Source organism: Homo sapiens, chromosome X, assembly GCF_000001405.40.
Source record: "Homo sapiens chromosome X, GRCh38.p14 Primary Assembly".
Taxonomy (NCBI): Eukaryota; Metazoa; Chordata; class Mammalia; order Primates; family Hominidae; genus Homo; species Homo sapiens.
Genome location: NC_000023.11, coordinates 140,059,760 through 140,131,848, shown reverse-complemented (window position 1 = coordinate 140,131,848; position 72,089 = coordinate 140,059,760). Strand labels below are relative to the sequence as shown.

Sequence of the window (72,089 nt, the reverse complement as noted above, 5' to 3'; positions counted from 1 at the left end):
TTGATAGACTGCTAGCAAGACTAATAAAGAAGAAAAGAGAGAATAATCTAATAGATGCAATAAAAAATGATAAAGGGGATATCACCACTGATCCCACAGAAACACAAACTACCATCAGAGAATACTATAAACACCTCTATGCAAATAAACTAGAAAATCTAGAAGAAATGGATAAATTCCTGGACACATACACCCTCCCAAGACTAAACCAGGAAGAAGTTGAATCTCTGAATAAACCAATAACAGGCTCTGAAATTGAGGCAATAATTAATAGCCTACCAACCAAAAAAAGTCCAGGACCAGACGGATTCACAGTCGAATTCTACGAGAGGTACAAAGAAGAGCTGTAATTTTTTTATAAAAGAAGAAGAAGAAAAGAGAAAATAACAAGTATTGGTGAAGATGGGGAGAAACTGGTACCTTCGTACATTGCTAGTGGAATGTAGGATGATATGGCTGCTCTGGGAAAGTTTGACAATTCCTCAAAAAGTTAATTTTAAAGTTAGCATATGAGCCAGTAATTCCATTCCTAGGTATATACCCAAGAAAACTGAAAATATGTGTTCACAGAAAAACTTGTATGCAAAGGGTGATAGAACCATTATTTGTAGTAGCCAAAAGTGGAAGCAATCCAAATAATCCATCAACTGATGACTGGATAGACAAAATGCGGTCTATAAAATAGAATTCTATTCAGCCATAAAAAGAATGAAGTACTGATACAGGCTACAAGATGCGTGAACCTTGAAAATATCTTGCTAGGCCGGATGCAGTAGCTCACATCTGTAATTCCAGCACTCTGGGGGCCCTAGGTGGGTGGATCACCTGAGGTCAGGAGCTCCAGACTAGCCTGGCCAACATGACGAAAACCCGTCTCTACTAACAATACAAAAATTAGCTAGGCGTGGTGGTACATGCCTATAATCCCAGCTACTTGGGAGGCTGAGGCAGGAGAATCGCTTGAACCCTGGAGGTGGAGGTTGCAGCAAGCCAAGATCGTCTCAAAAAAAAAAAAAAAAGGAAGTATCATACTAAATGAAAGAAGCCAAATACATAAGGTCACATATTCTATGATTCCATTTATATGAAATGTCCAGAATAGCAAATCAATAGGAACAGAAAGTAGACTAGTGGTTGCCAGGAACTGAGGAAAGAGGAAAATGGGGAGTGTATGCCAATGGGTATAGGGTTTCTTTTGGGGGTGATGAGAATATTATAAATTAGAGAGTGGTGATAATTGCACAACACTGTGAATATACTAAACATCACTTAATTATACACTTAAAATTATTAAAATGGTAAATTTTAAGTTTTGTGAATTTTTACCTCAAAACAATAAAATAAAATACAATATTCACCTCAATGGGGACAACGTTGTTTCTTTAATATTGTCCTTTTAATCATGCAGTGCTAGGCTGGGTACAGTGGCTCACGTCTGTAATCCCAGCACTTTGGGAGGCTGAGGCAGGTGTATTACTTGAGCCCAGGAGTTCAAGACCAGCCTGGGCAACAAAGTGAGACCCCCTTCCCTACAGAAAAAAAGAAAAAAGAAGAAAAAGAATGCACTGCTAGATGATAATGAACATTGTATCTCTCTATTGTCTAAAAATGGAATATGAGCAGTGATTCACACCCCTACTTCACCCTGTGGAACGGGGTGACATTTCACTGAAGTAATACATTCACAACACTGCCCTAGAGCTAAAAATGACAATGGTAACCCCCAAAACAACAACAACTGATAACCTTCAATAAGGTCTTACAGAGGCCAGTTTCTAGAGTTTGCAATTTACATACCCTTTCATTTTAATTCTCAAACAAAACTATATAATAAATGTTAGGTTGAATCATACAGAAATTGCTAACTTTATAACTCAAAAAAGACTGAATATAACCTATTTCATATAGTTGAACCTATTATTATTATTTTGTTTGTTTGTTTTTGTTTTTGAGAAAGTCTCACTCTTGTCTCCCAGGCTGGAGTGTGACGACGCGATCTCGGCTCACTGCAAACTCCGCCTCCCGGGTTCAAGCGATTCTCCTGCCTCAGCCTCACAAGTAGCTAAGATTACAGGTGCCTGCCACCACGCCTGGCTAATTTTTGTATTTTTAGTAGAGACGAGGTTTCACCATGTTGGCCAGGCTGGTCTCAAACTCCTGACCTCCGGTGATCTGCCTGCCTCGACCTTCCAAAGTGCTGGGATTACAGGCGTGAGCCACCGTGCCTGGCCGAACCTATTATTGTCATCATCACCCCCAATTCACTGATGAGAAAGAGAGGAACAGGGAAGTAAAATAACTTACACGTCCAAGGTCACAGGGCTACTAAAGTGTCAGAGTTGGGATTTGAAATCACACCTGTCTGATTCAGTGGCTCCTAACAACTATGTCTTTATATATTCATCATTCACTCTAAAAACGTTGATTATGTACCTAATGCATGCTAAATATGAGGGAGAGAATCATAAGACAAAACAAATCCTGCAATCCAGGATCTCACAATATAGCATGGAAGACACATGTGAACAAAAAATAATGGCCAATCAAGACAATGAAACAATGGCAATTATAGAAGGCAACTGTAGAGGTAACTTAGAGAATGGAGGGTTGTCTTAGTTCAGGTCGTCTGAAAAGACTACGCCAAGACAGGATTAAAGGAGCATGTATTTTGTTAGAGGAAATTCCTTTATGAGAGAAAATAGGAAGAGAGCCAAAAAAAAAGTCTGGGAGAGTCATTAGACCATGATGTAAGTCTAACATGAATGAAGGAGAGAAGGAGAAAAGGTTGGGTGGTACCACCCTAGACGGCCATGCAGCCCAAAAGTGGTTTGACAAAGCCATTGTTGGGGACACTTCAAGCCAAAGTTAGCAACAGGTAAGAGCAATGTCTCCCAGGAATAAGTCTGCTTTAGCAACTCGGATATCTTCAATCATTGACTGGGAGCACCCTGTAAGATGTGTTACCTTGAAGCAAACATGGAGATGAATTTCGGAGCACAGTAGCTGGGACCCTTAGTCAATTATGTCCCCTGTAAAGTCCTTAAGGTATAGTCCTCCTGGTCACAACAAGTATTAAGGGTCAGGGAAGGCTTTCTGGTGCCGGTGACTTTTGGCCTGGGTTTGATATTATAATGTCCTAGTGAATAGAGACAGTATAAAAAAGAAAACCGAGCTCTGTGTAGAAAAGGGAAAATGGATGCGCAATTGTGGTACTTGCCAAGCCTTATAACAGCTATGAGACCTAGTCTTTGGAGCTTTCCACAGACTTTTTCATGTCCTGGCTGCGTTCCCAGTGTTTTACTCTTATAATCTAGCACGTATTGAAAAATATTACAAAATAAAATAGAATTAGGTTGTCACTGAATGTCGCATTGCTCGCTGTAATTCAGCTCTTCACTTAACACATGGAAAACTTTGTATATTAATATTCAGCCATTCCAGGCAGAGTATTTCTAAAAGATTTGTGAGTTCATTTACATGTTTATCTGCTCTTTTCTCCTTGGGAGTTGGACTGTTCTTCCGCCTGATGATTAGAATAATTGGATATTTTGAACTCATCCATCAGATTTGGAAATGATCTCTTAATTGATGAGGGTGTTTAACAGTTAATTGAACATTTCTACTCTGAAATTCCATTTTTCTTTAAGTACAGAAATAGCACAGCAGGGCCATGGACAAGTAAAGTCTAACACACAAACATCTTTCTGTGCCTATCTTGAACTCTGCAATAATCCTACTTCCTCTCAAACTGTAGCACGCAGTAGGCTACTCAATAAATATTTTATTTTACTTTTCTATGAATTGTTTAAAATTAAAACTTACAGAAGCAACTGTATCTTTTTTATGTGTGGCTACTGAGAAGTTTAATCTGATCTTATAATATGCTTTGAAAATCCAAATGTTACCAATTCATCTACATAGAGAATTTGGTGTTTGGTTCCCATCCAAATGCCACATCAGACATTTATATTACATCTTCCTTCCCTCCTCCCTCTTCTTCCTTCCAGACCACCACCGTACAGTTGCCCAAAAGTTATAATACTATATAGAATACAGCTTTAAACTCTAAAATATATGTACCTTCTCTAGCCCAGAATAGAGAAAATTATCTTTTATTGTGAAACTCTTTCAACCATGAAAAATGATTCCCTATATTAAAAAGTCATGAAGGTAGAGCAAGACAGCCAAATAGAAGCCTCCAGTGATCATCTTGCCCCCAACAGGAATACCAAATATTAACAACTAACTACACATTAAAAAGCACCATCATAAGAACCAAAATTCAGGTGAGCAATCAAAGTACCTGGTTTTATCTTCATATTGCTGAAAGAGACACTGAAGAGGGTAGGAAATACTTCTTCTTTTTTTTTTTTTTTTTTTTTGGACAGTCTCGCTCCATCACCCAGGCTGGAGTGCAGTGGTGTGACTGTGGTTCACTGCAACCTCCGCCTCCCGGTTGCAAGCAATTCTCCTGCCTCAGCCTCCCGAGTAGCTGGGACTACAGGCATGCACCACCACGCCCGGCTAATTTTTACTTTTTTTTTTTTTGAGACGGAGTCTCTCTCTGTCACCCAGGCTGGAATGCAGTGGCACGATCTCGGCTTACTGCAACCTCCACCTCCTGGTTTCAAGTGATTCTCCTGCCTCAGCCTCCTGAGTAGCTGGGATTACAGGCGCACACCACCATGCCCGGCTAAGTTTTGTATTTTTAGTAGAGACAGGGTTTCACTATGTTGGCCCGGCTAGTCTCGAACTCCTAGCCTCAAGTGATCTGCCTGCCTCGGTCCCCCAAAGTGCTGAGATTACAGGCATGAGCCACCGCTCCCGGCCTAGGGAAGACATTCTTGAATTGCTGATGCTACCCCTTTTCAATCCCGTGGCAGTAGCCACAGGGCATGGAGAGAGAATCTGTGCACTTGGGGGAGGGAGAGTGTAGTGACTAGGGGACTTGGCATTGAACTCAGTGCTGCACTGCCACAGCAGACAGCAAAGCTGTGCTGGGTTCAACTGGTGCCTGCCCATGGAGGGAACTTTTGGACCAGCCACAGTCAGAGTGGAATTGTCCATCCCAGGGATCAGAACTTGAGTTTCACAGCAAGCCTTACCACTGTCAGCTAAAGTGCTCTGCAGTCCTAGGTAAACTTGAAAGGTAGCCTAAGATACAAGTACTGCACTTCCTAGGCAACTCATGGTAGTGGGCTGGGCTTAGAGCCAGTGGACTAGGGTGGCACATGACCTAGGGAGACAACAGCTGGGGCAGCTAAGAGAGTGCTTGAACCACCCCTTCCCCTATCTCAGGCAGCATAGCTGGCAGCAAAGAAAGTGACTCCTTCCTTCTACTTGAGGAGAGAAGAGTGAAGAGTAAAGAGGACTTTGTCTTGCATCTTGAATAAGAACTCAGCCACAATCAGATAGGGCACTGGGCAGAGTCATGAGGTCCCCATTCTGGGCCCTAGCACCTGGATGTCATGTCTAGACAAACCCTAGGCCAGAAGGGAACCTGTTGCCTTGAAGAGAAGGATGCAGTCTTGACTGAGTCCCATCAGCTGCTTACTAAAGAGCCCTTGGATCCTAAATAATCAGCAGTGATACCCAGGTAGGATGCCATAGGCCTTGGTTGAGATTCTGAGATGTGCTGGCTTCAGGTGAGAGCCAACACATTCCCAGCTATGGTGAAAGACTCCTGCTTAAGAAAATCAGAGTGAAAAGTAAAGGGCACTTTGTCTTGCACCTTAGGTACCAGCTCAGCCACAGTGAGGTAGAGCACCAAGAGGACTCGGGCTTCCCAAGTCCAAGCCTTTGATCTTTGACAGCATTTCTGGAGCTGCACTGGGCCAGAAGGGAGCCCACTGCCCTGAAAGGTGAGTCCCAGGCCTGGAAGTACTCACCACAAGCTGACTGAAGAGCCCTTGGGCTTTAAGTGAACATCGGCGGTGGCCTGGCAGAATTCCCCATGGGCCAATGATAGTGGTGGCCACTGGGAGAGGTCCTCTACTTGTGGAAAAGGAAGAGAAGGGCAGGAAAAACTTTGTCTTGTGGTTTGAGGGCCAGATTAGCTATGGTAGAATAGAACACAAGGCAGCCTTCTGAGGTTTTTTACTCCAACCCCTGACTCTGGGACAGCATCACTGGACCCACTCAGAGCCTGGGAAAACTCAGTGCCATGAAGGGAAGGACACAAACTCGGTAGGCTCCCATACTTGCTGACTGGAGAGCCCAAGGGCCTTGAGTAAACATAGGCAGTAGCCAGGTAGTGGTTACAGCGGGTGCTGGAAGAGACTCAGTGCTGTGCTGGCTTCAGGTCTGACCCAGTATAGGCCCAGTGGTGGTGGCCACAGGAGTTCCTGCATTACCCCACACCCAGCTCCAGGAGGCTCAGCACAAAAAGAGACACTCCAGCCAGGCACACTGGCTCACACCTGTAATTCCAGCACTTTGGGAGGCCAAAGAGGGCAGATCACCTGAGGTCAGGAGTTCAAGACCAGCCTGACCAACATGGTGAAACGCCATCTCTACTAAAACTACAAAATTAGCTGGGCATGGTGGCACATGCCTGTAATCCCAGCTACTCGGGAGGCTGACACAGGAGAATCGCTTGAACCCGGGAGGTGGAGGTTGCAGTAAGCCGAGATCACGCCATTGCACTCCAGCCTGGGCAACGAGAGCAAAAGTCCATCTAAAAAAAAAAAAAAAAAAAAAAAAGACACTCCATTTGTTTGGGAGAAAGTAAGGGACGAGAACAAGAGTCTCTGCCTGGTAATCCAGAGAATTGTTCCACATCTTATGCAAGACCACAAAGAAAATACCTTTAGAAATCTGCAAGAACCACAGTGTTACTGGGCTTGGGGTCCAAGTCCCTTCAAATACCTGGAAAGCCTTCCCAAGAAAGATGGGCATGAACAAGCCCAGACTGTGAAGAATACAATTAATACCTAACTCTTTTAGTACCCAGACACTGACAAATATCCATAAGCATCAAGACCACAAGAAATACACAATATCACAAAAGAAACTAAATAAGGCACCAGGGATCAATCCTAGAGAAAAAGAGATATGTGACCTTTCAGATAGACAATTCAAAATAGATAATTCAAGGAAACTCAAAGAAATTCAATATAACACAGAGAAGGAATTCAGAATTCCATCAGATGAATTTAACAAAGAGATTTGAATAATTTAAAGAATCAAGCAGAAATTCTGCAGTTGAAAAATGCAACTGACCTACTGAAGAATTCATCAGTCTTTTATTAGCAGAACTGATCAAACAGAAGAAAGAATTAGTGAGCTTGAAGACAAGCTATTTGAAAATATACAGTCAGAGGAGACAAAAGAAAAAAATAAAGCATGCCTAAAAGAGATAGAATATAGCCTCAAAAAGGCAAATCTAAGAGTTATTGGCCTAAAATAGGAGGTAAAAAAAGAGATGGGGTAGAAAGTTTATTCCAAGGGTTAATAACAGAGAACTTTCCAAACCTAGAGAAAGATATCAACATTCAAGTACAAGAAGGTTATAGAACACCAAGCAGATTTAACCCAAAGAAGACTACCTCAAAGCATTTAATAGTCAAATTCCCAAAGGTTAAGGATAAAGAAAGCCTCCTAAAAGGACCACCTGAAAAGAAGCAAATAACATACAATGGAGCTCTGATGTGTCTGGCAGCAGACTTTTCAGTGGAAACCTTACAGGCCAGGAGAGAGCGGCATGGCATATTTAATGTGCTATATGAAAAAAAAATAGTTTTACTCTGGAATAGTGTATCTGGCAAAAATGTCCTCAAGCAAAAGGAGAAATAAAGACTTTCCCAGACAAACAAAAGCTGAGGGATTTTATGAACACCAGACCTGTCCTGTGAGAAATGCTCAAGGGAGTTCTTCAGTCTGAAGGAAAGGGATGTTAATGAGCAATAAGAAATCATCAGAAGGTATAAAATGCACTTGTACTAGTAAGCACAAAGAAAAACACAGAGAGGCAAAAGGAAAGATGGTGGATAGGAGACAGGGCTGATATGCAGCTCCCACTTGGATGGACAGAACAGTGTGTAGAGTCTCACACCATTGACTTTTGCTCCAGGAACCACCACTGGAGCATACCAGGAAAACTGAAAAAAATCACAGATCCTTTGAAAGAAATAGCAGGACACTGCAAATTCCATGAGACAGGCAAAAAACTCTGGTGCTCTCTTGAAAGCGCCACCTCCTGGCTGGAGGCAAACCAACTCAGGACATTGCAGCAACTCAGAACAAACCTGTTCCGAGGAAGGAGAAAACAACAGCTAATTCCACTGCCTGCAACATCCTGGCTAACCAGTGGTCCTCAGTCTGTCCACGTGACAACTTCACTGCCAGCATAACCAACACTTGAGAAAGTCAGCACACTAAACATATTTGAAACCAAGAATTCTCACAGAGTCTACTTTGCTTCCCTGCCACCTCCACCATAGCAGGTGCTGGTATCCAGGGATGGGAGACATGAAGACAGATTGCATCACAGGACTCTTTTCAGACAATCCCCAGCACCAGCCCAGATCCTGGTAGCCCCCTGGGTGGCCAGACCCAGAAGACCAATAACAATCATTGCAGTCTGACTCTTAGGAAGCCCCATGCCTAGGGAAAATGGAAGTGTATCACATTAAGGGATAACTCTGCAGGACAAAAGAATCTGAACAGCAGCCCTTCAGTTCCAGAATTTACCACTGAAATAATCTACCTAAATGAGAAGGAAACAGAAAAGTAATTCTGGTAATATGACAAAACAATGTTCTATAACATGCCCAAAAGACCACACTTGTTCTCCAGCAATGGATCCAAACCAAGAAGAAATCTCTGAATTGCCAGATAAAGAATTGAGAAAGCCAATTATTAAGTTACTCAAGGAGATACCAGAGAAGGGTGAAAACCAACTTAAAATTAAAAAAAAAAAAATACAGGATATGGATGGAAAATGCTCCAGAGCAATATATATCATAACGAAAAAGCAACCACAACTTCTGGAAATGAAAGACAGACTTAGAGAAATACAAAATGCACTGAAAAGTTTCAACAATAGAATCAAACAAGTAGAAGAAACAACTTCAGAGCTCAAAGACAAGGTCTTTTAATTAACCCAATCAGACAAAGACAAAGAAAAAAGAACCCCAAAAAATTAACAAAGCCTCCAAGAAATTTGGCATTATGTTAAATGGCCAGACATAAGAATAAATGGTGTTCCTGAGGAAAAAGAGAAATCTAAAAGTTTGGAAAACATATTTGAGGTAATAATTGAGGAAACTGTCCCTGGCCTTGCTAGAGACCTGGACATCCAAATACAAGAAGCTCAAAGAACACTTGAGAAATTTATAACAAAAAGATCTCACCTAGACATATAGTGATCAGGTTATCTGAAGTCAAAATGTAGAAAAGAATCTTAAGAGCTGTGAGTCAAAATCTTCAGGTAACCTATAAAGGAAAACTGATCAAATTAACAGCAGATTTCTCAGCAGAAACGCTACAAGCCCGAAGGGATTAGGGTCCTGTCTTTAGCCTCCTCAAACAAAATGATTGCCAGCCAAGAATTTTGTATCCTTGTTTCCAGATGGTATGATCTTACATTTGGAAAAAATGAAAGACTCCACCCAAAATCCGTTAGAACTCATAAACAAATTCAGTAAAGTTGCAGGACACAAAATCAACATACAAAAATCAGTAGCATTTCTATATGCCAACAGTGAACAATCTGAAATAGAAATGAAAAAGTAATCCCATTTACAATAGCCACAAATAAAATGAAACACCTAGGAATTAGCAAAAAAAGTGAAAGATCTCTACAATGAATACTATAAAATACTGATGCAAGAAATGGAGGAAACAAATATTATAGTAAAATGAAAAAAAAAAATGAAGAGATATTCCATGTTCATGGATTGGAAGAGTCAATATTCTTAAATTTTCCACACTACCCAAAACAGTCTACAGATTCCATACAATCCTTGTCAATATACCAGTGACATAGAAATAGCAAAAAAAATCCTAAAATATATATGGAACAACAAAAGACCCAGAATAGCCAAAGCTATCCTGACAAAAAAAAAAACAAAATAGAGACTTCATTGCCTGACTACAATACCTGACTTCAAATTATACTACAGAGCTACAGTAACCAAAACAGCATGGTACTGGCATAAAAACAGACACATAGACCAATGGAACAGAATAGAGAACCCAGAACCAAATTTACACACCTATAGTGACTTATTTTTGACAAAGGTACCAAGAGCATACACTGGGGAAAAGACAGCCTCTTCAATCAATGGTGCTGGGAAAACTGGATATCCATAAACTAGACCCCATCTCTTGCCATATGCAAAAATCAAATCAAAAGGGATTGAAGACTTAAATCTAAGACCTCAAACTACAAAACTCCTATAAGAAAACTTTGGGGAAATGCTCCAGGACATTGGTCTGGACAAAAATTGCTTGAGTAATACCCCACAAGCACAGGAACCCAAAGCAAAAAAACGGACAAATGGAATCACATCAAGCTGTAAAGTTTCTGGACAGCAAAGTAAACAATCAACAATATGAAGAGACATCCCACATAATGGGAGAGAATATGTGCAAATTACCAATCTGACAAGGGGTTCATAACCAGAATATACAAAGAGCTCCAAGAACTCTATAGGAAAAAAAACTCTAATAATTAGACTTTAAAATGGGCTACAGATCTGAATAGATATTTCTCAAAAAAAGACAAATCAAACAAATATGTGAAAAGGTACTCAACATCACTGATCATCAGAGAAATTCAAATTGAAACAGCAATGAGATATCTCAGCCCAATTAAAATGGCCTTTATCCAAAAGTCAGGCAACAACAAATGCTGGTAAGGTTATGGAGAAAAGGGAACCCTCATACACTGTTGGTGGGAATGTAAAATAGTACAACCACTATGGAGAACAGTGTGGAGGTTCCTCAAAAAACTAAAAAAAGAGCTACTGTACAATTCAGCAATCCCACTACTGGGTATATACATAAAAGAAAGGAAATCAGTATATCGAAGAGATATCTGCACTCCCATGTTTGTTGCAGCACTGTTCACAATGGCTAAGATTTGGAAGCAAACTAAGTGTCCATCAATATATGAATAGATAAAGAAAATATAGTACACATACACAATGGAGTATTATTCAGCCATAAAAAAGAATGATATCCTGTGACTTTCAACAACGTGGACAAAACTGGAGGTCATTATGTTAAGTGAAATAAGCCAGGCACAGAAAGACAAACTACACATGTTCTCACTCATTTGTGGGAGCTAAAAATTAAAACAATTCAGGTTATGAATATAGAGAGTAGAAGGATGGTTACCAGAGGCTGGGGAGGGTATTGAGTAGTGTTGGGAGGAAGTGGGGATGATTAATGGGTACAAATAGTATTTGGAAAGAATGAATGAGACCTAGTACTTCATAGCACACCAGGGTGACTATAGTCAATAATTTAATTGTACATTTTAAAATAACTAAAAGAGCACAATTGCATTATTTGTAACATTAAGGAGAAATGCTTGAAGAGATGGATATGTCATTTACCCGGATGTGATTATTACATATTGCATGTCTGTTTCAAAGTATTTCACGCACTCCATAAACTTATACACATTCTACGTACACAAAAATCAAAAATAAAAAATTTAGTAAAAAGAAAGTCATGACCTTCATTCATTTTACTATTTCCAGAATCTGTGCCAACCAGAAGGCATTGCATTTTTTTTCCAATTTTCAAATAATATTTTAGTGAAACTACCTGTTAGGAGTTGCTAATATGCATATTAATTTAATATCTCTAACCAAATTATTATTGCAGCATCCCCTGAAAAATTGATATTTGAAGCACACAATAACCTTGCTATTTGACAGTTCCATTCTAGCAGTCTATCATTCTCCTTGTATTATCTATTTATTTGGTTGGTTGTTTCATATTATTTCCAGAATTTAATTTGGCAGGTGTCAATGCATTAGGGAATTGTTACCTATTAGTCTGAGTCCCCCAGGAAGGAGAGGATACCAAGATTGATTTATTGGAGAAAACACCTATGAGAGAAAATGGAGGCAAAGGGAGCCGTTAAGAGGCTCGGAGAGCTGTCAGACAGTAATATAGGTCTGATCTTTGAGGAGGAAAGGGGGAAGGAAAGAGGATTGGTTAAGAAAACTCTTAGACTACAGTATAATTCTAAGAAAATTTCAGCAAGACAAACAGAATCCTTGAGAGAAAATCACCCTTTGGAGGAGCTCTTCATCTCCTAGGAGACGAAGCTTTAGTATCCTCGCTGTGCTGTCATTGGCTGAGAGCAGCCCATGGGAAATTTGGCCTCACACAAATGCAGTAGAGGATTTCAGGGCTCAGCAACTGAGTTTATCATTCAGTCAGGCTCCCTGAATTCAGAGATCTGAGAGGTGGCTTTTTTTTTTTTTTTTTTTAGTGGGGTCTTGCTCTGTCGCCCACACTCGAGTGCAGTGGCACAATCGTGGCTCACTGCAGTCTTGACCTCTTGGGCCCAAATGATCCTCCCACCTCAGCCTCCCAAGTAGGTGAGACTACAGGCACGCACCACCATGCCCAGCTAATGTTTGTATTTTTTGTAGAAATGGGTTTTCACCATGTTGCCCATGCTTGTCTCGAACTTCTGGGCTCAAGCGATCCACCTGCCTCAGTCTCCCAAAGTGCTGGGATTACTGGCGTGAGCCACCATGCTCAGTCTGAGGGGTGACTTTCAAAGCCACCACAGTACTATTAAAAGAAAATAGAGGCTTGTATCTCGAATTTCACACTCTTTATAAAAGCATACAAAGAAGAAGTAAAGTCTAATTAAGGGCACAGGTAACTTGCCCCAGTCCAAAAACTCACTGATTTATTCATAAAATACTTTAAGAATGCAATTAAGTACATGCTTTGGCTTACATAGAGATGGGTTCAAATCCCACCTCCCCACTCCCTCTGAATTATTCTTGAAAAAAAAAAATTTAACTAGAACCAGACCAAGCCTTTAGATCTAATATCTGTATTTTATGAAATACGGGTGACAGAGGAACTATCCTTTGTCCCCCGTAGTTCATATACAGGGGGTTAACTATCATGAGGAAACCATGAGAAAAACCCAGAGGGTGGGGCATTCCACAGAACAACTGACCTGATATCTGAAACAAGTCAATGTCATAGGAAAAAAAAGTTGGAGGGACCAGCAGGACCATTCTAGATTAGAAGAAACTTAAGAATTACAGCCATTAAACAATTCTTGATTAAAATATAGTTTGAATAAGCCAATTGTAAAAGACATTTTTTGTACAATTAGGAAAATTTAAACGTAGACAGGGCATTAAAGGATATTGGGGAATTATTGCCAATTTTGTTAGATATGATAATGGTACTGTGGTTATGTGGGGAAAAAAGTCCTTTTTGTTAGTGATGCATATAGAAATTATTTAGGAGTAAAATATATCTATAATTTACTTTAGCATATTTCAAAATCAGAAGAAGCAAATATAGTAAATTCTTATAATTGTTAAATGTCGATGTTGATATATGAGTGTTTATTCTGCTATTTATTCTATTTCTCTGTATCTTTGAAATTTTTCAAAATAAAAATATTTTAAAATATTTTCTCAGACACACAATAGCAAAAGGAATTCACTACCAACAGAACTACAATACAGGAAATATTAAATGAAGTCTTTCAGGCGAAAGAAAATGTTACCAGATAGAAATGTGAATATGCACAAAGGAATGAAGAACACCTGAAATAGTAGCTATATAAGCAAATATAGACTTTTTAACTTGTTTGTAAAATCTCTTTAAAAATAATTGAGTCTTTTCCATTTAGACCTGGACTAGATATTAAACACAGCCTTTGGCAAACTGAAAAATTAAATTTGTCCATAATTATAAATGAACAGTTATCAATAGAAATATAGATTCTCACTTCTCTTAGAAATGTAGAGACTTTATTAAGTCTCTTCCTTACATTTCCTCATGACAACAATTATCTTGAATTGAGTGATGGCTGGCCTTGATCTCTTTTTATAAGGTGGAAAATTGCAGAAAAAAAATGACACTGGTATGTGCCTTCTTGAATGAGAGAATGAAAACTGTATAGTTAAGGAAAAAATGAGATCAAGGAAGATAGGCTTCAGAAGTTCAAGAAAAGAGAGACCAGAGGGAAGCGCTAGAAACCATTTCACTTGCAAGTTCATGGTTAATCTGCTGAGACACTAGACTTGAGAACCAACATGGCTTTCAATGCCACAAGCCCTCCAAGGAAAACCAAAGTTTCTTGACCTTTTCTGGGAACTATTTGCTTGCCCTGAATATTTAGTATGATTTATTGGGGTTTGCAAGAGGCACAGGTTTAAGGTTTTTTTTTTCTTTTAATAAACAACTCACGAATTAGGATAAGTGGTATACCTTCACTGGCTAAAGATTTACTGTTTTTGTGAAGACGTGTTAGCGCTTTCAGAAAGGGTAGGTCATTTTTAAAAAGCCACCTTGGAAGCCTTTACAGAGGTGAAAAAGTTATGTAGTACAATTATTTTTTCCTCCTCTTTCTCCAGTTTGGAAATTTGCTCATCAATATCATGGTCATAAAAATTGAGGAAACCTTTATTGGCCAGGTTAGGGAAAATAATGATGCTTTTATGACATTAGAGAGTGAATGCTCAGGTAACCTGGTTCTAGCACCATTCTCTACACAGGTGAGCGATATGGAGGGAAAACTATGGCAGGGAGGTTTATCATCTCCAGAGTCTTATACTTTGCCCCCTCACTCCACTGCTTGCAATGTTATCATGACTAAGTATAGAGTCACATAGTTGAAAGTGTTTCCCAAACCCCATGGTCTATACTTGCATATGTAAAGTGGAGAAAAGGATAATTTTCCAGATTTAATCAAGATAAAATAAAAAATGAAGAAAAATATCCACAGCTAATATCATACTTAATGGTGAATGTCTGATTTCTTTCCCACTATGATCAAATACAAGACAAGGTAGTCTGCTCTCACCAGTTCTATTCAACATCATACTGGAATTCCAGCCAGGGAAATTATGTAAGGAATACACATAAAAGGCATCCAAATTTGAAAGGAAGAGATTAAACTATTTCTAATGACAGATTGTATAATCTTACATAGGAAAAGCCATAAAGGATTCATCAAAACCTACTAAAGCTAACAAGGGAATTTAGAAATATTGCAAGATATACATTGGTATATAAGTATCAACTGAATTTCTATATACTTGCTAATACACAATGACCAAGTGGGCTTTATGCCTGGGATACAAGGTTGGTTCAACACACACAAATCAATAAATGTGATTCATCACATAAACAGAACTAAACACAAAATACACATGATTATATCAATAGATGCAGAAAAGGCTTTTGATAAAATCCAATATCACTTCATGTTAAAAACTCTCAAAAACCTAGGTATGAAAGAAACATACCTCAAAATAATAAGAGCCAGCTATGACAAACCCACAACCAACATCATAATAAATGGGCAAAAGCTGGAAGCATTCCCCTTGAAAACTGGCACAAGACAAGGATGCCCTCCCTCACCAGTCTTATGCAACACAGTATTGGAAGTCCTGGCCAGAGCAATCAGGCAAGAGAAAAAAATACAAGACATCCAAACAGGAAGAGAGGAAGTCAAATGATCCCTGTTTGCAGATGACATAATCCTATATCTAGAAAACCTCATAGTTTCAGCCCAAAAGTTCCTTCAACTGATAAAAAATTTCAACAAAGTTTAATGATACAAAATCAATGCACAAAAATCACTAGCATTTCAATATACCAGCAACAGCCAACCCAAGAGCCAAATCAAGAATGAAATCCCATTCAAAAATTCCACAAAAAGATTAAAATATCTAGGAATACACCTAACCAGGAAGGTGAAAGATGTCTACAAGAAGAATTACAAAACACTGCTGAAAGAAATCAGAGATGATACAAATAGAAAAACATTTCATGATCATGGATAGGAAGAATCAATATCATTAAAATTGCCACACTGTCCAAAGCAATTTACAGATTCAATGTTATTCCTATCAAACTACCAAGGACATTTTTCACAAAACTATTTTAAAATTCATATGGAACCAAAAAATTGCCCAAATTGCCAAGGCAATCTTAAGCAAAAAGAACAAAGCTGGAGGCATCATGTTACCCAACTTCAAATGATACTACAGGGTTACAGTAACCAAAATGGGATGGTACACTGGTACAAAAACAGGCACATAGACCAATGGAACAGAACAGAGAGCCCGGAAGTTAGGTCACACACATACAACCATCTGATCTTCGACAAAGCTGACCAAAACCAGCAATGGGAAAAGGACTCCCTATTCAATAAATGGTGCTGGGTAACTGGCTAGCCATGTGCAGAAGATTGAAACTGGACACCTTTCTTACACCACATACAAAAATTAACTCAAGATGGATTAAAGACTTACATGCAAAACCCAAAACTATAAAAATCCTAGAAGAAAACCTTGGCAATACCATTCAGAACATAAGCACAGGCAAAGATTTCATGATGAAGATGCCAAAAGCAATTTCAACAAAAGCAAAAATTGATAAATGGGATATAATTAAACTAAAAGCTTCTGCACAACAAAATAAACTGTCAACAGAGTAAACAGACAACTCAGAGTTTGGGAGAAAATTTTTGCAAACTATGCATCTATCAAAGGTCTAATATCCAGCATCTATAAGGAATTTAACAAATTTACAAGAAAAAAAACAAACAACCCCATTAAAAAGTAGGCAAAGGACAAGAACAGACACTTTTCAAAAGAAGACATACATGCGGCCAACAATCACATGAAAAAAAAATCTCAACATCACTATCATTAAAGAAATGTAAATCAAAACCACAATGAGATACCGTCTCACACCAATCAGAATGGCTGTTATTAAAAAGTCAAAAAAATAACAGATGCTGGCGAGGTTGTGGAGAAAAAGGAATGCTTATACACTGTTGGTGGGAGTGTAAATTAGTTCAATCATTATGGAAGACAGTGTGGCAATTCCTCAAAGATCTAAAGACAGAAATATCATTTGGCCAGCCGTGGTGGCTCACGCCTGTAATCCCAGCACTTTGGGAGGCCCAGGCAGGTGGATCACTTGAGGTCAGGAGCTCAAAACCAGCCTGGCAAACATGGTGAAACCCTGTCGCTACCAAAAAACACAAAAATTAGATGGGCATAGTGGCACGTGCCTGTAGTCCCAGCTAGTCGGGAGGCTGAGGTGGGAGAATTGCTTGAATTTGGGAGGCGGAGGTTGCAGTGAGCCAAGATCACACCACTACACTCCAGCCTGAGCAATAGAGTGAGACCCTGTCTCAAAAAAAAAAAAAAGTCATTCAACCCATCAATCCCATTACTGAGTACATATCTAAAGGAATATAAATTGTTCTATTATAAAGACACACACTCATGTATGTTCATTGCAACACTATTCACAATAGCAAAGACATGGAATCAACCTAAATGCCCATCAATGACAGATTGGATAAAGAAAATGTGGTACATATACACCACGGAATACTATGCAGCCATGAAAAAGAATGAGATCATGTCCTGTGCAGGGACATGGATGGAGCTGGAGGCCATTATCCTTAGCAAACTAATGCAGGAACAGGAAAACAAATACCATGTTCTCACTTATAAGTGCAAGCTAAATGATGAGAACACATGGACACATAGAGGAGAATGACACACACTGGGGCCTAGTAGAGGGTGGAGGGTGGGAGGAGGGAGAGGATCGGGAAAAGTAACTAACGGGTACTAGGCTAAATACCTGGGTGATAAAATAATCTGTAAAACAAAGCCCCATGACACAAGTTTACCTATGTTACAAAACTGCATGTGTACCCTTGAACTTAAAAATTTAAAAAAAGAAAATATGATACATATACACAATGGAATATTATTCAGCCATAAAAAAAGAATGAACTTACGTCATTTGTGGCAATAGGAATGAAACTGAAGGACATTATATTAAATGAAATAAGCCAAGCACAGAAAAACAAATACTGCATGATCTCACTCATTTGCAGAATTGAAAAATGCTGATATCATAGAAACACAGCAGAGAATAGTGGTTGTCAGAGGCTGAGGAAGGGAGGAAAAAGAGGATAAGGAGATATTGGTAAATGAATATAAAATTGCAGATAGGTAGGAGAAATAAGCTGCGTTGTATTGCACTGTAGGATGACTGTAGTTAACAGTATTGTATTGTGTATCTCAAAATAACTAGAAGATAGGATTTTGAATGTTCTCACCAGAAAGAAATAATAATAGTTTAAGGCAATGGATAGGCTAATTACCCTGACTTGATCATTACACAATGTATACAGGTTTTAAAACATCACACTATACACCATAACTAGGTATAGTTATTATGTGTATTAAAATTTAACTTAATAATAAAAGGAAAACCTACAGAATGTAAAAAACATATTTGCAAATCATATATCTGACAAACAACCTATAAAAGAACAATTACAACTCAATAATAAAAAGACAACCCAATTTTTAAAATGAACAAAATCTCTGTATAAACATTTCTCCAGAAAAGATACACAAATAAAAGACAGACACATAAAAAGATGCTCAACACCATTAGCCACCAGGGAAATGCAAATTCAAATCACAACAAGATACCACTTCATACCCACTAGAATGACTCCAATCAAAAAGACAACAATTACAAGTATTATAGAGGATGAAGAGAAATTGGAACACTTATACACTGCTGGTAGAAATGTAAAATGGTGTCGTTGCTTAGGAAAACAGCCTGGCAATTTTCAAAGACCTAAACATAGAATTACCAGATAACCCAGCAATTCCATTCCTAGGTATATACCCAAGAGAACTGAAAATATATCTTTATTCAGCAGCTAATATACAAATGCTCATAGCAACATTATTCTCAATAACTAAAATTTAATGGTACTGTGGTTACATAGAAAAAAATCCCTTTTGTTAGTGATGCATATACAAATTATATACAGTGAAATATCATTATGTCTGTAACATATTTTTAAATATTTCCAAAACCAATTAAGGAAATGCAGCAAAATTCTCCAGATACCTAATGACAAGGTAAAAAAAAAAAAAACTACACACTAATATATTCTGGCTAAATGGATATTAAATGTAGGTATATATTATATATATAAATATTATGTATAAGACATTTATGTATATTAAACAAGGAAGAAAATATGAATAATACAAAGTAAAAATACTAGGGTTTATATTTGTATACAGGGACTGTGAATGGCTATCTCTGGGTGTGGAGTTGCAAAGGCCTCTTCTTTTTATTTAATATGGTCCATTTCCATATTGTTTCACAGAAAGTGAAGGAAAACCATGCCAGTTAGTCCTGTGTAAATCGCTGGGAAGTTCACTGGCTTCAGAATCAGAAAAACTAGGTTCTGATGCTGACAGTTCCTATGTTCTGGTGTTCCTCTCTTCTCTGCACTGCCAGTGTACTTATCTGTAAGACTGGTTAACTTTACCCAATTTCTAAATTCTCTCAGCTCTACAGACCTATCACTTTATACTTCTATCTAATTCAAATTTCATTCCATAGACAATAACATTACCAGCACTTGGAAAATGCCTAGAAATGATAACACCTCATGGGGAAAAAAATGAAAACCTTGAAGAGTCCACTATTGCTATCCTCAGTTCCTGTTGCACACCTATTTGGATTGCTTCACCAGATAATAGTCTATATTCTGATAGTTGGAAACAAACAGCCAGCAAATAGAAACTGGGGTAATGCACAATAGAAATGACCTCTGGTGGTTTTGTGACCTAAAAATAGCACAGGTCAAATTAGAAAAGTTGTTTTTTGTTATTTTGCTTGTTTGTTTTGTACTTTTGTAAATATATATAAATTAGATATTCAATTCTCTGTTTTATACCAGTCCACAATCACCCACGCCAATCACCACCCCCAGCCCCCTGCCCTGTAGGTTCCTTGTTAGCAGCATTCACTTTCAGGGAGATTGTAATGTTGCTGAAAGAACACCAAAATACAATTCTGCTCACCACTAATCCTTGTCTTCTGCAGCCCTCCATACTACAATCGCCTATTTCATTCATTGTCCCCCATCTACAACCTGCACATATTTGCAGTCAATCGGAGAAGTAATTACTTTTGTACGGAGAACACCACCAACCAACTCTTATTTCCAATACACACAAATATCAATTAAGCATAATATTCAATTTGGGGTTAAAGTGCTACAGAACCTCTCACCACAAAAAAAAACAAAAACAAAAAAAAACGGCAGTGGGGAGGGGAGATTCCGTTCTTTTCTTTAACGGGTTTTCAGATCTCATTTTTTTTTAAAAGGTTGGAGAAAGCAGGAATCTTTTCAGTTTAAATTATCTCTTTTTTTAAATTTTTTTGGAACAGTTTTCTTGGTACAAAACTTAGGTTAAAACCTCTAAAAAATATATCTAAGAAATACAGAAAATGATATTAAAATGACTTTTAATAGGCCAAAAAATGTTTGTTAAAAAAAATCAGATCAAAGACACTCACTTGTATAATAATGGTAGAAGCATATTCAAGGTAAATGAAGGTTGGGAAGGATTAAATCTGCAAAAATAAGAAACTTAGTTTTGTGATTGATTTCACTAGGCACACAATCATTTGAAATGCATATGCTGATAGAAATCAAATATTGCAAAAAAAAAGAACATCAGATTTCTTACATAAATAATAACCAAATAAATTCTTCTATATTATAATTGTTTTTTCAAATAGTTAAAATTTAACAAAATCTATTCTGGCAAATACAAGAGAATCCTCTTAAAATTAACTAATATTGCAGGAGGATATTTTTTCTTGGGGAATGGTTCTCCCTTTATTGTTGAAAGTTGTGTTATTCTCTTAATGGCTTGCTTTTTATTTGAAGTTCTGTATGTGTGCGTGTGTGCATACATGTATACAATACATCCACACAGAGACAAATGCCCACATACCTGATACAAACAAGGGGGCTGAGGCTTGACTGGCCTGTCTTCCTTCTCTTATTAATACAACTACTAATCACACACCAGAGCCTATAATCTTGAACTTTTGAAAAACAAAATACATTCATCAGTGTTTGAAAAGTAACCCCCAAGAAATTCATTCCTAAATCCTTTAAAATAAACAAATTAAGAGTCCAAGAATAGGAATTCAAGGAGATTTAAATTTGAATTAGCTTAACCACTTTTGACAAGTTTACACATGAAAGACACCAAGATTGTATGTACTACTTGCTGCTTTAAGAAGTTTCATTCTGTCTGTCTATATAAAAAGTTTCAGCCAAAGTTAAATCAATCTCCTCTACTGATTTTCAACATTAGACAAATACCCAGCCCCCCCCCTTCTTTTTTTTGAACCCTGCTTTCAGCCTGACTTTTTCCCCAATTGAAATTCAGACCCTCAATGGTTGGTTTTTCTTGGTTCTAAATGTTGATAAAAAAGGGTTTTCTCCACTCCCTCAATTTGATGTGACAGGCTTCTGACATGAATAATGGAAGCATTTCTTTCACAGGCAAATCAACTTAATTTAGCAAGCCTCTATACTCTCAGTGGGCAAGCCACAATCCCCGAGATTCCATGAGAGTCTTTAAGTTAGACAAAATCTTTAGAATTTGCAGAAAATGTATAAAGTAAACAACACTTATTTTGTCACAATACTTGAATAACTTTTATGCAGGAGTTACAGATGAATATATTACTTCCTAATCAGATCTTGATTTACAAGCAATTTGTGATGAACCCTCCAAGCTCAAGGGAAACTAGCTCCTAGTAAGAAAAATAAGGGAGTCTCTATACAAATAAATTTTAAAGCCTGCAGATTGAAAACAAAACAAAACAAAAAACAGAGAAAACAAACACCCCACTGCTCCCAAAAAAGGCAAATAAAAATCAAGGTACATGTACTTTGTAGAGCCAAGTGGAGTTTATAATAGCACTAGAAAAAATCTATTTTAAATAATCCCTTTAAGCAGAATCTTGGAGAGTTGAAACGGCAGCATTTCCTAGCCATGAGATTAAAAGGAATAGATCCTACAGTCATTTCCATTTCCAAATTCAGGACACAGCTATTCCCCTGAGAACTTTGCAGAACAGAAAGAAGACACATTAATAATACATTAGTGAAAGAAAGATGGGACTCATAAGAATAAAACTAAGACATATGCCTTCTGAGCTGGCCATTGAGGAATGGTTTTATTTATTTATTTACTTACTTATTTATTTTTGAGATGGAGTGTCACTCTGTCACCTGAGCTGGAGTGCAGTGGCTCAATCTCGGTTCACTGCAACCTCTGCCTCCCGGGTTCAAGCGATTCTCCTGCCTCAGCCTCCCGAGTAGCTGGGATTACAGGAGCACACCACTACGCCCAGCTAATTTTTTGTATTTTTAGTAGAGATGGAGTTTCACCATGCTGGCCAGGCTGGTCTCAAACTCTTGACCTTGTGATTGGCCCACCTCGGCCTCCCACAGTGCTGGGATTACAGGGGTGAGCCACTGCACCCAGCCTGAGGAATGGTTTTAAAATGAACATAACCAGACTTGGAGTGCAGCAAATTTTACATTAACATGATCTCTAACAGAATATAGTGGCTGATATGTGCCCTCTGGCCTTTGGTATCATATAAGAAGAAGTCTGGAAGAAAGAAAAGAACACAGGACTGGGAATCTGAAGACCTGCTCCAGGCCTAGCCAGGAAATTTTCCATATGACCTTAAACAAGTCCCTTCCCCTATCTGGGCCTCTGATTTCTTTCTGTTCAATGAGAAGGTAGAAGCAGGTGATCTCTAAGATTAGTTCCAACGCTAAAATGCTATAATTCCATAGCTTGGTGACAAAAATTCTAGATGATCGGTGATAAAATACAGAAGTATTGCATATAATTCATAAATTGTATAGAAAGTCTATAACTCTGGGATTGAGGCTGGAGTTGGTATAGCAAATCAATCTTGAGCCCCTCTGGCAGTTTTCCATAATTTTCTGTTTCCAAATGTATTTTTTAAAAACCATGTGCTTAGGCCAGGTGCAGTGGCTCACACCTGTAATCCCAGCACTTTGGGAGGCCGAAGCAGGTAGATCACCTGAGGTCAGGAGTTCGAGGCCAGCCTGACCAACATGGAGAAACCCCGTCTCTACTAAAAATACAAAAAAAAAAAAAAAAAAAAAAAATTAGCCGAGTGTGATGGCGCCTGCCTGTAATCCCAGCTACTCAGGAGGCTGAGGCAGGAGACTTGCTTGAACCTGGCAGGCGGAGGTTGTGGTGAGCCGAGATGGCGCCACTGCACTCCAGCCTGGGCAGCAAGAGCAAAACTCCGTCTCAAAACAAAAACAAAACAAAACAAAACAAAATATGCTTGCATCTGGAAAGGAAAACCCCAGCAACTGAGAGTTCCTTGGAGCAAAAATAGTTTTTTTAATTCTATATTTTTTTAATCATCAACTTCTGAGAATACTTATAAACTGGTAAATGATAATTGAGAGAACTTCACCTACATGTACACTTTTTTCAGTACTCTTAACATATTAATTTTTATCAGACAAATAAAAACATAATACTCTCCCAATAATATACTCTTTTAATAAAGACAGCTTCTGTTTCACTATTATTTAAAATTTTATGAAGGTCTGTTCGGGTAAAAAAAAAAAAACTGGCTTCCTTAATGTCAGACCTTTCACATTATATTTCAACCTCAATTTGCATGTTGCTGTTGTGGGATTCATAAATTAGGAGGTAACTGTTTCAGCAAAAAGGAAAAAGTGATGCTGTAAATTTCAAATAATAAATCCTTAACTATAGACAACTACTTTTAGATAAATATTGTTTCCGAGTGAAGAACCATTTTTTTTTAAATCCACACTCTACACATAAGCCTCTTTCTCTCTCTCTCCCTCTTCTTCTTCTCCCTCCCTCCCCTCAATTAGCTAATCAGCCAATTAGGGGTTCCAACAATTACAAATGTCAGGAAAGGGATAAAGGAAAAAAAAAAACGGGAAACCAGTCAAGGTAGAACAAAATCCTTTTACTTTAAAGGGTGTCCACCATTAACCCCTAAAGAATTCTACTCCACCTTGAGGGATTTGTTATTCCTAGTCTCAACCCCTCCCACCTTCCTTCCCTATTATAATTGTTAGGTCAGTTAATTGGCTGATTAAGGATACCCTGGCATTTTTTATTAACTGGCAATTAGAGTCAGACTCAGAGGCACAGAAGATCCTTTCTGATTGGTGGTGGCACTTGAGTTACAAAGATTAATAAAGTCAAATGAGTTTTAAGGTCTGGTTTAGTTAATTCAGCCTTCTTGTATGGATATTTTGGCATCATCCATAGTTCTAATATCATCTCAGTTGCTTTCAAACCAAACTGCATTCATTCAAGAGCAGCAATCATCTAGTATCAAAACTGGAAAAAAAAATCTGGCAATAATGTGAGAATATTAGATAATCACAAATCCTAGAGGTGTTTTCATCTGCCATAATAACAATGCTTATATTTTATTCAAAACACTCTTATTTTCTGTCTGTCTAGGTCCATTCCGATAGAAGACCCAAGCTTCCCAATCAAAAAGCCCACAGGAGTATAATATATGACATGCCCTAATCCCTTTAGCCTAGTTAAATCCTCTCACAGTCTCTTTCCATAACTTCTTTAAGACAAAGTGGCACTTATGAAGATCCATTACTAAAGGTGTCCATTATGGGCAAAGCAAATGCTCCCTTAAAACCCCCAAACAGCTTGTGTTACTATAAGACGATGGTATACTTGTATTAAAATTATGATCCACTAAGGCAGAACTGGATATATCAGTAATAGCCTGAACAAGCAACTACAAAATAGGATACACTGACTGTACATGTGGTATTGGGAGGGTGGCATCCCAGAAAAATACTGGAGGCAGTACAAAACAGTAGTTAAATCCAAGAGCTTTGGATCAGGTATACATAGCCTAAGTCAAAATCCTAGCTCTATCATGTTCTTAAAAGTGTGACCTTGAGTTAGTTTCTCAACATATGTGAGCCTTGTTTTTTTCATTTGTAAAATGAAGATAATAAAAGAATATACCTCTTAGGCTTAATGGGAAAATTATAGGACAAACATGCAAAACATTTTTCTCAAGTCTTAGCACACAGTAATTGTTCAATAAACAATAGCTATTATTGGCATGAGTGTCTTTCCTCCTTCAATTTACTGGATGGTTGAGGAAACCAACAGGCTTAAGGGCCATGTTTGCTATCCTGTAGATACAGTCTGAGAACTTGTGAAAACCTATAGGACAGAGATCAGAGAGCACGCAATTCCAGTGTAGGAAGAGTGGAACGAGTTTGACCATCAGAAACCCAAGCGTTGGGAAAAATAACATGGCTGGGGCCAGGTATGGTGGCTCACATCTGTAATCCCAGCACTTTGGGAGGCCAAGATGGACGGATCATCTGAGGTCAGGAGTTCGAGACCAGCCTGTCCAACATGGTGAAACCCATCTCTACTAAAAAAAAAAATACGAAAATTAGCCGGGCATGGTGATGGGCACCTGTAATCCCAGCTACTCGAGAGGCTGAGGCAGGAGAACTGCTTGAACCCGGGAGGTGGGGGTTGCAGTGAGCTGAGATCACGCCATTGCACTCCAGCTTGGATGACAAGAGTGAAACTCCATCTCAAAAAAAGGAAAAGAAAAAAAGAAAAAGTAAAATGGCTGGGTTCTAGGTCTAAGTCAGGTTGACAGGACTGGGGACTTGGTCAGGGGCTTGCCCAACTTCTGGGGCCTACTAGTTAATCACAAAACCTGCTTCACCCTTGGAGTGAGACACATGAAAAATTACACGAGGCAACTCAGTATCCCGTGGGGATAGAGGTTAAAAGAATGGATTGTGGAGCCAGACTGCCAGGGTTTTCATCTCTGCTGTTACTAGCTGTTTGACTTTAGGCGATGTAGTTAACCTCTCCATGCCTCAGTTATCTCATCTGTTAATTAGGGGACAAAAATAGGTATGAATTTATAATCCATATTATAAAAACTAAATTAGTATTTGTAAAACTTTTAAAAGAGTGCCTGACAAAAGTGAGTTTTATATAAATTTCTGTCAAATTAAATAAGTGAAACTTGTAATGTCCTCGCAGCATTCACTTTGCCCTCATGTCACTAGCATCCTGCCCTCCAAATGTCAAGTGTTTAGGAGACATGATGTATTTGATCTCCGTACCAGTTTTGCAAGATGGCAGTGAGATGACCAGAGGCAGAAAGGGATAATGGTGAGGAAGCCAGTAGTCCAAAAGCTAGTACTGTACCTCTCTATTCTGGTTTATATCCCACTGACACATGGTGACATACGGTTATCCATCACCTTTATTAGCCCTTTTAATGGAGAAGAAGAGAGTGAGGAGCAGGTCTAACACCAGACAAAATTGGAAAAGCAGTGCATTCTGTCTCCAAACTTTAATTCTCTCAGAACTCCTCAGTTCAGAAGTTGCTCTCTTCTATCTCTCCAACATGCAAATATTAAACCTCCTCCTTTAAGAAAAAATCCAAATGGAAACAGAATATTAGGGTTGGAAGGTCTATCTCCAAGTTTTTTGCCCTCATATTATAGATGAGGTCACTTATGCCCATAGAGGGGAAGCGACTTTAGTTAAATGATCAAATTCATATTTTTTCCCAATCTCTTTAGATTCAGTATCAAGTTGCATTTAGAGAAGAACAATGGACTGCTCTCATCCTAACATTTGCCGTTTGAATTCTTTGCAGACTGGCATGCCTTCCAAGAGTTCAAGCCAAATGCCACTTCATGAGTTCTGATGTGCTGTTTGCATGGGGCATTCCAATGCAAATTGAGTGTCTTGGTCATAACATCTTGGTCTTGTTCTTCTCTCAGATTTGCATCACTAATATATGCAAGTGCTGTACAGTTCAAGGGCATCTGGGGGGTAAAACTACATAGGAAATGTTGCCCTTTCACGGTTCTGTGTTCTCAATGGCCATTTAGTTACTATGGCAAGTTTCCCCAAAGTAACATTTTTACTCCAACTGTGAACCTGAAGGATTATTAATCACATGACCAACATATAAAGTAGCATGGATCACAAGTAGTAGGAGAGTGGAAGCAAAACAAAGAAGAGGTAGAATTTAGAGATAAAAAGAAAGTGATCACTGAGTCCAATTCTATCCTCATTTTACATATTCGGTAACAAAAGTCCTAAGAAAACAAATTACAGAGCTAGTTGGGGCCAGAACATGGTTGAGAACCCAGTTCCTGACTCCTGGTTCAGGGTTCCCTCCCCTGCAAAAATTTATGCATATGTTTTAGTTTATGTGAATTTCCTTTGGCAATAAATATATGCCTTGAAGTGGAAGTGAATCATATTATCTTAGGGTTCATCATGGGGACTTAGTCTAACTTAAATTCACAGCACCTCTGTGTTAAACATGTTGCTTTTTTCATGGGCAGAGAAATGCTATAATTTCAGTTAAAACCATTCCAGAAACTCTAAATATGAGAAATGGACGTGCTAGGGAAGGCTAACAATAGATCAAAATGGTACTCAAACCCTCTATGTGCTAGAACAGAAACTCCCTATAAATACTGTATTCAATTAAGGTAAAGTTCTTTTTAGATAACCAAACTACATTTAGAGAAATCCAATCATATAGAATTTTTATAGTACATTCTTCCCCTAATTTTCTTAGTTATCTGCTGGTCTTTATTTCCCAATGAAAACCATACATTAACACGCAGTTTGGAAGAAAATGAAAACATTTCTTGCTATGTTACAGGTCACCACTTAATGCAGCTGAAGTTTCATTTCTCTCCCATTAAAATTGCTTATTTGCCTCATCTGGATGTATATTAAATGGTAATAAGATACGGAATATATAAGGTTGTGACCCATGCCAGTAGGTTTTGCTGTTTTTAGAGGGTTTTTTTTTTTTTTTTTGCTGTTAATTGGTTGCACTCTATGTCAGATCTGATTCTTCTGCACCATTGTTAAGGCTGATGCTAAGGCCGATGATCCTTCAGAACACCATTGAAAAGAGAACAGCTAGAAAAAAATTTCACCAAAACAAGGAACTAGAAGGAAAATTTCTCAGGACAGAGTAATGTTTTTTACTTTTAAGTTCAGAAAATAAAATGCAGTCCATCCTGTGAAACTCATTGAGTATGAAAAAGAGTATTTTACCAGGAAAAAAAAAACTACTCAATTTGAAATTCTGCACTGATTTCAGAGGTTTCAGGTTAAAACACATTTGGGAAAATAGAAAACTGACTAATATGAAGAAATTACTCTTGCCAACCTCAAATAATGACCTGCCTTGTGGAACTATAATATTTTACGTCACCTAATAAATGTCCTCTTTAGCTGCTGAGTGTAAAGCTTTCTTTTTAATTTTTATAAATAAAATTATATGCTAACCTCACAAGGGAGGTCACTTTTTGAACAAATGGGGGAATTATTTTGCAATGTAAATAATCCCTCTCTAATTCATCTATCGAGAGTGGTTGGATTTTTGTTTATTAAACTTCTTATCAGAGAGCTAGCGTGCTTATCCTTGTTTTCCAGCGCTTGAAGGACAGGACTTGGGGGGAGCAGAAAAGCAGGACAGAGGCAAGATGAGGACACTGGCGAGGAAGTCAGAAGCCCTGGGTTAACCCAGTTCTACCACTGACTAGCCAAAGGACCCTAAGCAAGTCAGCAGATCTTTCTGGGCCTCAGTTTCTTTGCCTATAATATTGTCAGATAAAGAAACTATAAGAACCAAATGTAATCATCTGTGTAAAAGCACTTGGTAAACTGTAAAATGCTAGGCAAATAAAGTTGATAATTAATAATATGTCTCTGACTCCCCCCTCCAAAGCTGACAATGGAAATGATAATCAGCAGCTCCATAACAGGAAAACCCCATATCAAAGAATATAATTTTAATCAAATGGCCTATGGTTGAGCCCTGTCTTAAATAGAAAAAGAGTGTAGTCAGGTAACATTAGAAAACTCACATTAGATTGGAAGTAAGTTAGCCTGTATGGAGTCTCTCAGAATGGTACCAAGGGTCTTGCTGTGGGAGCAGAAAACAGTTTCATTCCAGGCTAACTCAGTGTGGAAAAACATACGCAACAAGTCCCCAGGTGATCGGTGAGCTTAAACTGTTTTAGGATCAATTTCAAATTTGATTCTGTATGATATATTGCAGGTAACCCTTTTAATTGATTTGAAAATACTGACCCTTTAAGGCTCAGTCCAGTTACCTCTTCCATGACCTGGCCCTGAATCCTATCAATTGGAAGGTATCTCTCCCTTGTCTATGCCCTAATACACATGGTGAGCCTCTAGTATGGCAATCATTTATATTTAGTTTATCATAGAATTTGTGTGTTTGTGTGTATGCACATATATGTCTGTAGTTTGACTCTCTCACGAGAATATAGGCTCCTTAAGGGCAGAAAGCATGTCTGGGTCATCATTATATACCCTTCACAGCATCTATCACATTGCCTTACACACATTAGTTGTCCAATAAACACTGATGACTGTTAAAGGTAATGAGAACCATTTATTTACTGTTAGGGGAGATATTTCCTTTTTCTATTCCCTAAAACTGTCTACTTCAAACCGTATGAAGCTACCATCTTTGACAAATCCTCTAATTGAGGGAATAATTCTATGGAGTAACAGCTAACCTATTTTTGAAAAAGTGGAAAAATTGGTACTTAGCATAACATAATCACTGTCCTTGAAGTAAAGTGATCAATGATCTCAGATTGGACAACAGGGATTCCCAATCTGGACAGAGCTGAGTATGGCAGTGTTGATAAATCCCTCAAGGGAGGTCAGCGCACTTGAGTTAACACAATCCTCCCTCCCAGTTAGAGGCTAGGTCCACCTAGGACAGTGCTATCCAACATAGAAGCCACTAGAAACATGTGCCTATTGAGCACATGAATTGTGCCCAGACTGAATTGAGATATACTGTAAATGTAAAACACATACTGGATTTCAAGACTTAGGACAAGATTTGTAAAAGAGCATTAAATATCTCAGTAATAATTTTATATTGATTGCATGTTGAAATGATACTATTTTGGGTATACTGAGTTAAATAAAATATTTTATTAAAATTAATTCACTCATTTTTTTAATGTAGCTACTGGAAAATTTAGAATTACATATGTGTCTTTCATTATATTTCCACTAGATAGCACTGCTCTAAGTGATCAAGGAAGTAAGAATGATCTATGAAGGAGCTAAAACTGGACCCTTTCTACTAAAACAAAACAAAACAAAACAAAATTCTACTCTTTTGTTTTGTTTTGTTTTGAGACAGGGTCTTGGTCTTGGTCTGTCACCCAGGCTGGAGTGCAGTGGTGCAATCACAGCTCATTACAACCTCTGCCTCCTGGGCTCAAGTGATCCTCCCACCTTAGCCTCCCAAATAGCTGGGACTACAGGAGCACACCAACAAGTCCGGCTAATTTTTGTATTTTTTTGTAGAGATGGGGCTTCACTGTATTGCTCAGGCTGGTCTCAAACTCTTGAGCTCAAGGGATCCACCCGCCTCAGCCTCTCAAAGTGCTAGGAATACAGGCGTGAGCCACCAAGATCAGCCTAAAACTCTACTCCTAAAACAACCTAAATCCTAATAATTTGTACATCCACCATCTCCTTTTGAGGTCAACAAGGTGCCAAAAACCAAAGGGTCATGACACAGCACTGGTACAATAATATAACTACGTATGTAAAATATCTGAATCTGTATACAAGCTAGGAACAGGAATTCTCAATGAAGGCCTCCCAAGCAGAGAATTGTAAAATTTTTAGAAAGAGTTGCAAGTCAATAAGAACAGACATTCTCAAAGTTTCTGAACAATGAAACTTGAATATTTACCCTTCTAACTGTGTTGACACTATATGGCAACAAACTGAAAAGGGAAAATAAAATTGAAACATTTTGCACCAGGTAGCGTATTACCTTGCATTCTTAACAGTGTTTGTGGAATTGAATTGAATTTGACAGAAGTTGCGTAATTGAATTTGATCTCTTTTTAAACTGAAGTTAATGTAACTAGCGTATGTTCATACACAACCCTAAAACTCCGAGTTGACTAACATGTATCATGTGTGAACGCTGTGCTGTGCTGTCTTGGCCATTTACATAACTACTGAATCCTTGCTAGAGCACTAGCTGCTATAGGGAAAAATTAATTATAAGCTAGACCTGTGTTGTAATAAATACCCTCTCATAACCATTTCATCTAAAGAAGGAGGGGTTCTGTGGCCTAGCCCCTATGGAGAGCATCATAACAGAGCCTAAGATTACTGCACACAAGTGCAGGAGTTAAATTTTATCATCCATGAAGATGTGTGTTCTATGCATAATGTGCAGATATCATCTGAAATTGGAGTATTAAAAAGAGACTTTAAGAAATAGGAAGAATTGATTTTTAAGCAAATGCAATGTAAATATTGAAAGAATAGCCCTGTTAAATTGCGCCTAATTCCACTTAAAACATGAAAAGCCAAAAGTGGTATCAACAGGTCTATTCAGTAAATTAACTGATTTTTTTTTTTTTATATTTTACCAAATTAGGTAAACATTCAATCCAGGTATTTGGCATGTGAAAACAGAGTAAGCAGTTGATTAATCGATCTATTTTCTTTCTTTCTTTCTTTTTTATTTATTTATTTATTTTGGAGACAGAGTCTTGCTCTGTTGCCCAGGCTGGAGTGCAGTGGTATGATCTCAGCTCACTGCAATTTCCGCCTCCCAGGTTCAAGTGATTCTCCTGCCTCAGTCTCCCAAGTAGCTGGGATTACAGGTGCCCACCAACACACCCAGCTAGTTTTTGTATTTTTAGTAGAAACGGGGTTTCACCATGTTGGCCAGGCTGGTCTCGAACTCCTGACCTCAAGTGATCCGCCTGCCTTGGCCTCCCAAAGTGCTAGGATTATAGGCGTGAGCAACCGCCAAGCCAATCGATCTATTTTCAACAGGTTGTGTGGATATCCTGCAGGCACAGACTTAGTCAGAAGGCTAAAAAGAGGCAAAAATCCGATCACATATAGTAAAGTGCAGATGGTCCCAGTGACTCAGCAACCTCTGTCCAACTTTACTCATATTAGAATGCTCTTACACTGGGTTGTTTTTAATGAGAACCAAATCTATTTATGTATTTTCCTAGTTTTCTTTATCATCTCCTTGTGTACCATTGAGTAGTTTTTGAGGACACAAGCCACTATTACAATGTTGTCAAGGCCCTTCTCGTTTTCTAGTTCAAATCCTTGTTCATGCTGTTTGCTAAGTACTTGTTCCCTGTGACAGCTTTCAGCCAAACAGAACACACTGAATGCTGCATTCCAAACCACTCTGTCCTGCTGGGCTCCGAGTAAAACAAGCTCTTCAAACTCCATCATGTGAACCTTTCACAAGGAACAATCTCCCTCAGACAATTCCATTCAGAGATACTATCCGTGAAACTGGGACTGGGGGAAGAGGTGACATCACAGGCTTCCCCCTCTGGCCAGGGTCATGACCACCAAAGTTGTATTTAAGAGGCTCCCACGTGGTTTGGCACATGATTTCCTTAATGATCTGACATTTTCCCCAACTTTCCCATAAGCTTCTAATTTAAGATATTCACACTTAAACAGAAAATTGGGTTCTGGTGTCAAGAAAGCCTGAGATTTCAAGACGTAAAGAATGAACAAATTGCAGCTGGGGTCTCTATTAGGGATAGGAGGGTAGATGTATGACATACTATATAATACATGCCATATGTGAGGGTTTGGGGCAGTACATTAGGAAACACAGAAACAAAAAGCATTATATCCAACCAAGAGGCTGGAAAAGTTGTGATTTTATTTTTTATAAAAAGGAAGGAAGAAAAAAATGAGAAAAAGTTAAATGAGTTAGATTTTATTATTTTTTTCAATGTCTGAAGCGAAGGTTTGGAAACGGGAATTTTGAAAAATACAAGAGGATTATTCCACTGAGATGGATAGCCAGCTTGTCTGCAGTTAAGCTACAATAGAAGGAGAGCAGCACATCCAGCTGCATTCCGAGGAATCTGGGGCTGTTTTCAGAAAGACCTGCCTGGCAGCTCCTGAAGAAGATTTTGGACTCTTCTAAAAGCTTTTTAATGTGAGAAGAGCAGCTCATGGATCCAAAATGGTTTCTATTCCAGTTCTCACAAGAGTTGGGGCATGTGGACTCGGTGACCTTCCAATTCTCCCTTTAGTCCAATGAGTCTGTGAACTCTTCTCTCTGTGTAACATCCTTCTGCTCAACTTATTTTTGAAAAAGAACAGTGCCCAAAGAAGGGAACATTTGGCTGTAATGTGCCTCCTAAGCCTTTGGAATTTTTTGTTTGTTTGTTTGTTTTCATTCTTGACCTGCTGAAGAAGATGGAACTAAAAGAGAGGGAAGAGTGTGCTGTGCACACACATTCCCATTCTACAAGCAGCTCTGCCACTCCCACCTAGTGAATTTCCTGGCTCTGAATTGTTTCAACTTGGCAGTCCTTATTTCCAATGGGCTCACAGAGCTCAACCAGTCAAATACTAGATTGCTAAAATGAGAGTATCATAGAAAGGTTATCACTACCATTGCCTACTGAATTACATCAGAGATCAGAAAGTACCGGAACTGTGAGGACTTTAGCACAACTAACTCCCTTATTTCATATATCAAACAAAAAAAGGTCCAGAAAAGAAATCAACTTGCTTAAGATTATCAGGAAAGTCAAGGCTTAAACCAAGATCCTGCGTGCTTGCCCTAGATGCCTGAGACACTGCAATTTTGTCTACAAATGAGAATGTTGATAACTTATTTGCTACCCTTCTTTGCAGAAATATGTTTAATGTCACACAGAATAAAACTGTTCCCCCAAGGTTTTGTTTTGAGCTTTCCATACCCTAATATAATTTTATGACAAAGATAATTTTTTCACTAAAACATAAATGTACAATGTAATATTGATTATGCTTTTTCAACCTACACATGCAATCATGGAGATTCTTACACACCTCCCTAGGGAAGTGAGCCCCTTGGCATAAGAATGAATGGTTTACAGACTAGTGGGGCAGACAAAGAAGCAAACTGACAATTACAGTGATAAGTCCAAAGTGTGGGGATTTAATCCTGACTCAGAAGGACAAGGAAGGTATCAAAAAAAAAAAAAGATAAAGCCTGAGGTGAGCTTTGAAGGCTGAATAGGAGTTAGGCAAGCAACGGGGGGCATTCCAGACCAAGGGAGCAACAAGGCAAAAGGGCCCAGAGGCAGAGATTATAGAAAATTCAGGAAACTTCAAGTGTTCAAGTGGCCTAGTTTGGCTGGTGGCTAGAGCACAGTGGCAGTGGCAAGGGGTTACTTGTGTTCCCTGAATGCACAATTCCAACAGCTTCCCCTAAATAAACACAGCGTAGTAAAAAGAGTACGCTTACCATGCCAGAGTGGCTTCATAATCAAGTTCCCCAGCCCCACCTGACCATCAACATATTAATTACAAGGTCATACACAATGTAACTAAGGGAGGTACAATGAAGGGAGCAATGGACTGGAACTTACCAATAAGTCACTGTGGCCCTTTCTAGTGAGGTCAGTTGCCGCATTTGTAAAATGAATAGTTGACCCTGCCCTGAATAATCCTTAAGGTCCCTTTTGGCTTTGTATTTGCAATCTAGTAACCGTGCATATACTACTAGAAGATCAAACATAAAGGTCTGTAGACATCCACAAAGGCCCAAGATGATCAGCAACCAATCCTCCCCTGATCCCTACTCCATCATCATTTTATAAAAGGCAAAGTGATCTAATTGCAGTGTTCCCAAACTATCAGTGCATATGCAGTTTTCACCAGAAAGCAGAGGTCTAATGGATAAAATATGCAGCTAGAGGTTAGGAAATCAGAGCCTTCTTCTCTCAGGCTCCTATAAAAAGGAAAAAAATGAGGAAATTTCAGTTATTAACAAGTGTTTGCCTCAGTCTTATCTAAGCTCCCTGGAAGAGAATGTATGAACTATGCAAAGTGATAAAGATATCTACAAATGGGGAGATTCACTTTAAGCCTGCATAGAAAGTTCAACAACAATAATCAATTTAAAATTAGCTCCTTGAATCCATCACTTGAATCCATCACAATCAGCATCAGGATGGGTTTTCAGACTTCGCTGTGCAACACAATTACTGAGACCTCTTCCTGAAAGCGGGTAGCTTTGGGGAAACTCCCATTGAGATTTTAATTCAGCAAGGGCGATTCTGAAGTCACCAGTTTCACAAACTCCTCAGGAGATTCTCATGAGCGGTGGTCATGGGACGCACCACACTGCAAAAAGCTGAATCTAGTAGTTAGGAATGAGGGTAAAGATACACAGCAAAGAATTATCTACAAATTAGGGTATGGGCTTCAGGTGCCTTCCCTGGGCAGTAAGTAAATAGAGAAAGGGGAAAGGAGAATAGATATACCTGGGTCTGGATAGAGTCCTCCTCCTCCACTCATTTAATAAATATTCATTGTGTGCCCATATGGATCAGGCACTGTACTAGGGATTACAGAAGTAAACAAGACAGATGAGGTCCTTGCCCTCATATTGACATGACCTCTTATGACCTTCCCTACCTACCTGTTAAAACTGCTGCGGTTGATCAGTCCTATAGATCCCAATGATTCCAGTGCATAAGAAGCAGGAAGGAAAAAAAAGGGAATGGCCACTTTGTTTCTTCAAAACTGGCCTTCCAAGAGATACTGCTGTTGGAAGTGAAGGCTTTCTTAGCCTTAAAGAAGCACTGTAGGCTGGGCGCGGTGGCTCACGCCTGTAATCCCAGCACTTGGGGAGGCCGAGGCTGGTGGATCAGGAGGTCAGGATAGCGAGACCATCCTGGCTAACATGGTGAAACCCCGACTCTACTAAAATTACAAAAAAATTAGCCAGGCATGGTAGCGGGCGCCTGTAGTCCCAACTACTTGGGAGGCTGAGGCAGGAGAATGGCGTGAACCTGGGAGGTGGAGCTTGCAGTGAGCCGAGATCGCACCACTGCACTCCAGCCTGGGAGGGAGCGAGACTCCGCCTCAAAAAAAAAAAAAAAAAAAAAGAAGCACTGTAGAACACAGTGAAGCTGTTTCCTACCTTGTAAGCTTTGTGTTGTGGGAGGGTGGGATGAGCAAAGGCTTGTCAGAGAAAGCCCTGTCAAGGTAAACATCTCCCCCAATGCGGGTTAACTGAATGGCAACATCCCCAGTAAAATGCATCCTACAGGGATACCCTGTCCTGTCTCTGTCTCTGCCCCAGTGTCTCAGTTTTGGACAAGCTGGCATTCTGTCAAGCTAATCTTCCTAAAGCAGTATTAACTCCTGCACCTAGAGAGAACCTAAAGAACTGGGGACAGGCATTTGAGACCCTAAACACCTTGGCTTGTACCTCCCCTACCCATTTCTTGTGATTCCCTGAACTCACTTCACTGTTTGCTCCTTCTCAAACTTTGTTAGACACCGTTCCCTGTTGGCATCCCTGGACACTCCCTTCCTACCCATTTTTCTGGGCCCGGTTCAAATGCTACTTCTTCCAGAAGCTGTGACCCTCTCAGCAAGGAGAGTCTCTGACCTCTGAATTCTGCACAGCCCTTGGGCACTTTTCCCAGTTAGAAGCGTGCTTTTGGCTACATAATTTATCTTCCAAGGCAGGATGTGCTCTTTGAGGATAAGAATTGTTTTTATGCTTTTTTATATCCCTTCTCAGGACCTAGCACAGTACCTCAATAGCCAGTTCTTCTCTGGGTTTTTTTCTCTTTTTTTTTTTTTTTTTTTTTTTTTTTTTGAGACGGAGTTTTGCTCTTGTCGCCCAGGCTGGAGTGCAATGGTGCGGTCTCAGCTCACTGCAACCTCCACCTCCTGGGTTCAAGTGATTCTCCTGCCTCAGCTTCCTGAGTAGCTGGGATTACAGGTGCCCACCACCACGCCCCGCTAATTTTTATATTTTTAGTAGAGATGGGGTTTCATTCACCATGTTGGCCAGGCTGGTCTCGAACTCCTGACCTCAGGTGATCTGCCCACCTCGGCCTCCCAAAGTGCTGGGATTACAGGCATGAGCCACCGTGCCCGGCCAGCCAGTTTTTATTATATCATGGAATTTGCATTATTTTATTATTTTAATGCATTCATCAATTACAAATCTACTCGAAAGGCCATGCTAATGAAGCAGAAACAACTCTGGTGTGAACATAAAGGCAAGGTTTTGCCAATCTATAATATTTTATGCACTGGTTTTGGGAGACCCTGGGAAGATTGGGCTTTTTAACTCCCCACCCCCACTTCAATAATCATACTCCCACCTCCCCTCCCCTCCCCAACCCCCCAGATCCCCACCTGCTCTACCTCCTTCATCGCCTCCACACCACCCCACCCCACCCTACCCCAACCTCATTTAAAACCACTTTAGCCTTTTAGGTGCCCTAGGACCTTGGCTTCCAATTTTTTTCTACTTTACACCCTCCTCCTCATATTTTTTCAGGCCAGAGGTGGTAGATGTTTCATTACCCCTAATTGCAAAGTGCATCCTTCAGGCAACTTCAGGAACTCCAAGGTTGCCCTAGTATCCAGATTGGTGACCCTGAGTGCTCATGAGCTCAACACACTTACACAAGATCTGTGATATTTAGGCAAGTTTCTAATGTGAAACAGTAATTTCCAGTTCAAACACAGAGATTCTACTTGCTGATTTTAAAGCTGATCTACTTTTCTGCTTTTTCTAAAATAAAATGATTTTAATGTTTTATTGATTTTTATTTATAGAGAAGGGAGAACCTTTATTGAGTATTTTATGTGCCAAGATTGTGCTGGACACTTGAAATATAAATTTCACCTGATCCTCACAACCACCTTAGGAGACACACAGTTCCATTTTACAGATGAAAAACTGAGGTCAATAGACATTAAGTAACTTGTTCAAAATCATGCAGCTAATTTATAGAGCTAGGATTCTGCTGTTGGTCCTTTTAAAACGAAGTTCACACTCTTTTGGTTATACCATGCTGTACCCTTAATTAAAACCCAGAAGTTCAAAAGGCTGGGCACGGTGGCTCACGCCTGTAATCCCAGCACTTTGGGAGGCCAAGGTGGGCGGATCACAAGGTCAGGAGTTCGAGACCAGCCTGGCCAACATAGTGAAACCCCGTCTCTACTAAAAACACAAAAAATTAGCCGGGCGTGGTGGCAGGCACCTGCAATCCCAGCTTCTCGGGAGGCTGAGGCAGGAGAATCCCTTGAACCCGGGAGGCGGAGGTTGCAGTGAGCCGAGATCACGCCATTGCACTCCAGCCCGGGCAACAGTGCGAGGCTCTGTCTTAAAAAAAAAAAAAAAAGAAAAAAAAAAAAAAACCCAGAAGTTCATTCTGACTACTTGGTCTTCCACTTCAAAACAGAGATCATAAAAAAGATGTAACCTCAGAAAAAGGAATTTTTACATTCCTAAAAAAAAAGAGCACCACTGGGCCACCATCTCATCAGGGTCTCAGTTGATGGTTTAGTTTTCCCCAAAAAAGCACTGAATTGACTCAATATTAAGTAATACCTGCGTAACCACCACAGCACCTCTTTGCAGCATCACATAATCACCAAAATCAACAATTTTTCAAAATTAAAAAAATCACAGCCTAATATGTATTACTTGCAGTTTCTTTCTAGAAATTAGGTGCATGGTATAGTGAGGTAAAAATGGAAGACTCCAGATTTCACAAAGATGTCAAGTTTTACATTTTGATACAATGCAATTGAATTGGCAAAGACCATTAAAGCCAACAATTATCAAAGAAAAAAGTATTCTATAACCAAGTAAACACCTGCTATGACTTCCCTTTAAGAATAAATAAGGTCACATTTATTCATTCAATGAACATTTATTGAGCACCTGGAACTGTGCTAGGTGCTGAGGAATATAACTGTGAACAAGATAAATCAGACTCCTGCCTTGACCAGATACGTTTGCTTTAAATGATCCTGCTAACTACTACATATTTGTTCTCTGCTAGGATTATATTTTTTGGAAAGTCAGAGTCATATGAAGCCTCTTCTGGAATACTTTTAAAGTTTCTTTATGGCAAAATTGTTAGAAATCTTTGTTTAACTTAGAGAAGGGAAGAAAAATGGTCTCCAGTAACCTTTAGACAAGCATGTCGACGGTTGAGTTCACTCTCAAGCAATATGGCGGCAGGCAACCAATGAGGCAGTTTAGACCATTCGGTTGCGCTTTTGGATTGGGGAGTCTGTGATGCCATCACTGCATTGGGCCGAGGTGCGCTTGCGGATCCCCCCACTGTCCAGGTGGAGGGCCAGTTCCTCTGAGTCGAAGGGATTCAAGTCGTCCTCCAAGAAGCTAGTTTTTCGGCGCCCACTGCTGGCGACACCGCTGTCTTGAGGCGAGTCGCCCGATCGCATGCTGATGCCGGCCATAGCACCACTGAGGCCATGCAGGGCGATCGCCTCCTGGAAGGGCTGCAGGTCGACGTCCACCGATGAGCTGGACTCAGTTGCCACAGCCTGGCTGGTGACCCCAGTGGGTGGCTTCGGGGGTGTCCTAGGAGTGCGAGGTGGAGGAGGAGCGGGGGGCACTTTGCCACACAGGAAGCTAATCAAGTCTTCGCGACGAATGGTGCTCCGGCCCTTTTTCACCCACTCCAGCACATCTTTGATGCGACGCTGGTGGCCAACCTGGACACCCAAGTCAAAACTTCGTTGGTGGGCATCCCCGCTCTCTTTGTAGAGGCTGGTCACGGCCATGGCCGCATTCTGGAAGGGGTCCCACATGGAAAGTCCTTGCTGTTGGCACCCAGAATCCTTGTAAAGCTGAGCAACGGCGGTGGCCGAGATCTGGAAGAGGTGCCACAGCTTCTGCTTCTCGCTCTTGAGCCCTGCCAACTCTGCAGCCGCCTCCTCCTGCAGCTCGGGGGGCAGCTGCTCCTCCTGCTCGGCCTCAGCCAGGCACTGGCGCTCCCACTTGGAAAACCAGTGCTCCGCGACCTCGGCCTCGCCCTCCTTCTGCTGCTCCTCCATCCTCCTCTTCAGGCCGCGCACCTCCACCACCGCCTCCTCCTCCGCCGCCGCCGCTGCTGCCTACTCTTGGTCCTCCACCTCCTCACCTCCTGCTCCGAGCTCCCCGCCTCCTTCTGCGGCCGCCGCCTCCTTCGCGTGCGCCGCCCTGCGGGCGGGCGGGCGCGCGGGCGGCGGGGCCCTGAGGCCAACTGCTACAGCGCTAGTCGCCCGCGGCCCTGGTGCACGCCCCGCCCCGCCCGCCGGCTCAGCCACCCGCAACGGCGTGGATGCTGCCTTCGCGGCCGCGGAGATAACCCCGCAGCCGCCGGCGCCGCCGCGATGCCCCCTTCCGGCCCCACGGTCCGCTCCTACGGCCCCCCCATGGCGCCGCGGCCTCCCAGCCGCCGCCGCCGCCGCCGCCTCGGTCGCCGCCGCCGCTGCGGCCCCGCAGCTCGGTCCCAGCCCCCGCTTGCGCCGCGGCTGCAGCACCGATAACTCGGAGCGGGGCTGGCAGGAGCGCTGCCTCAACGCGGCGCCTGCCTACCTCTTAGCCCCCTTTTCACACATTTTTGGGACTTGTCGGCTTCATCCAATGAGCTGATCAAATTTTACATCCTATGTTGCCAGAGAGGATTATGGGGCAACTTCATGGTGTCGATCACATCCAGGGCGCCGATCCGGGGAGGCCGGGGGAATAAAAGTGGAAAGAGCGCGGCCCTCGTGGGTAGGCAGGCAGTCTGGACCCTAGCAATGTCCTCCCCACACTAGGTGCCCGAGAAAAGTGTTTTCCGTGGACGAAAGTAGTATTTTGTAGAAGAAAAAAAATCACAGGGAAAGTGCCTGCCTCGTCTTCTTGGGCCTCAGTTTCCCCAAGTGCCCGTTGAAGTTGTTAAACTAGGTCTCCGGAAAGTGCTCCAGTCCTGATTGAGAACTTTCCTGCTGTCCCTGCAAAGCACTACTTCGGGGTTAGTTTCATACTTATCAAATTACAAGAGTAACGGTCAGAAATGGTATTGATCCCCCCTTCATTCTTGCAAAGGTTTTTGTCATTAAGAAAAATGGGGTGGAGAGTGGATTCTGTGTGGACTACTCTCAACTATTGAAAATCCCAAGATGAAGGAGCAAGGGGAAAGAAAAAAGGAAATAAAAATGAATGCTCAAACACGAGATTTTCTGTTCTAATATAAAGTTCAGTCCCTTTTAGGAAAAAAAAGGAAAAAAAAAAACTAATTTCCAAAACCCTAAAAATTCTAGCTAGTTAAAACATCATAATAATACCAAAATTAAGCTAAAACGGTATGGAACACTAACGTCATTTCCTTGGGTTCAATAACAAATCCCTTGTAATAATGCAATGTTTTTTCAGTGCAGACAATTCCAGAGCAAACTGTGTTAAAAACAAACAAACAAAAAAAAAATCACTGAGCTAAAAATAACATCAAAAGTTGGAGGAACTAACGTAATCATTTTTAAGATTTAGAGAAAAAAGTTAGAATTTTGCAGTTTTTGTTGTGGAATAATTGCTAAGTATCCAGAAAGCCTTACAGACATAAATAAAGCTAACTCTTCTAGCAAAATATGTCTAATAATTCCCAAGAATGAAAATTAGTACATAAAATAAAATTATCATTAAGTTTTATCATCTCCCTTAAAAGAAATACATGTTTCTAAGTTAAATTTAGAAGAGAAGAAGAGTGAATTGTGCCCTTTCTCTGCAAACCGGGCTTTTTCACGATTCATTAAACCCTTTTTCCATATGTGTAATTGGACTCTTCTCATTTACATAAACGAAGGATGAGGCAAAAGACCTAAGATCAGCCTAAGAGGAGAGATACGTTTCTCATTCTTTTATGTTAAAAAATATATATTGTGGAAGAAACCAAGAAGGCAGACCCTACTTCATCCCCCACCCCTCACCAGACCTGAAATATTAATACTTCATGGCCAAGGAGTAAGCAGGTTTGCAGAGCTTTGAGGGTTGCCCTACATCTGGTGCATCACAGTCATTATCACAGGCACATGTTTTTGTTTTATTTTCTCTAAGTAAAAAGCTTAGACCAAAGTGACTGACAGTAGGACAGCATATCCTACTTTCTCCTCTCATTTTTGACTGGGTTAAAAACCAAGAAGAAAGACTGCTCTGTCTTTTAAAGAGCACAACACTCTGCTTGGGCTTGAGTTGTCTGGCTGGTATCCTCCATTCAGTTGGTTTCAGCACCTGATTAATTAGTTAATTAGTACTTAGAGCTGACCAGCCCTGGTCGGCAATTTTCATGCCCTGCATGGTGAAATGTTGAATCCCACATTGAAATTTCTGTGTCGCACACCCTAATTATTATCACCCCACTACTTTTTAAACCATTGCGCCAAATTATTATTATAGACAGAGCCGGACAACTGTGTGAGAATATGTTCTTTCTGAGAAATAATGGTAGACAATATTTTTCACTGTTGTCCTTAACACATTTAAATAAAACAATTGAGTAGGGGAAATTCTAATTCAATTAGCCTCCAACTCCTTCTACTGAGAAAATGATTTTATATGAGAGATGTTAGAAAAAAATCACACCAGAAATTTTAGTAATGTTTTATCAGTTCTCAGGATGCCAGAGAGTGTGTTTATAAGATATCCTATCTGACATTAGTTTTCTTCCTATATAATTCTAAAATGTCCGGATTATTTTTAAAATAATAGGAAACAGATACTAAACAAAAAGACCATTTTCTTACTTGCTCTAAGGAAATGATGCTATCTGTGTATGTGTGTGAGGGAGAACTTTTGATGTTTAAAAAAAAAACTGACATGGTTTAGGAGTAAGTTTTCTGCGGGAAAAAAAATATTTCTTTGCCACTGCCTCATTCTTCCATAAGTTTGGTGTCTTGGCTAAGGTTAAATATCAAGTAGGGAAAAATAGTGTTAGAAAATAAGTTAGGACACAAATCTATAGCAATCTCATTTTTAGCGTTTCTCAGTATACCATTACGAAAATGGGCTCCAGTATCAATGATTTCCAGTATTATTGCTAGCTATTTTCACCTGGAAACAATCCTTATATATCAGTAGTGGGTTGCTTGTAATTGTAAGAGCTAAATGGTACACAAAACTGGATACACAACCACACAGACCAGTAAATGGGTCAGACTGAAAGCAAAAGTAAACACCAACCTTAGGAAATGAAAGAAGTTAAAAGATAAGTGTTAAGGACCTTATTCTTTTTGGAGAATAAAACAAGATTTAGTAGCTTTCCACTTAATTTAAATGAAAAGAATCACTACCTTACATATTGCAGTGATAATGTAATGGGGAAAGAAAACAAAAAAGTCTTTGTACAAATGACACCTCCTATAGTTGTTGTGAAGAAACTTTTCCCCTTGGTATCTGCTAACAAATTCTAATTAATGCTGCACATTCCTTTACTGAAATCATTTAATGCGTAACAAGGGGGGTAAAAAGAAATGCTGAATGCTCGTGATTGCCCTGTTAGAATTATGGGAGTGAAAGCCTGGGGCCCCAAACTTACTGTCTATTAAAGCCAAGCTTTGAAAAAGAAATGCAACCTACAAAAGCTGTCAATCTCCCTTGCCCCTAAAGCCTGGGTTCACATGGATTCAAGTGACAGCCCTCCTCCCCCATGCACAATACATCAATCTGTCTCTCCCACAAGCACCCACAGCCCATTGTGCTGGCCGCAGGTGCCTATTATGGCACCCATGGCTGCCTCCCACAGCTCCGCCCCTGAGAAACAGGAACTGCACACAATGGAGCCCTGTGGGAAGACAGAGGTGGGTGTTGGGAGGGATAACAGACAGATGGTAAAGGGTACGGGGTAGTAAGGTAGTTTCAAAACAAATGTCAAACATTCAAAATTATTGCTTTCACGTGCCCCCCTTTTTGAATTGCCTTTGCTTCAATCACCATCTGCCATAATTATGAAAACACATACCTGTTAGGATGAATATATGCTCTTCTTTTTGGGTGGTGGTCGAGAGGATGACCTTCAATACTCTACTCCTCCTATTTAGCCTCTAGGTTTCTCAAGGTCGCAGACTGAGGAGTTTTAGTTAAGTGACACCAGTAGAGCATATAGGGGAAGGAAGAAATAGTTCTAATTTTTTTTTTTTACACGGCTTGTGATTTCCTCTTAAGCTTAGTTTGGGGATTCGTAAGAGGGTAAAGGTGATGGAAACTAGTTGCTTTGGGTAATATGTTAGTGAAATCAAAGTGTTATGAGATGTCTTAAAATATCAAACTAAGCAGGTGGAAATTCTTAGGCCATTTCTTTTCTGGTAGGGAGATACAAAAAGGGAGATGAGGTAGATTTAATAATAAAAGTACTGAAGGTCTCTGACTCAGCCTCTTTTCCTATTCCTAAACATGCCAAAATAAATGAGGAAAATTGTAAAAAAAAAATTACTAAATACTATTGACATTGAATACCATTATCAGAAGTAGTACATTTTTAACATTTCATCTTATTAAATGTCCTATGATGTTTTCATCTTTGGAGTTCTAGACTAATTAAGAAGCAATGAGTGGAAGAATTAAAATATATGCCAAAAACACATATTAGTTCAAATAATTTGATTTAGTTGATTTTGTCCTTATATAGTCATCTCTGTATACCACCTATTCCTGTTTCCAAGATAATCTGTCATAAATCAAAACCAAATTAACAATAATTTCATCACTACTCTTACTACCTGACTCAAACAGAAAGCAACCAAGAAAAATCTGGCACAACTGTAAGTCATGGTCAAGACAATTAGTGACTTGTTGGGATAAGGGTACCCCCCAGAATAATGCCAGAAACTAAAACCAGCCAGCTTTCTTGAAGCAAACAACAGGGTCTTGGTTTGTTGTCAAAAACCACAAACTAGGCTTTAACTAGGAACTGTCAGAGATCCAAGTGAGCTCTTGGCCAGGGAGAGCTTAATTAGCAGAGTTGGTTTGGTTTTTAAATTACACAAGAAAAACAACCAATACAGTATGAAAGCATACAGTGATCTAATGTAACACAAAATTCACTATTCCATTATATGTGTGTGTAGTAGTTTTGCACATTTTATTAACAATTTAGATTTAGATTTCAAACGTTATTTTTGTGCCCATTACTAGGGCATGGGTTTTTGTTTTGTTTTGTTTTCTTCTTGTGTATCTTTTCAGAGATTCTTATGTCTTCATCACCAAATGCAAATATGCATCCCTCTTCTTTTTAATATAAATGGTAGCATATGCCATTTCTTTTTAACCTGATGGATTCTGGGGATCAGTCCGTATCAGAACAGTAAGAGCATACGTTATTTGTAAATATTAAGACTCTAGTTCAACAAGAGTTTACTTATAAATTGTTTCTATGACATCCAAAATATTCAGAGTTCAAAAGAAATCCCCAGGGCTTTCCATTTAATCCATGGCCCGTTTTTCATATCTCTGGTATCTTACAAAAATGACATTGCTTAATTAACTAATTAAAAGATGTCAGGTTTTAGCTGTAAAATTTGTTGACAATACATACTCTCCTTTTACCTGTGCTCCAATACTAAGCTCTTTGACTTCTAGATGTTTTCCATGGAGCTACTGAGTTTTTATTTTATCTTATAATTTTAATTATTAGAGACGGGGTCTAACTATGTTGCCCAGGCTGGAGTTCAGCGGCTATTCACACACATACCATCCCACTACTGATAAGCACAGGAGTTTTGACCTGCTCCATTCCTGGGCTAGATCACCCCTCCTTGGGCAACCTGGTAGTCCCTTGCTCTCAGGAGGTCACCATATTGATGCTGAACCTAGTGCAGGCACCCTATCGTCATAGGGCACTACAACCCAGAACTCCTCTGCTCAAGCCATCCTTTTGCCTCAGCCTCCTGAGTAGCTGAGATTACAGGCAAGCGTCACCACACCCACCTACTTTAAAATTAACATAGTTTGTTGGTTAAAATTGAAGATTATATTGTCAGACAAAACTGAGTTCTAATTCTGGCTCTGGAGCTTGAAAGTGGTGTGATTTAATTTCTCTGATATTCAGTTTTCTCTAAAATGATGATAATAATAGTCCTTACTTCATAGGTTTGTAGTAAAGAGTAAATGAGACCATGCACTCACACCTAAAATAAAGCCTGTTACATAGTAAATCCTCAATAAACAGTATATATTATTACTATTATTATTAATAATAACAGCAGCTATAGGACTCTAAGGATTAGCTAAATGGGGTCCCAAATGTGACTAATCAGCAAAATCACTTGAGGGAGCTTTTCAAAAACACCCATACCCCAGCCAATTGAATAGGTCTGGGGTGAGGCCTGGGAATCTGTATTTTAAAGCATCACAGAGGTGTGCATAAAAGAAATTTCAAGATGACAACTACTAAGCTGACCAAGAAAGCAATAGGTCATAATTAGAACAGGAAGTCAGGGAGGTCAGTGAAAAATACTCTTAAGATGGACACAAATTCCATAATCAACCCATATAAGAAACCAGAAGTTATTTACATGTGGTTTTGGTTGTCAATAAAACAAATACAATTAGGAACTCTAAAGAAAACAAAAAGCTGTATTATGATCTTGGTTCTAATAAGAAGCATACTAACACGTGGCATCATCCTGAGCCATTGAAGGAGTGTAAGAAAAGATAATCCATTTGATTTTGACACTTGAAGCATTCTCCTTCAAGCAGCACTTCTTTGGTGCCATATGGTTACATTTTTTTCTCTCTGGGTCCAATCACACACCTTGGTCTTGCTGTGAATATTATTTACATGGAATTTACTATTGGAAACGCTGTTTATTGGTTCAATTTTTTAAATTAAGCTTTTAATTTTTTTTTTTTTTTGAGACAGGGTCTCACTCCCATTACCCAGGCTGTAGTGCAGTGGTGCAATCATGGCTCACTGCAGCCTCAACTTCCCGGGCTCAGGTCATTCCCCCACCTCAGCACCCTCTCTGTAGCTGGGACTACAGGCACGTGCCACCATGCCCGGATAATTTTGTGTATTTTTTTCGTAGAGATGGGGCTTTGCCATGTTGGCCAGGCTGGTCTCAAACTCCCGGGCTCAAGCAGTCCGTCTGCCTCAGCCTCCCAAAGTGCTAGGATTATAGGCATGTGCCACCATGCCTAGCTGTAAACTTTTCATTTTAAGGTAATCTTAGATTCACATGTAGTTGTAAGAAACAATACAGAGAGAGCCAGAGGATCCAGTGTATCCTTTACCCCATTTCCCTCACTGACGACACTTTGTAAAATTATAACACAATATCATAACCAAGATATTGACATTGGTACAGTCAAGGTACAGTCAAAATACAGAACAATTCCATCACCACAAGAATCCCTTATGTTTCCTTCTTATATCTATACCCACTTTCCTCCAAAAGAAACTTTCTTCTAAAGTGGCTGTATCATTTTACATTTCTACCAGCACTGTATGAGTGATCCAGTTTCACCACCTCTTCCAAAGCATGTGTTACTGTACAAATTTTAGCCCTTCTGATAGATACATAGTGATCTCATTGTGTTTTTAATTTAAGTCTCCCTAACAATTAATGATGTTGAACATATTTCCATGTGCCTATTTGCCATCTGTATATCCTCCTTGGTGAAATGTTTATCTCTTTTGCCCATTGGTTTGATTTTTTTAATCAAGCTAGAGATACAGCAGTCTGAAGATTTCATTAAAGTTGTAAAACAGAATTTTTTTATTTTTAAATTTTGTCATTTTATTTTTATATTTAACACTTAAAAAGCACTTACTATATGCCAAATATAATTTTAAGTGCTTTGAAATATTTATTTCGATTTCAGTGAAATTTTATCTTACAGCAACCCTATGAAGATGTTATCATCTCCATTTGACAATTGAGGAAAGTGATGGCACAGAGACGTTCAGTAATTTACCCAAGATTACATAGATAACAAGTGTTGGAACAGAGATTTGAACACAGGCAGTAGTTACTATGAGCTTAATAACATACAAGAAATATTATACCTGGCAGAAGTCGGAAGCAGTGGAGGGAGAAAGAGTGTAGGCAAGCATCTCTGAAATGAGCGCCAATAAACGTTGTATGTAATTAATGGATCCAGAAATAGAGATTTAAGTATATTACTTAAAGTTGTAAAGGCAACCACTAAGATGTTCTGAAAATTATAATAATATAATAAAATTTGGAGGAAGTCAGAAATAGGTTAAAGAGGTAGCATATGTTAAATCCTTCATTTTTCTTAGTAGTCAACAAATACTGTCTAAAAATGATAAAGCAAGAGCTAGAAGTATAAACACATTTTTAAAGTAATGATGTTAATCATCAGAAAAACTCAAAATTCAAATTAATTTTAAACAGTTACCTCTTGACTGGAAACTAGTAAATAAACAGGAAACTTTCTCTTCTATACTGTTCAATTTCTTAGAAACCATATGCAGTCATTATCTCTACAATAAAAATAAAGGACAATTGAAGGCAAAATTTAAGACAATTTAAGTGATTCAGATGAGGCTAGGTTTGATAGTTTCTGAGCTAAATTACAGTTAATATTTTTGGAGGTCTTCAAAGATAGGTGAGGATAAATGGATTAACATGTGTATTGGTTCTTCTTGTGGTATCCTTAGTTTACACATCCACAAAACATTACCAAATGCCATAGCCAAATTACTAATATTCCTTACAACCTAGGCTCCATTTCTGAAGCAACAGTAGTATTTCCACTTACAATTTAGATCCACATGATTGTTACCAGATACAGACAACGGACCCTTAGCTCAGTAAAATACAAGTACAGAGAGAAAACAGAAGAAAAGCAAACAAACAAACTAGGACTGTTTGTTTGTTTGTTTTTGTTTTGTTTTGTTTTGTTTGAGACGGAGTCTCGGAGTCTCGCTCTGTCACCAGGCTGGAGTGCAGTGGCACAATCTGGGCTCACTGCAAGATCTGCCTCCTGGGTTCAAGCAGTTCTCCTGCTTCAGCCTCCCGAGTAGCTGGGACTACAGGCACGTGCCACCATGCCCGGCTCATTTTTTGTATTTTTAGTAGAGACAGGGTTTCATCATGTTGGCCAGGATGGTCTCAAACTCCAGACTTCATGATCCACCCGCCTCAGCCTCCCAAAGTGCTGGGATTACAGGCGTGAGCCACCACGGCCGGCCTGTTTTTTAAACAAATAATGCTGGAACAAATGGATATCCATTTGGGAAAGAATATAAACCTCTACCCTTATCTCACACCAGGCACAAAAATTAACTCAAAATGTTCCATAGATAGACCCAAATGTACAAACTAAAACTATCAAGTTTCTAGAAGACATAAGAGAAAAATTTGGGACCTTGTGGTAGGCTGAGATTTCTTAGGATACAAAAAGCATAAACCATAAAAGGAAAACATTTAATAAATTGGACTTCATAAAATTCAAAACTTCTATTCTTCATAAGATACAAGGAGAAAATATTTGCAATACATACATCTAACATGTATCCAGAATCTATAAACATTTCCTATCACTCAGTAAGAAAAAGACAAATAAGCCAATTAAAAATAGGCAAAATGTTTGAACAGACATTTCACAAAAGTAAGTGTATGAATGGCCAATAAGTACATGAAAAGATACTCAACATCATTAGCCATATGAAAAAATGTGAATTAGAACCACAGTGATACATCACTACACACCCATTCAAATGGCTAGTATTAAAAAGACTGACAATACCAAGTGATGGAAAGGATGTGGATCAATAGATCTCTCATAGAAATTGCTGGTGAGAATCCAAAGTGGGTATAACCACTTGGAAAACAGTATGGGAGGAGGTTATATATGTTATGAAATTAAACATACAGTTAACATACAACCCAGAAATTCCACTTCTAGATATCTACACAAAAGAAGTGAAAATATACATCCAGAAATACCCACACTCAAAAGTTCATAGCAGCATGATTCATAGTAGCCCCAAACTGGAAACAATTCAAATGTCCATCAACTGATGAATGGATAAACAAACTGTGCAATTAAAAGGAACAAATCCTGATAGACCCAACAAGATGGATAAATCTCAAAAATATTATGCTAAGTAGAAGAAGTCAAATACAAAAGACTGCAGTGACAGAAAGCAAATTAATGGGGTCTTGGAAGGGTATAAATTGGCACAAGGAAACTTTTTAGATATACGAAACTGCACCATGACTTAATTGTGGTGGTGATTACACAACCGTATAAAATTACTAAAATTCATCCAACTATACATTTAAAACTGGTGGATTCATGGACACATTGTGGGGAACAACACACACTGGGGCCTGTTGGAGCCGGGGTGTTGGGAAAAGGAGAGCATCAGGAAGAATAGCTAATGGATGCTGGGCTTGTACCTAGGTGATGAGATGACCTGTACATCAAACCAGCATGGCACACGTTTACCTGTGTAACAAACCTGCACATCCTGCACACGTACCCCCAAACTTAAAATAAAAATTGAAGAAAAATAAATAAAAATAAAATAAAATCTAAATCATCTAAAAAATAAAAATAAAATGGGTGGATCTTATTATCTTATTGTATCTAAATTACAACTTGATAGAGCTGGAAATATTCTAAAAAGGAAATTTTTTTTTGGTTTTCTCTTCACCAAGGTATCAATCCATGTTAGTTGTCCAGTCTACCTGCTGTGAATGTAAGTCACTTGGGAGAAATCTTCCAAGCAGGCAATCACATCAGAAAGCTACCACATTAGGGACACAGGGACTCCACAACTCATGTAGACTACCTCTTTCTTGGAACATGGTATGTAGAACTTTCCTTTCTTCTAAACTTTAGCCATCTGCAACAGGGCCTCCTCCAGTTTTTAGGCCTTTCTTGAGGCCTCCTTCTTCCTTTCAGAGTCTAAGTTATATATACATTAACTTTACTTTTCATTATTCCTTCAAGTTCCATATTTTTTTTTTTTTTTTTTTTTTTTTTTGCAGTTGCAAGATTTAATAGAGTGAAAACAGAGCTCCCATACAAAGGGAGGGGACCCAAAGAGGGTAGCCATTGCCAGCTCGAATGCCTGGGTTTATATCCCAGTCATTGTCCCTCCCACTGTGCTCTCAGACAATAAATGATTGGCTATTTCTTTACCTCCTGTTTTTGCCTAATTAGCATTTTAGTGAGCTCTCTTTACTACCTGATTAGTCGGGTGTGAGCTAAGTTGCAAGCCCTGTGTTTAAAAGTGGATGTGGTCACCTTCCCAGCTAGGCTTAGGGATTCTTAGTCGGCTTAGGAAATCCAGCTAGTCCTGTCCCTCAGTAACCCCCTCAACAGGAAAACTCAAGTGCTGTGGGGAGGTTGGCCAATGACCGCTCTAACTGCTTCCTGCTGAATTGGGGTGTAGTAGAGGTCGTGCAGTTGAGATTTCCTCAGGAGGGGTGCCTTCAATATCATCAATGTTGGAGCACGGGCTAGCAGGCCAGTCCAGGGGTCTGTGGTAGATTTTAGTCATGGACTGCATCTGGGGCTCCATTTGAAGAACCATTTGTAGCTTTATGGCTTTGATTCTGGAAGAGACAAGCTTAACAAGGAGCTTAAAGATACAGGGTCCAAAGAGGAGTAACAATATTATAGCTGCTAGAAGTCCTAAGAGGAAGAATCCAGGGCATCCACTGGCTGAGGAGGCCCCAGGGTCCGGTGTTTTGAAGCTCTTCTGCTTTATGTTATATTCAATCTCGAATTTTTTAAACTTTTTCGGTGATGATTCCGGATTGATTAACATAATAACAGCATTTTTCCCCTAAAAATAAACAGGTTCCCCCTCTTTTGGTGGTTAGCAAGTCTAAAGCTCTTCAATTTTGAAGGACTACTGCTGCTAGGGAGTCAAGTTGATCTTGCAAGGTGACCAGGGAGTCGGCGACCCGTTCCATGTCACCATTTAGTTTTTGAGATAGTTTGTAGAACAGAGTAGAGGTTGTGATACTGCCAATGCCAGTACCTAGTCCGCCTAGCACTCCTGCTCCGATAACAGAAGGAAGAATGGGTACTCTTTTCTTGTGGGGCTTAGGTACGACATAATTGTATAAATCTTGTTCAGTGTAGATGGTCATAGGGGGCACTAAGAATGAGAGGAAGCACGTAGATTCTGAAGAGCCATTTAAACAACGATAGGCTGAGGTACCACAGACAAAAAATATTTCTGAGCGTAGGCAGACTATTTGTGTGGGAGGAGTTACCCACCTGATGCATTCGGAGTTGGTTGTGTCTATAGTATTGCTAAATTTTACACAGGTGAGGTTTGAGGTATGGGTTATTTGCAGATTGGAAACAAGAGGTCCTACTAAAATGGAAGTGGTGTTTATTTCTGTGCTGAAGTTGTTCGATTGTTCAGGTACAGGGATTGAAATGTATGGCCTGAAGCGCAGGGGGTGTTTTTTGGCACACTTCACAAGCCATGACTATCTGCTTGATAGTTTTGAAAAGGCCTGGTCCAGTAAATAATGATTTGGCCATCTGATGGTTGCTATCAATCCTAAGTGAAAGGTTTGGTGAAGGGTTTTAAGTAATTTCCATTGGTTAGCTGCTGGCGAAAGTATTTTTCCTTCTTTGGTGGCTAGCCATCCTGAGGGGAGGAAACTATGTCCTCGTGAGGTTCCCCATTCTATTTTTTCTTTTGAGTACTGGGGCTTGGTTTCCCGGAGGGGATTATCCCATATTAGGGGTCCTTCTATAAGCATTTTTAATGGAGGGTCCTGCCTTGTGGCTCTTTTGGCTTTAATATCCGCTTGGCGGTTTCCTTCTATTTCCCTTTTTTTTTTTTTCTGATGACTCCGGTAGTGTAAGGTCTTTAGGTTTTTGTACAGCCAATAATATCTCCTAATCGCTTCCTGACGTTTGATAGGTGTTTCCTCAGAAGGTAGGAATTCTCTTTCTCTCCATATTGCTGCATTGGCATGGAGGACTAGGTAAGCATACTTAGAGTCTGTATATATATTTATCCTTTTTTTTTTTCCTAATTCTAGTGCCTGAGTGAGGGCTATTAGTTCTGCCAGCTGAGCACTAGTTTCTGGAGTGAGGGGATTACTTTTAAGTATTCCATTATTACTGACCACTGCATACCCTGCTTTTTGAAGTCCTTTTTCTACAAAGGAACTTCCATCAGTATACAAGTTGAGGTTGGGATCAGTCAAGGGAACCTCTAGAAGGTCCCCTCGAATGGTGTAGGTTTGGGCAATCACTTGACAGTTATGTTCTATTTTTTCTTCATTGTCTGGAAGAAATGTGGCTGGGTTAAGAGTTGCAAAAGTGCGCAGTCGCAGCACTGGCCCTTCAAGTAATAGAGCCTGATATTTAAGTAAACGGTTGTCTGACAGACACAAGTCTCCTTTAGCAGTGAGTATGCCATTCACATCATGAGATATCCACACAGTAAGATCTCCTCCCTGTATTATTTTAACTGTTTTAGATACTAACACTGCTACTGCCGCCACTACCAGTAAACAATGAGGCCAACCCTTTGCCACTACATCAGTTTCCTTACTCAGGTATGCCATGGGTTGCAAGCTCATCCCTTGGACCTGTGTAAGGTCTCCTAGAGCTATTCCTGTTTTTTCTGTGACATTTAAACAAAAGTCTTGCCCTGTTGGCAAGCTTAACACTGGGGCTTGGGTTAGGGCCTTCTTTAGGGCCTGGAAAGCCACTTTTGCTCCAGGTGTCCATTTTACTAAATGGTTATTGACTTTCTGAGTTTCCTTAATTAGTGTATATAATGGCCTGCTATTTCGCCATACCTGGGAATCCATATTCGGCAGAAGCCTGTTATGCCAAGGAAGCCTCTTAGTTGCTTTAGGGTTTTGGGATTAGGATAAGCCAGTATGGGCTGGATACATTCCTCACTGAGGGCCCTGGTGCCTTTGGATAATTTTAGCCGTAAGTATTTAACCTGCTGTGAGCAGAGCTGAGCTTTTGGTTTGGAAACAGCCACAGGTGGCGAGGAAGTTAAAAAGTGCTTGGGTGGTTTGATGGCACAAGGTTTCTGAACGGGTGGCTAAAAGTAAATCATCCACATACTGAAGGACAAGAATGTCCAGATATGAGAACTGGCTCAAGTCTTGGGCTAATTACTGGCCAAATAGATGAGGGCTATCCCTGAACCCTTGGGGTAAAACAGTCCAGGTGAGTTGAGACCTCAAAGGCAAACAAGAATTGAGAGTCAGAACTTCCGTATTTTCAACACCTCAGTCACAAACTTTTTGTAGGCTTTGTACAGGAATACGGCTCCCATTTTCACTTGCTAGTGGATTCTCCACATTTACAACATGTATATATCTCCTCCAACCTCATGCTTTTGAATTCCTGTGCCCTCTCCAATTCCTTTGACAGATCAAATGTCTCTCTACTCTGCCACCAATTTGAGGAGGTTGGAAGAAAGAGACAAATTCCCTTGAAGAATAGAGAGAGTATGTGTCCTAAACCTCCAACATGTTGTTCCCCCAGGTAACCTAATGGGTTTCTCAGCCAAGCCGCAAGCATGTAACTGCAACTTGAAGGAGGAAGATGTCTTTAGAGACTTAGAAAAGACCAGCAAGCTTCTTTACAAAATGGTCTCTTCAATCCTGGCATCCACTTGGGACCAATGAGATGGGATGTTCATCCTCATAGATTTTCACATATGTATCTTTAATGGTATCCCCAGGAGCCTCTGAAGTGCATCAGGACTTTATTTCAATGAAGTTCACACTAAGCCAAAACAAGGTATGCCCTATTCAATTTCTTGTGTCCCATTACACTCAGCTTTGCTGTCCAACTGATCACACTAGCTGAAGTCAAAAATGTGCACCAGAAAATAAAATGAGGCCTACTTATCAGATTGGCAAAGATCAAACAGGTTCATAAAACCCCATTTGGTAAATATATGGAAAAAACACATCTTTTTATATGCATTGTCATATATACATACATATATATGCTGCATTAATATATATACAATAGTGCATAAAAATATGTGTGTTGCTGTGGCTCTCGGACAAGAGGCAATGTGGTGTGCCTCTTGAATAAGAATTCAGCAACAGTATTAGAAATTTTTCACATGCATGCTCTGACATAGCAATTCCACATTGAGAAATTTGTTAAAAGCATAGACTCTGGAGTGAGACAGATCTGGATTTGAATTCTGGCACCAACACATCCTTCCTAACTGTGTGACTTCTCTCTGTTACAGTTTGCCCCTCTGTAAATTCAAGGTACATAATGGCACCCTGGCAACAATGGGTGGCACTACACTGCCCTTTATCAGTAAGGTAACTAAATGTCTGTGACTATAGGAAGTTGCCAGGATGTGGGACTTTCAGGGCTAAATACTGGAAGGTCCTTGGGAAACCAAGGTGAGCACCAGGTCCATGTTGCCTCCTTCAGGAACAACAAGTTCTTGACCAGTCAGCTCTACAAAGTATCAGAATCATTCCAAGTAACCATCTTGACCATTTATGAAGTACCAGCCACACCCCAGGCCCATTATATTTATCAATGATTCTTAAACCTGAGCTTGCATCATGATCACCTGGAGAGCTTGTCAAAACACAGATTGCTGGGCCCAACTCCAGGGATTCTGATTCAGTAGGTCTGGGTTGGGGCCTGATCTTTTGCATTCAAAAAACTCCTAGGTAATGCTGCTGGTCCAGGGTATACACTTTGAGAACCACTAGCCCAACAAAATACCAATTAGGAGAGTATATGGGAAAGACACTTGAAAAAGGAAGGAAGCTTAAATTCTTGTAATAATGTATCTTCTCACCACCCCATGACACACACACATGCTGAAATGAGGGTTAAACCACCATATCAGGAGGCCCAGGCCCAGCCAAGCCCAATCACAAAACAGTCTAAAACTCCTAAGTGAAACCCATCACAGAAATGTATAGCAGTCACAGCCCAAGTGGTGATCTGAAGTAAGGTGACAAGGTGGACGGGGCCTCACAAGATGGAAACAGCAGGTAAAGACCATGAAGTTCACAACTGACATTGGTCTCCACAGCAACACTGAGTGTTTTCTAAAACAGGGGACCCCATCTCATTCATCCTTGAAGTGTAGCCCAGAACTGGATGTATAGCAGGTACTCAACAAACGAACAATTCTCCTTGACGCCTCTATAAGGAGATGGATCTTTTAGCGCAAGCTCAGATCACACCTATACCCCAGTTGACGGGTTTGCTACCTCATTTCAGGACACATACCCTAAGGACTACTAGTACTGCCCCAGGATGAGATTTATCCAGTGGCCTTTCATTCAGCCACTACATATTTATTGAGCCCTGGGCAGAGCCCTGAACTTGATCTTGGGCTCTGGGGTCAGCCAAGCCTGGGTGCAAATTACTGCTCTCCACTGATCAGCTTTGTGCACTCGTGCAACTTCACCTCTGTAACCCTTGATCTCCTTATCACGCAAAAGGGATGGAAATCCTACCAATTTCAAAGGACACTGGTGGGGATGAAGTCAGAGGATAAGGGTGGCACTCTGAGCACAGGGTCTGGCACCCAGGCAATGCTCCATATAGGTCGGCTATTGTTACCCAAGATCCCTGCCCTGGAGCCCTGCTGTCTGACCACAGGATGTGGTGGCTGTGGAGAGTCCAGGATCCCTGCACGGTCCCACTTGGCCACTTCCTAATTAGCCAGCAATCCTGGGGCACAGGAGGCAGGAGGTGAGTGAGGAGTGGCTGATGAGAGTCACTCTCAAGGACCTCTCAGCTGCTCTACGAAGAAGTCAGTATCAGCCAATGACCCAGTGGCAGAATGAACACCTAATACACCAGGGTTGGAACATGTGGGAACAGGAAAGCCTGGTTTTCAAAAGTAAGCAATAGGACTGTGGCAAGGATTAAGTAAATTGATTCATGCAAAGTACTTAGTAAATTGATTCATGTAGAGCCCAGGGCCTAGGTTCAGTGAATATCAGCTTCTGGTACATTAGCCGCGGTCTCAGCCCCTTAGGGATCTGGCTAGTGTACAGCCCAATGTAATCATGGAACCCACCTGCACTTGTAGGGCGTGGTCTACGGTGGTGGAATTTGTGGAGCCCTAAACAGGCCCTGCTGCCTCAAAACCCCCTCTACCCCAGATGTCACAGTGCCACGCTGTCATTATGAGACAGGCATTCCACATAGAATGGGTGGTGAATATGCAGCACTGGTTCTCAGAACACTTCCACCTTCATGAGGGCAGACATCACTGAAGAGGTTCTCTGTCCCATCGAGTCCAGACAGGACCTTGGATCAGGCTTCATGACACAGTGCTCTGCGTAGAAATTGCTCTGGGAGTTGTACCTCTTGCTTCTCTGAGAGAGGTTCTCTGTCATTGCTTTATTTTATTTCTGATTTAGTTTTACAATTAGTGGCACTTTATCTGTCACTGTCTATGTGTTTATTGAAATCTTAGTTGAGGTAATTGTAGATGTAAGAGATAATACAGAGAGATCCCATGTACCCTAGATCCAGTCTCCCCAAAGGGTAACATCTTAGAAAACTGTACTACAAGATCGCAACCAAGACAATGACATTTGTACAATCCACCGATGTTATTCACATTTCCCTGGTTTTGCGTGTACCCATTTGCATGTGTGTGTATTTTGTTCCACGGAATTTTATCACATATGTAGGTTCATGTATCTAACAGCACAGTCAACATACTGAACAATTTTATTACCACAAGGATCATTCATTTTTCCTTTTATAATCACATGTACCTCCCTCCCAGACCCCAGCACCCATCCCTAATCCCTGGTAATCACTAATCTGTTTGCCAGTTCTATAATTTTGTCATTACAAGAATATTATAGAGCTGGGCGCGGTGGCTCACGCCTGTAATCCCAGCACTTTGGGAGGCCGAGGAGGGTGGATCACGAGGTCAGGAGATCGAGACCATCCTGGCTAACAAGGTGAAACCCCGTCTCTACTAAAAATTCAAATAATTAGCCGGGCGTGGTGGTGGGCGCCTGTAGTCCCAGCTCCTCGGGAGGCTGAGGCAGAAGAATGGCGTGAACCCGGGAGGCGGAGCTTGCAGTGAGCCGAGATCGTGCCACTGCACTCTAGACTGGGCAACAGAGCAAGACTCCATCTCAAAAAAAATATATATATATATTATATAGGGTAATAGGCTTAGTGCCTGGGTGACGAAATAATCTGTACAACAAACCCCTGCGATATGAGTTTGCCTATATAACAAACCTGCACATGTACCCCTGAACCTAAAATAAAAGTTTAAAATAAATAAAGAAATAAATAATAAAAAAGAATATTATATAAAGGGAATCCTACTGTCTGTAACCTTATGGATTGGCTCTTTTTATTCAGCATAATTCCCTGAAGAGCCATCTAGACTGTTGTGTGTACTAACAGTTCACTAATTTTCATGGCTGGGTCATATCTGTGGTGGTGGATATACCACAGTATTTTTCTCTAACCATTCACCTACTATAAGACATATGAGCTGTTTCCAAGTTTTGTTTTGTTTTCCCTTCTTTTTTTTTTTTTTTTTTTTTTGAGACAGAGTCTCACTGCTGCCCAGGCTGGAATGCAGTGGCGCAATCTCGGCTCACTGCAACCTCCGCCTCCCAGGTTCAAGTGATTCTCCTGCCTCCGCCTCCCAAGTAGCTGGGATTACAGGCATGTGCCACCACACCCCACTAATTTTTGTATTTTTAGTAGAGACAGTGTTTCACCATGTTGGCCAGGCTGGTCTTGACCTCCTGATCTCAGGTGATCCGCCTGCCTCAACCTCCCGAAGTGCTGGGATTATAGGCGTGAGTCGCTGCACCCAGCCATGTTGTGTCTTTCTAATACAAATAAGTGTGCTATGAATATTCATGTACACAATTTTGCATGAGCACAAGTCTTCATTTTCTGGGACAAATGCTCAGTAGTGCAATTGTCAGTCATACAGCAGTTGCATGTTCACTTTTTAAAGAAATGATTTTCCAGAGTGACTCTACCATTTCACATTCCCACAGCAATGTATGAGTGATTCTGTTTCTCCATACCCTCAGCAGCATTTGTTATTATCACTACTTTTCATTTCAACCATTCTCTTTGATAGCTGTATAGTGACATCCCATTGTAGTTTTAATCTGCATTTTCCTTATGTTGAGGTATTGATGTGGAACACCATTTAAAATTTTTTTGCCTTTTTTTTTTTTTTTTTTTTTAAGATACAGGCTATCACTATGTTGCCCAGGCTGGTCTCGAAGTCCTAGGCTCAAGCAATCCTCTTGTGTCAGCCTCACAAAGTGCTGGGATTATAGGCATGAGCCACCATGCCTGGCCTGGAACATCTTTTTATGTGCTTATCTGCCACCTGTATATCCTTTTCAGTGAAATGACTATTCATGTGTTATGTTCTATTTCTAATTAAATTATTTGTTTCTTGAGTTTGCAAGTTTTTTTTTAATATTTTAGGTCCTAGTCTTTTGTCAGATATATGGTTTGTGAATATTTTCTCATAGTCTTTTCACCTTTTTTGCATGTCCTGATTTTAATGAGGTATAGTTTATAGTTTCCCTTTTATAAATGGTGCTTTTGCGCTATTCATGGGATTTCAGATAAGGCTTAGTGGACCTGTCCTTTTTGTCCTGGAGACCAGCTTTCTTGGAGGTTTGTGAATTGGGGTCAGATCTTAATCACTATGTGCCAAGCATACTCCAAACATTACTTCATTTAATCCTCCCAAGAAGCCTATGAGATAGATGCCATTTTATACATGAAGAAACTGAGGCAAGAATGACTCAGGGCCTGGCCCAAGGTCCCAGAGGTAAGAACTAGGAGGTGGAAGAACTGGGACACAAATCTGGTCTGTTTCTGCCTCCAGAGCACCTGTCTATGTGGTCATTTCAAGTTCCCAGCAGGCTACATAAAATTCTGGTATACAATGTGTTTATAACTCCAACTTCAGACATGATGATACATTAGGAACCTTCTTGTTACCAGGTCAAGAAACAACAGGGACAGCAATGTACTCAAAGGCAGAATGCTCTCTGCCCAATCTTTCATCTTCAGAATCCAAACACTACTGAACACCCAGTGTATTGCTCCATGTCTTCAGGCCAGCATGTGTCTGGTGGCCTGATGGTGGTGGACTTTGCTGGGGTCACCACTAGGCCCATGCACATCACTCTCTAAGAAGGCCCTCTGGCCTGGCCCCAAGCTTTATTGAGGACTTCCAGATTCCTAGATTTCAATTCCTGCTGCCTCCACGCAGAAAAATCAGTCCTATGCCCACCAATGTCTTTGAGGCCTGCACTGTCCCCCTACCAACCCTACCCCTATGTGCTGCAGAGAAAAAAAGGCCTTCAGCAGCTCAATTATCTCAGAGACAGCTGCCTGTCTGCTGTGGCTTGAATGTGCCCCCTGAATTTTATGTGTTGGAAACTAAGTCTTCAAATTCATATGCTGATGGCATTTGGAGGTGGAACCTCCAAATTAGGGCTAGATAAGGTCATCAGGTTGAGCCCCACCCCCTCACCCTGCAGTCAAAGGTGGGGTTGGTGGTTTTATAAGAAGAGGAAGAGAGACCTGAGCTGGCACACTGTTGCTTTCTCACCATGTGATGTCCTCCATCATGTTATGATGTGGCAAGAAAGCCCTCACCAGGCACTGGCCCCTTGATCTTGGACTTTCCAATCTCTAGGATTATGAGCTAAACAAACCTGTATTCTTTATAAATTACCCAGTCTGTGGTATTCAGTTCTAGCAATAGAAAGTGGAGTAATACATTGTCCACATTTGTCTCCTCCAACTTTCCTTTACTTCTGACTTGTGGATTTTGGTTAAGAAACTCATTTTGGACTCAGGTTCCTGTGCAATGGATATTCACATTCTTCTGTTCTTTGATGCATGTGTATCGATGGCCAAAGACCTGACCAACTTCCATGACATTTAATCTTACATCTTTGTCTCCTTCAGCAGCTTCTCTCTATTGACACAATGATTCCAAATCTTTTTTTAGAAAATTATTTTCTTGAAACCTATTTGTTTCTTTAATTTATTCATTTTTTAACATATTCTTACTGAGACTCTACTCTTTGCTAAGTACTGTGCTAGGCACTGGGGATAAAGCACAGAGCAAGACAGACACAGACCCTGATGTCCTAATGCTTGCATTCTATCTAGGAGAAATTACTATCAAAGCATTACAGAAAGCATTATTGGCTCCTGTCTTCACCCCTGGATTTATATCCTACTCCCACCGTCAAACCTTATGCGTTAGTGAAGGTGGATTAATCACCTTCTCCTAAACATACATTGGGCTTTCCCTCCTCCAAGCCTTTTTACATATTCTCCACTCTGCTAATATTTTGCCACCACATTTCCAGCAATTACCATATACCTTAATATCTAATGCCTTCCTTAAGACCCAAATGAAATCCTTCTTCTTTAGTGGAGGATTTCTCCATCATCCCTGCTGTACATGATTTCTTCCCTGTCTGTATTTATAAAGTACTAGTTACCACTCATGACTCTGACTATACATGCACTACTTTCTGTCCTGGTTATTCCATACTCTTATTGCTTCACCTGAAAGACAGTAGAGTCCCTGAAGGTAGGGTCTACTTCTGACATGTCTGCATGTACCTCACACATGTATCAGTGCCTTGAATATAGCAGGCATAAAATGTGCTCAGTGGGAGAATGGCTTCCCTAGACTGTTCATTTACTTAACAACTACTTGGGTAGTAGTTACAATGCACCAGGCAATGCTCCCTTAGACAGTAGCTACCAAGTACCAGACACTGCTTTACTATCTTGTCAGACATCAACTCACTGGATTCTCACAAGAACCCTAGGAGGTAGGTACTTTAAAGAGCCACATTTGTAGATGAGCAAAGTGAGACTCAGGGCGGCCCAACATTTTGCCCAACCTCAAGGACCCCATATGGTAGATGTCAGAGCTAGGATTGAATACCAGGCAACCTTCCTCAGACCTGAGCCCTTAGCCTTGGTCCTTTAGCCAGGCCTGGAATGATTTGCCCAGTGTGAAATCTGTAGCTGTAGGACAGAAAATATTGAATCCATATCTGATTCTTTTTGGCACTCTGCGGCACCACTTCCCTGCTTATGTTCTTCATAGCAACTATGTCTCAAAGGCGTGATGGGGCTAACTAAGTTATATAAAGTACTGACTTACATTGGGTCTTTCTGAAGCATTTCTGAAAGACAGAGCTCCTCTAGCTCTCTATGTCAGTCCCTCAACCTTCATTTTCCTTATTGCTCTCCCACCTCCAGGAGTCTTTTTAGACCTTTTTTCCTAATTGCCCCCTTTTGAAATTTTAATACCACAGATATACTCTATATCTGTTTATGTACTGTATGTATATCTGTGCTTTGTATAAATCGAAATTTTCTGTCACCCAAGAACCAATATTCTTCCCACTTTGGAGATTATATCACCCTATTAAGAATGCACGCTTGATGTTGAAGGGCTTTGCATGCTTCTCATATCTAAGAGAAGAGCATAAGCAGGGATTCTTACCCCTATTTTACCCTGTGAAACCACAATTTTCAGTATCATCTCAGTGAAGTGACACACATTTGCAGAACTGACCTAGACCCAATAATTACTATAACATCCACAATAGCAATACTTGTGATGGATGTTGGGAGAGAGGATGATCAGATCCCAGTCTCAGGTTCTGATAGGCCAAGTAATCATGAGGAAAATACATTTCTTCGAACTCCCAAAGACTCAGTTTCTTCCTCTGTGAAAGGTGGCAATAAAACTTGAAGTACTCACCTTAAGGAGCTTTTATGAGACCAATGAAGTTCTAAACTCTGCCAATTATTAAGCACTATGCAAAGGTAGATGGTAAAGTTACAGCCACCTAAATGAAAATGGGCTCAACTATTTTGAAAACCTCATTGAAAAGTCAACTTTACTCTACGTTAACGTATAATAATAAACACTGCAATGTCTGCCTGAGCATTGCCTGAGCATGTCATACGTCATACCGTAAAAGCATCCTCTGCCTATACTAGATTCTCTAACTGTAGCCACAAAAGCAAAAATCACATAATTGAAAGTTAAGCAGGGTCCTTCCATTGTCATTCATCTTCTTGCCATTACCTACTTTTTTTTTTTTTTTTGAGATGGAGTTTCATTCTTGTTGCCCATGCTGGAGTGCAGTGGCGTGATTTCCACTCACTGCAACCTCCACCTTCTGGTTTCAAGCGATTCTCCTGCCTCAGCCTCCCAAGTAGCTGGGATTACAAGCGCCGGCCACCATACCTAACTTTTGTATTTTTGGTAGAGACGGGGTTTCACCATGTTGGCCAGGCTGTTCTCGAACTCCTGACCTCGTGATCTGCCTGCCTTGGCCACCCAAAGTGCTGGGATTACAGGCGAGAAGACCGCGCCCATCCAATCTACTTTTTTTTTTAGACAGAGTCTCACTCTGTCACCCAGGCTGGAGTGCAGTGGCGCGATCTCGGCTCACTGCAACCTCCACCTCCTGGGTTCAAGCAATTCTCCTGCCTCAGCCTCCCGAGTAGTCGGGACTACAGGCACATGCCACCATGCCCAGCTAATTTTTTGATTTTTTTTTTTTTAGTAGAAACGGGGTTTCACCGTGTTAGCCAGGACGGTCTCAATCTCCTGACCTCGTGATCCACCTGCCTCAGCCTCCCAAAGTGCCGGGATTACAGGCATAAGCCACCTCACCCGGCCTCCGGCCAATCACTTTTAATTGTAAATGTAAAAGTACATTTTTAAAATGTAAATTTTTAAGATGGGTAAATATATTACGTGAAAATGAAATGCTTTTGTCCAGAGTTTCCCAAACACCTCCAGGCTCTGCCCCAGACATGTAAGTCCAAGCCTTGCCCTCTCTTTTTCCTACCAATCTTCTAAAATGCAGATTCTGATTCAATTGGTAGTAGGAAGTACACTGGATTGAAATTCTGCATCTTCAACCATAAAAAAGAATGAGTTCATGTCCTTTGCAGGGACATGGATGAAGCTGGAAATCATCATTCTCAGCAAACTAACACAGGAACAGAAAACCAAACACCGCATGTTCTCATTCATAAGTGGGAGTTGAACAATGAGAACATATGGACACAGGGAGGGGAACATCACACACCAGGGCCTGTCGGGGGGTGGGGGGCAAGGGGAGGGAGAGCATTAGGAGAAATACTTAATGTAGATGACGGGTTGATGGGTGCAGCAAACCACCATGGCACATGTGTACCTATGTAACAAACCTGCACGTTCTGCACATGTATCCCAGAACTTAAAGTATAATTTTAAAAAAAGAAATTCTGCATTTCTAATAAGCTCTTGAGTGATATAGGTGCTGTTAGTGCATAGACCACACACTGAGTAGCTTCCTTATCTTATATAAGAGTTACATGCATGCTGAGGTTACTGATCTCATCATGTCCTTGAGGTTACTGGGCTAATCTTGGGTCAGCCGGGGTACTTTGACTGGTCATTGCTTTCCAGAACCATCCTTTTCTAAGCTCCTTGCAGCTGGTTAGAGAGAACGAGGTTCTGATAAGTGTGCCCTTGAGAAAATGTTGATAAGACTGGTTTAGGCTAGAGCAACATGACTTATTGATTACCCAGCTATGAAAAGAAAGAGAGAAAAGCAGAGCCAACGTTGAAAAGATGTCTCAGGTTTCTAGATTTGCTATTTGATGACATTAACCTAAATAGAGAACACTGCACAGAAGCTGGTGTGTGTGTGTGTGTGTGTGTGTGTGTGTGTGTGTGTGGGAGGGAGATGAGTTCAATTTTGAACATACTGAGTTGGAGTTGCCTGTAAGACATCCAAGTAGAGATATCCAGTAAAAGACTGAGTGGATGAAAATATTTGGGGCAGATGGAGAAAAATCCAACACAAAGACTGAAAAAAGAACATCCAGAGAAAAATGAAAAAATACAGCTGGGCACAGTGGCTCATGCCTGTAATATCAGCACTTTGGGAGGCCGAGGCGGGTGGATCACCTGAGGTCAGGAGTTCGAGACCAGCCTGGCCAACATGGTGAAACCCCATCTCTACTGAAAATACAAAAATTAACCGGACATGGTGGCACGGGCCTGTAATCCCAGCTACTCAGGAGGCTGAGACAGGAGAATCGCTTGAACCTGGGAGACAGAGGTTGCAGTGAGCTGAGATTGTTCCACTGAACTCCAGCCTGGGCGACAGAGTGAGACTCCGTCTAAAAAAAAAAAAAAAAGAAAAAATACAAGATTGTGTGTTTCTGTGGAAAACAAGGGAAAAAAAAGAAAACTTTGAGAAGGAGGAAGTGGTCAGTAATGTTGACTGCTACTAAACAGTTGGGTAATTGAATGCTTGAAAGTTTCCATTAGCTTTAGCAACAAAGAGATCACTAGTGAGAGCAGTTTCATGATGGGAGGAGTAAGGAAACAGAAAAAAATATTGTGGTGGATGGAGGAGTGTTAATGAGAAAATGTGGGAACTGTTTTAAAGGTGTTTAGTTGTGAAGGTCAAGAGAGATACAGGGCAGTAGTCTGGCAGGGAGACATGTGACCAAAGAAAGATGTATTTTAAAGATGGGTGCATGTTTAAATGCTGATGAGAAGTTGATAGTAGGGAAGAGATTTTCAATAGAGGAAGAAAGACAGGATATTACTAAATCAGGCAAGATGCCAGAAAAGGCAGCAGGAAGGCAAGTAGATCATGGCAAGAAGATGATACCTCATCTGACATAGAAAAAGGATGCAGCTAGGATTATAAATGTGGTGGAGGAGATTGAAGTAAGTTGTATCTGATGACTTCTATTTTCCCTAAGAAGAGACCTGAGTCGTTGTCTAAGAGTGGAGATGGAAGTAGGTAGCAGGGTCAAAGGTTTGAGGAAAGTGGAAAAGATTTAAAATAGTTATTGTACAGTGTGTGGCAATGAGTGAATTACTAGGCTAGGTTTAAGGACCACTTGAGGTGAACAATCATGAATGCGCAGTGGAATGAATTTATCTTGTTGTGTGACTTTTTCTGGTAGTGCTCAGCTACCCCAGGAAAGGTATTAAAAAAAAAAAAAGCAGATAATTTGAGTTAATCCAGATTTGAGGATTTCCTAGACAGTAGGTTGAGTTGATTGAGCCTCCTTCCCACACCCCCCTTCCCTGGCACAGAATGTAAGGAGGCACTCATTCTTAGGATCATACAAGTGTGGGTTTGGCACCAGAGAATGTATGCTCCCTTATATTTTGTGTAGGGGGAAGAAGAGGTGGGGGGAGGCTCACTGGTTGTGAAGAATATTGACAAAAGAGCAAAAGAAGAGCCATGTTATGCAAGATGGAAGGAGAAGAAAGTCAAAATAGGGGAAAGTAGAGGGATGAGGCAGTGGGGTCGGGGGTTGGGGGTAGTGGGAGTGGCAGGGACTGACTATGCAAACTAAAGGGCTAGGAAGTTGTGGTCAGAGAGGAATGTCAGAAGTCGTGGTCTTAGAGATGGAACAATTCTGGGGTGCTAAAAAATTACGAGGTGAGATAGGAGATGAGGGTGGCTGAGGTGGAAGTCAAGCAGCTTCAAGATTAAGGTGTCAGATAGGTTGCTCACATAAGCTGTTGACTTTGCCCAGAATGTGTGGTAAGACTTGGCATGGGGAAAGAGTGGGCCTACTGCCAAAGTGTTTCATCAATACAGAGGTAAGTCTAGGAGACCCATAGATGATGGTGACAGGGAAGGTTAAAGAGCGGTTCAACTGAGGCATACGTCTCCAAAGGAGCAGAAATTTTGGGCCTTGTTTTTTGTTGTTGTTGGTTTTGAGTCTTGTCTTTGCTTAAAAGAGGGTGGAGGAGCTGTAAATGGGTTTGGAGAGTGAGGAAAAAACTAGCCCTGCTGGCCCATGAAGTGTGGGAACATGACGTGTAGGCAGCTCAAGAAGCAGCTGGAATGATGGTCTCTTTACTGAGGAACTAGGTTTCACTTAAGGCTAAGTCATGAAAAGACTGTTTTAGGAAAGGGTTGAGTTTACAGGTGAATTGGTTAAGCAGTCAGTGTGAATTCCAGATGATTTGAAGGGAGTGATTGAAGCATGGTAGAAGTAGCTGGTTCACAGGGTTGGGGAGGCAGCGTCCCAGTGAGTCCCATGGAGGAAGGTGGGCATCCATAACTCTAAGAATTCTATTTCGGCCTGCATGTGACAACCCGAAGCTACTATATGGGGCTCAAATTTTTTGTTTTTGTTTTTTCTTCCTCATGGTCCTCAGGGATGGGAGATAGCAGTCAGTGGTGATGGGGAGAATCTCACTGTGACTTCCATTCCTTAGTACCTTCTTTTCAGCCTGGTTGATAACAATGATAAAAATAATTATAATAATAACTGTAAATTTAGAACATTCTTGCCAAATGTATTAAATGCCTACTATGTGCCAGGCACCATTCTGGGTGCTGGGAACAGTTCATACATGACAAAGTTCCTGACCTCACATAACTTATATTGTATTGTATAGTCAGACCATGAACAAGGACCAAAAAAGAAATATATATATATATATGTGTGTGTGTGTATATATATATATATATATATATGTGTGTGTGTATATATATAAGGTTGAGGTGCTGTGTTGTGAAAGAAAGTTAAGGGAGGTAAGTACAAAGACAGTGAGGATGTGATGGGGGGAAGGCTATGTTAATTTGGGTAGTCAAAGAAGGCCTCTCTGAGCAGAGACCTGAATGAAGATAAGAAGCTAGCCATGTGAAGATAGAAGGAAAGAGTATTTCAGATCAAGAGACTAGCAAGTGCAAAGGCTCCATGGGTGAGTAGGAGTATAGGATGTTCGAGAAACAACAAAAACATCATTATGGCTGGTAAGAGGTCTTGTTCCAAAACCTGAAAGCATCTCCTTTTAACCACCTGCTGCTAAGGATGAGGTTATATGGTCTCCATGGTTGAATTGTGTAAGGACCTGAATCTCCCAGAGCTGATCCAAGAAGGCGAGGCTCAGAGAGAGCAGCAGATTACCCATGGGGGTGGTAGAAGAACTGAGGAAACCTTTCCACACATTGTGTGAGAATAAACTTGCATAGTAAGTCAAAGCCATCTTAGTCTCAGTTCTACTGCCGAATCACAGTGGTGATGGAGAAGTGCCATTGCCACTTTCACACCTGAAAACATTTTATCATAAACTGGGGACTTGCCTAAGACCTTTAGCTTAGGGCTATTACATGAGGTAGTATTTGCTAGGGGCACCAGCAATGTGGTTGGCAGAAAAGTAGCATGAAATATAGGATTTTATTTTTCCATGACAAAGTCATCTCATGGGATTCAAGGCAGAAGAAGACAAAGACCAAAAGGAAGCAGGAACAGTGTGTCATGGACAGCACAACTAATGGGATGCTAGATACACACCCATCTTAATGATGGCCTCATGGATTACTGGTTTCTTTAACTGGGATGCCTTATGTCTGTGAATCAGAGTTGATTCCATGGAGTCACCATGAGTCCCCGAGACTATCATTACTTTAGTAAAAAGGAAGGAACCTACACCTTGAGCCCTAATGGGATGAGGAACACTCCATTATAAGACTGAGGACCAGGCCAGGCACGGTGGCTTACACCTGTAATCCCAGCACTTTGAGAGGCCAAGGTGGGCAGATCACTTGAGGCCAGGAGTTCGAGACGAGCCTGGACAACATAGAGTAACCGCATCTCTACTAAAAATACAAAAAGCTAGCCGGGCTTAGTGACAGGCACCTGTAGTCTCAGCTACTCAGGAGGCTGAGGCAGGAGAATCGCTTGAACCCAGGAGGCAGAGGTTGCAGTGAGCCAAGATCACACCACTGTACTATAGCCTGGGTGACAGAGTGACACTCCAGCTCAAAAAAAAAAAAAAAAAGACTGAGGACCAGGATACAAAATGGGGTGGGACTCAGCAAAGGCTTGGACACACCCAGGAGCCTAAATTCACTAATAAAGTTGTTTTTATTATTGTTGCTATTTGGCCTAGCAATTCACATAAACACAGAGGATGGTGGATATGGGAAGCCAGCCAGGGTAGTTATACAAATGTGTAAGCTTTATTGGGAGGTTCCTTGATAATGCTCGGGTTTCAGGAATTCAGGTCTAGCACACGACATGGAGTCCCCTCCCCCTCAAGCACCTCAGGCCTCCCTGGAGATGTCTGCAAGGCTAGAACTTTCAATTCAAGCTCCTGAAAAATGTAAAGGTTGAAGGAATGGTTCCTGCCTCCAACCTCAGAATTCTCTAGAGCACATCAAGGCCTTTGGCCAGGCAAATGTAGGGAAACACCAGCTACCTCAACAGAGCAAGAAGTGAGGTGTGAGGAAATGTTGGTATTTAGATTCCATCAGAATTTTTTTTTTTTTTTTTTAGAGTTGGGGTCTGTTGCCCAGACTGGAGTGCAGTGGCATGTTCATAGCTCAATGCAACCTCAAACTCCTGGGCTCAAGCAATCCTCCCACCTCAGCCTCCTGAGTAGCTGGGACCACGTGCATGAGCCACTGGGCCCAGCTAATTTCTAAATTTTTTGTAGAGATGGGGTCTCACTGTGTTTCCCAGGCTGCTCCTGAACTCCTGGCTTCAAGTGATCCCCCCCGACGTAGGCCTCCCAAAGTGGTGAGATTACAGATGTGAGCCACCACATCTAGCCACTCCATCAGAATTTTTAATGATACCTCACCACAAACAACAAAGACCACAAGGATTTTTGCAATGACTATTTTAGCTCCCCTCCATAGCTTAGGGAGTATCTCCATGTTCTGCCTTTCATCCTTCTGTTGAAACATTCCTTTTCTTGTCTGGTCTTCCTGGTTTTGATCCTATTGGCTCACCTCCAGATTCTCCCTCTCTGCCTAGCTTGTCTGCATTGATGCCTCCTTTGGATGACTGGCTTCAAGTTGGTACCACCCAAGAATGTTGCCTCTCAATTTGGCCATCTTAGCACTACACACTGCAGTTCGAGGCAAATGTTGTTCCTCCTATGCCCATCCTAAACCCCCAGATACCAAAGCTCAGGGACCCCATTTCTTTGAGGGAGCTGTAATTATATTGCATATTAATATTTGTGGCCAAGTGCAGTGGCTCATGCCTGTAATCCTAGTACTTTGGGAGGTCAAGGTGGGAGGATCACTTTAAGCCAGGAGTTTGAAACAAGCCTGGGCAACATAGCAAGACCCTGTCACTACAAAAAAAATAAAAATAAAAAAAAATTAGCCAGGCATGGTGGGGCACACCTATAGTCCCAGCTACTTGGGAGGCTGAGGTGGGAGGATCACTTGAGCTTGGGAATGTGAGGCCACAGTGAACTATGGTTGCACTACTGCACTCCGGCCTGGGCAACAAAGAGAGACCCAGACTCTTTAAAAAAAGTAAATAAATAAAATAAAGCTATCTATATGTTGGCCTCTGCACTTCTCTACTGCACTGAACCCAGACCTGGAAACTTCCTGGTCTGGATCAGCTTCCTCATCTGTTAAAAAAAGGAATAGAAATGTCATCCCTGCCTACTTTATAGGGTTCTCCTGAGAATAAATGGAGACAAATGACAGGAAAGCACTCTGGTAAGGTGTAAAACATCATAAAAACGTATTACTATCACCTAAACTCTACTGATAACATATTGAGCTTTTTCTAATCTGGCCCCTACTCACCTCTCCAAACTCAAGCTCTAACCAGTCCTATCTCCTCCCGTGTTCGGCAAGCTCACCATGGCGTTGAGGGAGGGAGCTGCCTCTGACGAGGAACCTTACTGTAGTGAAAAACTTAATAACCACTATACTCATCTTCCTGTACTATCAGAAGACAGATAACACAAAGGTACAATAGAAAACAGAAGTAGAAAGAGCTGATAAACTCACCGCGATTTGGCCAGGGTGCTCCCTACACTTCACACATAGCCTGCCTTCCTCCTCAGCATGCCTTGACTTTGAACCAGTAAAGAGGTACTCTGTTGTGGACAGCCACTTCGTGATGCTCAAGGCATATACAAACACACAGCACATTCATTCCTGCTTCCTGATCCATTGTTCACCTTGATCCCCCTCTTTGAAATAATCTCCTCTTGCCCTTTACTTGCTAAATTCTCCCCATCCTTGGGGATCCAGTTTCAGTTCAATTTCATTCAGGAAGCCTTCCCAGAACATAACTCCCTCATCAATCTCTTCTTTCCTTTGACTTCCTACAGCATTTAGAATCTGCACCTGAATGATTCAGCATCTGCAGCTAGTCCTTTGTCATGTGTCTCTCTCCCTAATTGTTTGGGGTCAGTTAAGCTAGTCTCCTTGACTTTTGTGTACTTGTATATCTTTCGTTGTGGTGTCCAGCAAAAATACTGGGTACATACTAAGTGCTCAATAAATTCTTGTTGATGGAAGAGCATGGTTGAAAGCTACAGAAAAGGGAAACTGATGATGGACTTCATCCACCACACACTTTTGCCTCCAGCTGCCCTTTAACAGAAAGGCCATGCCATAGTTTGTAGTCTTGGTAATATCTGACTAATCTCAGAAAAAAATTATGCAAATGTTTTTGGGCGGGGCATGGTGGCTCACATCTGTAATCCCAGCACTTTGGGAGGCCAAGGCAGGTGGATCATTGAGGTCAGGAGTTTGAGAACAGCCTGGCCAACATGGTGAAACCCTGTCTCTACTAAAAATACAAAAATTAACCAAGCATGATAGTGCACATCTGTAGTCCCAGCTACTAGGGAGGCTGAAGTGGGAGGATCACTTCAACCCAGGAGATGGAGGTTGCAGTGAGCTGAGATTGTGCCACTACACTCCAGCCTGGGTGACACAGTGAGACTCCATCTAAAAAAAAAAAAATATATATATATATATATATATATATATATATATATATATACATATATATATATATATATATATATATACATATATATATATATATATATATGGTGGCCTTCTCAAAATTAAACATGATATGCAATTTTTCTGTTAGGTGGATAATTTATTTTTATCCTAAAGAACTAGAAACATTTTATGTTCTTATTTCATGTATGCTTTCATTTAATATTTTGAGTGTCTGCTATCTGTCACACCCAGAACTGGGCCCTAGGGCCA

The 72,089-nt window shown here is 40.5% G+C and overlaps 1 protein-coding gene and 1 pseudogene across 1 annotated transcript, besides 3 other annotated features; both read right to left on the bottom strand.

The window, feature by feature from the left end:
- HAPSTR2 (HUWE1 associated protein modifying stress responses 2) lies at positions 38,938-40,171 on the bottom strand. The gene has a single exon (NM_001271560.3). It carries the CDS (start codon positions 40,104-40,106, stop codon positions 39,285-39,287), a length of 822 nt encoding a protein of 273 aa, NP_001258489.1. The 5' UTR covers positions 40,107-40,171; the 3' UTR covers positions 38,938-39,284.
- Positions 39,014-39,985: an enhancer, noted in NCBI's record as "H3K27ac-H3K4me1 hESC enhancer chrX:139174023-139174994 (GRCh37/hg19 assembly coordinates)". NCBI's record gives its function as "activates a minimal SCP1, AML or CMV promoter by ChIP-STARR-seq in naive H9 embryonic stem cells {active_cell/tissue: H9 hESC(naive)}" and the evidence as "EXISTENCE:reporter gene assay evidence [ECO:0000049][PMID:30033119]".
- Positions 40,222-40,291: a silencer, noted in NCBI's record as "silent region_21038". NCBI's record gives its function as "represses an Ori minimal core promoter by ATAC-STARR-seq in GM12878 lymphoblastoid cells {active_cell/tissue: GM12878}" and the evidence as "EXISTENCE:reporter gene assay evidence [ECO:0000049][PMID:35858748]".
- Positions 42,463-44,629: an enhancer, noted in NCBI's record as "VISTA enhancer hs427". NCBI's record gives its function as "enhancer in: hindbrain (rhombencephalon)[4/5] | forebrain[5/5]" and the evidence as "EXISTENCE:transgenic organism evidence [ECO:0001131][PMID:17130149]".
- RN7SL727P (RNA, 7SL, cytoplasmic 727, pseudogene) lies at positions 45,699-45,994 on the bottom strand (annotated as a pseudogene).

Coding starts and splice junctions, on each gene's coding strand:
- HAPSTR2 (NM_001271560.3), bottom strand. CDS start 40,106: ATGGAGGAGCAGCAGAAGGAGGGCGAGGCCGAGGTCGCGGAGCACTGG.